This window comes from Marmota flaviventris, assembly GCF_047511675.1.
Source record: "Marmota flaviventris isolate mMarFla1 chromosome 19 unlocalized genomic scaffold, mMarFla1.hap1 SUPER_19_unloc_1, whole genome shotgun sequence".
Lineage (NCBI taxonomy): Eukaryota > Metazoa > Chordata > Mammalia > Rodentia > Sciuridae > Marmota > Marmota flaviventris.
This window is the reverse complement of record NW_027287694.1, coordinates 76,665-148,753: the sequence shown is the minus strand read 5'-3', so window position 1 is coordinate 148,753 and position 72,089 is coordinate 76,665. Positions and strand designations below refer to the sequence as shown.

Here is a 72,089-nt window from a genome sequence, read left to right as displayed (position 1 = left end):
AAATATAGGCATATGTGTGTAATCATATGTATGATTTGTGTTAGTGTGTGTCTGTGTTTGTATGGTTGTTAGATTTTGTTTCTTATTTTACCAGGCAGGTTCTAACAAGAGCAGCTGAACCACTAAGACATTTCTATTTAATCATGTAATTGTTAAGTTTTGCATTACAGAACTTTGGTCTTATGACATTGTAGAAGCTGTTAAGAAATTGGTGTACTGCTTTCATGTTTAAGTCTGATGTGGTAACTTTAAGTCTACAGGACAAGCAGTAGAAAGGGAATATAGTACAAAGCAGGACAGACAAAGACAGACTAAATCCAAAGGCATGAGCTGTGACCCCACAAGAGAAAACAAAAAAAAAAAAAAACAAACAAAAAAGAGTCAGGTCTGCTTGCCTATGGAATTAGGCACTGGGTTTTTTTTGTTTTGTTTTGTTTTGTTTTGTTTGTATTGGCTCTTTTGAATTCTACAAAATATTTGGGTTTCTTTTAACATAATTAAAAAGCATAAAATAGGCCCTTATCCCCATACTTCCCTTTTCCCTCTCCTCCTCCCTTCCTCTGATCCCTTCCTCTACTCTGCTGATCTGCTATTTATTTATAGTTTTTATTAGTTACTTGTGGATATACATACAGATGAGATCCATATGGTATGTTCATACAGGCACATGAAAATTTAGGTCAGATTTCTAATGAAGCTGAATGCACACCCCTAGCCCAGAATTCCAAGAGCCTAAAGGAGAATCCTGGGGAAGGTAGAGCAACTGCAGGCCCAGCCACTGCTCCATACCAGTGAGGTGTGAGCCAGCAGACCAGCAACAACGTATTAATACTACATGATGACTGCTTCCCTTCTGCCCTCTAATCTCCCAGGAAGCTCCTCTAAGACCCACCTTAACTAGATATGATGGATTAGAAGAAATTTGGTGAGATGTCGTTCATCCTAGCCAACCTCACATATCACAAAATCGCTACAGTCCATCTTCTGCCAATTTGGCAGACATATATATCTCCTTCAGTCAGGTTAACCCCCAAATACAAAAATGATACATGTGTAACTAAATACAATACATCCATCATGAAGGCAAACACATTAACCCTTTCTCCAGGAGAAAATCCAAAGTTCTTTATTTCGCCTAGAGGAGATATTCATAACTCTGATATATGTGTCCCCTTTAATATCCTGGAACTTCAAAATTTTCTGGATGATTTAATGAAAAATATTCTTATGGAAACTGTAGGAAGTCACGCCGGCTCCAAAGATGGCGCCGACCATGCTTCTCTTCCCGTACTAACTTCCCCATGCCCTGAGACACTGGCGGGAAGAGCCGCCCAATGGTGAGCCCTGCTGACCACCATGATCCTTACCCACCAATCAGAAAGTGCCCTGTGCCAATGCTCTGCACTGTTGAATGGCTCCTGACTATATAAATGTGGAAAGCTGTTCCTTAATAAACAGGTACTTCTCTGATGAGGAGCCTTGTCCAGTCATTCTTTCAGAAACAACAAAGAAATACTCATTACTACCCCTCATCGGATAGATCTTCTTATCCAAAAAAGGGTTAACCAGTACTTTGGATATCAACCCCTGTTTCTTCAATCAGCCCTGGCATCTTCCCAATAGATCCATGAACAAACTGGACATGGCATCAGGGGTAAAGATTATTCCAGGATTCAGCAAGATGGACGTACACTCACCAAGGTCAATCTGTCTGAAGCACTGCTGAATACTCACTACTAAGAGCAAAGACCAATCTGAGTTCCCAACATCGCACCATTCCCTGGGATGATCAGCCAGCCACTCCATAGCACATTGATGATATTGGACCACATTCAACATAAAAAGGACACTCTTTTTTTCCCTGAAATGCACACTCACTCTGGGTATGGATTTTGCTTCCTCACCTGAAGTGCTGCTGACAGAACTACCATCTCTGGACTCACAGAATGCTTTGTTCGCCATAAGATTATTCCACGCAGTATTGCTCCTGATCAAGGAGATTGATTCACAGCAAACAAGTGTGAAATGTGGCCTGTGTTCATGGGATTTGTTATACTTAGCATGGTCCTCCAACTTCCTAAAATGTAGAATCTGATAGAATGGTGAAATACCCTTGTAAGACTCTGCTTCAAGCAACACCTAGTTGGAAACATCTCTCATTGCTGGGGAAATGTCCTCCAGGGTGTGATACATGCTCCACGTCTGCATCTAATTTATGGTACTGCTTCTCCCATAACAAGAATTCATAGGATCAAACCCCAAGCATTCAATGGATAGAAATGAGAGTGTGTTCTCTCCCTATAACATTGATGTCTATGACCCACCAACATTATTTGTGCCTGCACTTTTCAGTTCTGTTGCTTTAGAAAATTCTTAGTGACAAAGAGAGAGATTCTTCTACCCAGACACAAAGTGATTCTATTTTCTGAGAGTTGAAATTGCCCAACTGCCACTTTAGGATGCTCATTATAGCTGAATCAACAGGTGAAGAAGAAGGTCACTCTGTGGCATGGAGTGATTGATTCTGACTAGGAAGGGGAAACTGAGTTGCTACTACACAATACAGAGAGGAAGAGCAAGTGTGACATAGGACAGTTTCTCGGTGCCTCTTCGAATTCCCAGGTCCTGTGATGGAGGGCAATAGGAAACTAAAGCCCAAGTCAGGTCACACTGAAAAGGGCTCAGATCCTTCAGAGATGAAGGTTTGGGTCACCCACCTGACTAGGAACAATGACCAGCTGTGAACCAAGGCAGTATGGACTGCGGAGAGAAATAGGATAGTTATAAACACCAGTAATGACCATGTGGACAATCCTCAGGAATACGGACTGCCATACTTTTGCATTTCTTCTTAATGCTAATAAGAATTTGTATATTTATATTACACAAAATAAGTGTTTATTTCATTGTTATCCTCTTATCAAACATGAGGTGTGAATAATACCTAAGCTCATATCTCAGTATTTAAGTAACTGGATATAAATGAAGGAGTATGAATCAGTAGAAACAGAATAAATTTCACATAAAATACAAAAAAAAAGAAAAGGATTTTTTTCCCTTAATGAGGAAAGGGTTGTATATTTTATATACTTTTCTTGGGAAAGGTTGACAATGTCTTAGGTTATCCATAGAATAGTCATATCAGATTAGGTAGAAGAATATTTTATGTTGTCTTTATTTGAATAATGAGCAAAATTTTTTAAAAATGCATGAGTGCTCTGTTGACACAAAACGAAGTGTGTCCTGGGCAGATTTGTGAGTAAACAGATTACATAAAATGCCGACAAAACTAGGTTTTTCACATTGATTCAGCCACACTTGCGAATCTGCCCTCTCTCCAGTTCTCCCCAAAACACTAGTCAGAATGAGAAGTTGATCTCCATGGGGAAATTAGACTCAAAAAAGTCACAAACTAAGTAGAGCTTTCTATCACTTCTTATGTCTTACCTCCTAAATATCTTCCTATACTTTCACAGATTCTGAATCACCGATGTACACTAACAGGAAAGAACCACCACCATTGAAGCAAGTGATCATGACAATTATAAGGGTGAATACCAGTAACTAAAAATAATTGTGTGAGTATAAAAAATAAACTTCAAAACTAAAAGCAAAAAATATAGGACTTAACGCATTCTGATCAAATTTCACTCTACCAGTAAAAAACAAGTTCACATTTTTTTTTCTTCTGCCCTATGGTAGCTCTAGGATTATATTGACAGTCGTGTCACACTGTTACTTCATGCTCAGCTTCTGTGGACTAAGAGAACAATTTCAACCCTGGCTCCCCTGATTACTCCTGTTGGGAGTGGCCTCGTCTCCAAAGACTAACTTCCCCATCCTCCGAGAAGAGCCGTCCAATGGTGAGCCCTGCTGGCTCACATGATCCTTACCCACCTATCAGACTAGCCTTGCTGGCTCACATGAATCTTACCCACCAATCAGAAAGCACCCCATGCCAACTGTCAAATTATTAAACTGTTATACTGTCATAACTGTCAAACCATCCCCAGTTATATAAATATACAGAGCTATTCCTCAATAAACGGGCATTTTCTCCAATGATGTGCCTTTTTTGTTCTTTCATTTGTGCCAAAACCTGGGAGGGGGAATGCCTCACTGCTTGAGGGACCCCTCTCTCAAGGCTTGCCATCCTTGTCCACTCTTTTTGAGTGCTGCTACTACTCACACAACACCAGCTCTTCAGTAGGTGAGTTTCCCTATCAGGTATCCAACTTCAGATGGGCTATATGCAGGGGCTTTGACCGTGATCATCCAGCAAACCTCTGATGCCCAATCTGGAGGAGAGAACGCACCCCACTACAACCTTCAGGGTCATGGTGGACTCTCTGGAACCTGGTTCATGAGCGTGAGGTCCTGAGGGTTGGAAGAACAGGCACTCCTCTCTCTCTCTCTCTCCCTCCCTGCAGACTCCCCCTTATTAAATTCTGCACACAAGATTTGCCTTACTATCAATTAGACAATCAAAGTCAATGGCCCCCAGGAGGATCCCTAGATCCCACAATTCTCAGAGATCTGTTTAACTTCTGCAAGCGCTCAAAAAAGTGGAAGGAGATTCCCTATGTTGAGGCTTTTTCTCTTCTTCGTTCTCACCCCGACCTATCCAGCAGATGAATCCCCTCCCTTCTGACATCCCCTGTCAGCTCCGTCCAGCCCCTCAGGTGCTCCCCCTGACTCAGCTGACACCTTTATTCCCCCAAAACTGGGATCCACTCCCTAGTCCCACAAACCATGGCCCCCTTAAGAGAGGTTTTTGGACCTGAGGGCATTATCTGGGTGCATGTCCCATTCTCTATGAATGACTTCATGCAACTCGAGCAAAGGTTGGGCTCAATCACCACAGAAGAGAGTTTCAATGGGTCATCCAGGCTTATAGCCTCACTTATATGTTATTGATTAATACGTTCCTTCTTGAGGAACGTACCAGAGTCTGGGAACTTTCCAGAGCCCATGCAGATGAAACTCACTGAGTTAATCCCAATCACCCACAGGGGCCATTTGCTGCCCCAAGGTGGCATACAGAGTAGGGACCGATTCTCTGCATGTATTATTGCTGGGTTTAAAAAAGCGGCATGTAAGGCTATCAACTTCCAAAAATTACGAGAGACCCCTTCGAAATTTCTGGATTGGCTTACGAAAGACCTTCAGCAGTAACCTAGATCCTGAAACCCCAGATGGCCGTGATGTCCTTGTGACATATTTCCTCTTGCAAAGCTACCCCCGACATCCGGGCCAAACTAAAAAAGCATGAACAAGGCCCTGCCACCCCCCAGACTGAGAAATTTTAGATGCTTGCCCAGGCCCTGCAGGGTGCTTCCTTGGGTCGCTGCCCATCACCGAAATCCCCCCTGGGTTCCTGCTTCAAGTGTGGCAAGGAGGGATATTGGGCCAGTGCATCCCCCGCACTCCACATATCCCATGCCCTAAATGTCAACAACAAGGTCATTGGGGCTCTGACTGTCCTAATCCCATAGGAGGTCTATGGCCAGGTTACCCTCCGACCTTGTGGGCATGGCAATGGAAGATTGACAGAGCCATGGGTCCTTGTCCCTGGCCATAATGATCAATACACAAGAACCCAGGGTGCAGATTCAGGTGGATAGGCACAAGGTTGACTTTCTGCTTGACACCGGGGCTACCTTCTCAGTCCTGACAGAATTCTGGGGGCAAACAGTGCCTTCCACCTCTCCTATTGTCGGGGTAGGAGGAAAGACCATCTATCCAAAAAAGACTCCCCTATTACTCTGTTCCATAGACAACTTCCCATTCTCTCAGACATTCCTAGTTATGCCCCAATGACCAGTTCCTTTGCTCGGCTGAGATATTCTCTCTAAATTCAATACAACAATCAACATCCGGGATCCTGGCATCACTCAGGCCCCAGAATCAGCCTGTTCATCTTTTCTGGCCCTTTTGGCAGAAGACTGGCCATTCTGCTCCACTTGTAAGGCTGATATGAAACATCATACTAAAAAGGACCCCTTACCTACAAACCTGGTTGACCCAATTGTATGGGATACCCACACCCCCTCCACTGTTTCAAGCGCACCAGTAAAGATCCTAACACCTTCCCCAATCAGGCTCAATACCCCCTGTCCACAAAAGCTCTTCTGGGCCTACAATCTATTATTCAGGACCTTCTGAGAAAAGTGGTACCTCTGTCATGCTCATTCCCCTTACAATACTCCCATATTAGCGGTAGAAAAGCCCAATGGGTCCTATCACTTAGTTCAGGACCTACAACTCATCAACACCTCCATTAGGCCCATACATCCTTTGGTTCCCAGCCCATACACATTGCTGTCTCAGATCCCCCACACTTCCATCCACTTCTTGGTCATAGATTTAAAGGATGCTTTCTTCTCCATTCCCCTTGCCCCCAAATCACAAGATCTTTTTGCCTTTACCTGGACAGATCCCACCACCATCACCCCCAGTGCCCTGAATCCACCCTCTTGCAATTGTCTGGCAAATCTCTTAGCCCACTTGCGGGGAGGAAAGTACCCCACCACAGCCTTTAAGGCTACTGTGGCCCTCAGGGACTTCTTCCTTGGGCAGATCCGAAAGTCCTAGTCCTCTCACCTTTAAGACTTGGCTTCTAGAGAGACACTTACCCTCCCCTTTCTCTCTCTTGCCCTGCCTCTCCACTCTTTCCATCCCTGGGAGTATCTGGCCTCTCCAGGAGGGGTCCCGAAAAGCCTTGGCCAAGGTCTCCCATGGCTCTGGCTCTGGCCGGGACCAGACCTTCTACTGTCAGGATTCAGTGACAACCAATCTCTGCAGCTCGAACCTGCCACTTAGGCACTCCTGATTTTTTGGCTCTAGCGGGAACACCCCTTTTGCCAATAAATCAGTTTCCTCCTTCTCTGCGTCCTCTTCCCTCCTCCTTACATGGATTATGTGTCCTCTCTGCCAGTTGACTCTCCCCTACAATGCCTCTTGGATCAAATATAGCACCCAGGCCTGGCCCATGTATCCCTTAGACAACCAAAGCAGATGACCCCTTTTTGGGTCCTAACCCTAACCCTAACCCTAAGCCATTTTTGGGTCCCTGGATCTCTCCATTCTAAGGGATCTCTACAATTACTGTGAGCATTCGAAAAAATGGGTAGAGATCACTTATGTCCAGGCTTTCTTCTTGCTCTGATCCAATCCTGTTCTCTGCACCTCTTGTAAACCTCTACAAATTATTCTAGCCCGTCCAAAGGGCGCTCAACAGATGACACACTTCTACTTTCTTGTCCTTAGGATATCAGGCCTCTCCACAATAGGCCCAAATGGCATGTAAAGAGGTCACATATCTCTCAAGGGGAAAAGGCCATTACAGTAGACAGAAAACAGTTTATTGGGTCTATACCTACACCAAATACCAAAGATGACACACTCTTCTTGAGTTTGGCTGGGTACTTCAGGGCCTGGATTCCTATCCCTCAATTCTAAGGGATCTCTACAATTAATTTCTCCCTCCTCACCAGGCTGCTATATAATCTGGCCAAGGGCCCCCAATATGAACCCTTACCCTCAGTGGCAGGGAAGCCCTTTACAATCCTTAAAAAGGCCCTCCTCTGGGCACCCACCCTGCGTCTCCCCGACCTCTCCTGACCCTTCACCCTCTATCTACATAAGAAACAGGGACAAAGTCTGGGTGTTCTGGGTCAGGAATATGGACCCACATTTGCACCAGTGGCCTACATATCCGACCCCACCATCAGGGGCTGACCCCCATGCCTCAGAGCCCTAGCAGTGGCCCGTAACCTCCAGAAAGAAGCACACAAGCTTACCCGCTAACCATCTAATCTCCTCACCATCTAAAAGATTTCCTCATTTACAAGGGGCTACAGTCACTTCCTCCTTCCAGGGTTCTATCCCTCCTTGTAAATCCCTCCATCTCTTTTCAGTCCTGCTCTCCATTAAATCCTGCCTCCCTCCTCCCATCTTCTACCTCACAAGATCCCATCCACAAATGCCTGGAGGTATTAGAGATGATTTTACCCTGCCCTACCACCATTTCTGAGGGACCCCTGCCCTCTTATACATGAAGGGGTTAAAGTGGTGGGGTATGCTGTCGTTTCCCTCTCATCCATCATAGAGGCATAACCTCTCCCACCCAATACCACTAATCAACAACTCATAGCTGCCACAAGGGCATGTGAGCTAGTGGAGGGAAAAACCCTCTTCCTAAAAGGGGCTCTTGACCACCAGAGGGATGGCAGTCATTAATTCCACACTCATTTCTGGCCTACTATCCATTGCAAGGCCCATCAAATTGACTCCTCTCTTACTACTATGGGGAATTCCAAGGCCCATCAAGCGGCACGATCAGCCGCCCTACAGAGCTTTACCTCCTCTCCTCTACTCTTCATTACCATGGGGGATCGGCCCAAATATCCCCAACAACTCTTCCAGTTTTTTCACTCTCTATTCCATTCTAGTCCACAGAGTCTCACTACTTTCCTTCACTCCTTTTTCACCCTTTCCCCATGTGATAAGACCCTCCTACAACAGATCACTTCCGCTTGTCACATCTGCCAGAGAACCAATACCAATACTCCATTAAAACCTAAACCTTTCCCTTCTCATCAGGCCCACAGTCATACCCCGGCTGCAGACTGGCAGATTGATTTCACCAACATGCCCCGAGTAAAAAAAAATAAAATATCTTCTTGTATTGGTAGATACTTTTTCAGGATGGGTTGAAGCTTTTCCCACTTTTAACAAACGGGCCTCTACAGTCGTTGATCTGTTGCTTACTCACATAATCGCCCATTTCAGGATGCCCACTTCTATTCCATCAGACAATGGCCCAGAATTCACCTCGCAGATAACTCAGGGACTGGCTCATGCACTATCACTCCCTTTGCATTTCCATTGCCCGTAGCTCCCCCAGGCTTCCGGAAAGGTTGAAAGGACCAATCGGTCCCTTAAAGAGACCCTCACCAAGCTCACCATGGAATTAAGCCTAGACTGGGTAAAATTGCTCCCCTTGCCTTTATTGCACATTAGAGCCTTGCTAAAGAAGCCTTCTAATCTCTCACCTTTCAAAGTCATGTATGGCCATCCCCTCGTTCCTCTTGGGTTGCCTACAGAACCCCTACCCATCTCTGAAACCTATGCCCTGCCCCTCCTCTTCCATCTATGCTCTGAACTCTGGCACTATCAAGACTGCCTCTTTCCTGACCCCAGTCTCTTTCAAAACCCTACTTCCTTAACACCTGGTCAACTTGTTTACTTTTGCCCATGAGGGGAAAAGCCTCCTCTAAAACCAAAATGGTAGGGTCCTGCTCAGGTGATTATGTGCACTTTTTTGGCGGCCAAACTCAAGCTGTTTAATAACCAACTTACCCCATGGATTCACATTTCCAGGCTCAAGCCTGGCACTCCTACACCTTCATCAGAAGAGCCAACGATCATCACCTGTCATTAAGTACTCTTGTCATCCATCCCCACAAGATCCCCTCAAGCTCTGCCTCTCCCATGTCTCCGTTCTTAGCCCAATACCTAATGCTCCCTCTCATTTCTGGACTCTCTTGTGTCCTCTCTTTGCCCTATGTCTGGAGATTCAAAGCAAGTGACCCTAAGGGCCCCCCTCCAGCCAGACCCCCTTCTCCTCCTTACAGACCCCCTACTTTCTTGGATCTGGCCAGTAGTGGGACCGTTGTGTGTTGTCCTTCTGACAAACAACTTAGGTGTCCAGAGAATGGTGACCCCTGAATAAGTGTGAACTACCTTTATCATAAGAGAGCACTTTACCAGTTGCCTTCTGTGCCTAAGGAGGAACATGTGTGTTGTATTTACCCTCCCAGTTTCATAAGAATTTCAAGTATCAATATTTAAGTTTGAGGCATTTCACATAAAACCTAGAGAGATCTGACTGCTCTCAAAGGGAAATCTGGTAACAATGGGCCACCATCCTCCCTTGGCTGCTTTTGTTCAGAGCATGGGAGAAGCTGCCTTCTTTATTACAAAGCCCATGCTTTCTTGGTGTGACTAGGGAAAGCTGGGAACAGTGATAAGTGAGAGAAGCAAGCTGGTTTGGAAAGTTGGGATATTTCAAGAAAGGTAAAGAGAGAAGCAAGCTGATTTCAGAGACACCCAGGTAGGAGAGTTTGAATAGAGAGGGGAGGGAGCTAGGTCAAACGCCCAAGCCCCCACCCAAGGCTGAACACTTAACCCCCTTGTGCCAACAAGGCAGCTTGCAGACCCAGAGACCCCATTACATTTGGGCTATAAAAATTCCCCGTGCCTGTTCCTTCCCTTTATCATAAAGTTCATTCAGACTCAGGTGGGTAAAAAATTTCTAATCAAGATTTTAACCAGCTTCTCCTCAGGAATTACCAACTCCTGTCTACTGATGATACCTCCAGTCAAGACTTATGCTGAATGGACTGACATCATTATGGATCTGTGGTGCAAGGAACCTTCATTGATCTGGTTCCTGAAGTTATACTGGTCCTCTCTGCCCTCCTTTGGGGGCTCCTACTTCACTCCTTTCTGATCCTCTCACACATCCCATCCTAGCAGGAAGCAGCTAGAATGAGTCGATGCCCACTCTCATTTAATAACAAAGAGGGGGGAATGTTGGGAGTCACCCCAGTTCCAAAGACTAACTTCCCCATCCCCCGAGAAGAGCCGTCCAAGGATGAGCTCTTCTGGCTCACATGATCCTTACCCACCAATCAGAAAAGCCCTGCTGGCTCACATGATCCTTACCCACCAATCAGAAAGCATCCCATGCCAACTGTAAAGCCATTAAACAGTTAAACTGACATAACTGTCAAACCACACATGGTTCTATAAATATGCAGAGCTGTTCCTCAATAAATGGGCATTTTCTCCAACAACGAGCCTTGTTTGTTCTTTCAACTCCAACCTAGTCAACATGATCTGCACACATCTTTTCTACCTAATTATCCACACACATCTCTTTCTCTTTCTTCATTAGTTTCTGACATTCTCTATGAACCTCCTTAGTTTAAGTTTTCCATGATCTGGCTCTATTCTCTCTTCCTTCCTTAGGCAACCCATTCTTACTTGTACCCCTTAAATTATGTTTTTCTCTATCTTTTCAGGAAGAATCCTCATGTGCTGATGAAATGTCACCATTGATTAAAGGATAATCTCACAATGTCCTAGTTTCTAGTAAAGGTTTTGGAATACCTCAAGCCCCAACAATATCTGACCTGAAATTTGCTCTGCAGAGATTTGTGCACAGAAGTGAAATGGGGAGAGAAGAACAGTCCTCCCAGCCACACATTGGTTATTGGTCTTCCACACAAGCAATTGCTGAAGTACTCCTCAGACTCCTCCTCTAACCCTGGAAGATGCATCTTCTAGCAAAATACCAGAGAGAATATTTGTCCAGATCACTTATCATGGTTTCCACTAATTATCCTAGTGATGGAGCATCACACAAACAATAGGACATGGTGTTCTAGGAACCTCTCAATATCTGTGTTCATTATTTTGAGCCCTGTCAGACAGATTAAGCAAAACTGAACTCATATGGCCCCTACTAGTTGGGACCTGGTGTGGTGCATATGTTTCCTCTTGACTATGAACTTATATTTGAACTTCCTTCCATTTCCAGATTGAGAGCCTGCGAAATAGGAATGGCCATTCTTTTTACCTGAGTAAGAGACTAAACATAATAGCAGGTTAATCCTCAATGCTCTGAGAGTCCAACAAAAATCCTCTTTGCAGTCTCTGTGGTTTTGGATCACTATAGCACCCTTGTCATAGATTTACCCTCATTCCTTAGTAGTAACATACAAGTATGTATGTGTTATGCAGTTACTAAGCTCCTTCCATACCACAGAGATGTTTCCTCAACAGTAATCAAAGGGGTCAGAAGAGACCAGACTGGCCTGACTTCAGCCAGGCATGAGGGAAGAGGAGCATGATCCATGAGGGATGAAACATCCTCCAGGTCCTCAGGACCTATGATGTCAGCAGAGGTGAATCGAGATCTGAAGACCTGGTGGCATCAGGGATTCCCACTCAGAAGACATACCCTGGATCTCTTCTGGGCACCATTACCCAAGATACAAATTAGTCTGTGCCATGTGCACTGAGGTGTGTATCCCATGGTGCTGTACTTGAAGTGTGTTTGCAGGGTTGGGGAACTGGTAATTTGGGGAATCTAGTTTTGAAGGTAACATGGGAATACTCTCTCTAGGGGCTAGTTAATAATACAGAGTAACTGTTCCTACAGTCCCTGATTTGTTCATAACAGAATCCAGGTCTCAGTAGCCCCTTTCTGTGCTACTCTTTTGAGAAGACAGTCTGAGTCTCTTCTTGCCCAGTGGCCACTTTACTGCTTTTTCCCATGTGCCGTATTATAGAAATGGCAGCAGGTAATTCCCATGCTCAGTCTTGTTGGTGCTTCAATTCTATGGACCACACAAAATAGAATGTCAGGAGATTTTATATGGACCAATAGAAAGAACAGTGAATTTCCCTACATTTCATTTACTCCCATGTTTTATTCACTCACTGTGCTCCTCTCATCATAAGCATATTTGAGCTATTCTTGTTTCTCTTTTCTCAACTCAGATATTAAGATGCCTTGCTTCACTGAGCTTACCTTGACTCTATATCGAGGCTTGTTGTTTAAGTAGAGGAAATGTATTATCACTTGCTTCAAAACCTACAGGCTATTACTTTTATCTGGTACCTTCCTTTATGACAAAATGTAATTTTAATTAAGGCATTCTTGGCATTTATGTGATTTATTCATTGTTTGAGAAATATTTTATGCATGCCTGCTGCATTCCAATACTGTACTGATTACATAGTGATTAACAAGTATAAGGGGTTTTTTTCTTACTTAGGAGTTACAGACACAACTATGTCAACTTGATTTAAGGATTTGTAATGCAAGTGACATAAAACAGAATGTGTTGAATCTTTTTTTTCTTTTTAGTTATGTCTAACATTAGGATAAATTTTGACATAATTACAAAGCATGGAATATAATTTGTGCCAATTCAGTCTGCAGTATTTCCCTTTCCCTTGCTTCCTCCCTCTCCCTTTTCTTTCTTCTACTCTACTGATCTTTCTGCTATTTACTTTTTGGGTTTTTTAAATAGAAACTTGTGAATATCATTATGATGAAGTTCCTTGCAGAATATCCATGTATGTGGTATAATCATATATGTATTTTACATATATTCATATATGGGAAAGTTCAGATTCACTCTGCTGCTCTTCCCTTATCATGTACCATCTCCCCCTTCTCATTCCCCTTTATCTAGTCCACCTATCTTACTTCTATTTTGATAGAATCCCCCATTTTCCTTTAATCTTTTTCTCTCTTCTTTTTTTTTCTTATTTTGGACTAGCTTTTACAAATCAGAGAAAACATTCAATCTTTGGCTTTGGTGAGAGGTAGAGGTCAAGTTTCATTTTTCTACATATGGATTTCCAGTATTCCCAGCACCATTTATTCAAAAGGCTATCTTTTCTCCAGTGAATGCTTTTAGTATGTTTGTCTAGTATTAGATAATTGTATTTATATGGGTTTACCTCTCCATCTTCTAATCTGTTTCATTGTTCTTCAGTCTGTTTTGTGCCATGCTGTTTTGTTACTATAGCTCTGTAGCATATTTTGAGGTCTGGTATTGTAATGCCTCCAGCATCACATTTTGCTCAGGATTCCTTTGGCTATTCTGGGTCTCTTATCTTTTCAAAGGAATTTTAGAGTTGCCTTTTCTAGCTCTGTGAAGAATGTCATTGGTGTTTTGATGGAAATTGGATTGAATCTCTGTAATACTTTGTGTGATATGGTCATATTAATAATATTAATTCTGCCTATTCAAGAACATGGGACACCTTTCCATCTTCTAATGTCTTTTTCAATCTCTTTGTTAAGCATTATATAGTTTTCATTGCAAAGTTTCCTGAAATCCACTGTAATATTTAGTACCACTTTTTCCCCCAGGTGAATGGAATAGTTTTCCTAATTTATTTTACAACAGTTTTCTTTATTAAAATATAGGAAAGAGATTGACTTTTGTATGTTCATTATAGAAACTGATTTTCCTAAAATTTTATCAGTTCTAAAAATCTTATGTTGGTCTCCTCCTTGATGTCTTCTGTAACCCATTGTTCATTCAGTAGCATATTTTTTAGTCTCCAGGTGATGGAGAAATTTTTATTTTTTATTTTGTCATTGACTTCCAATTTCATTCCATTATGATCTGTCAAAATGCACGGTAGTATCTCTACCTTTTAAAATTTTGTTCCAAGCTATGGAACCAACCAAGTTGTGGTTCAACAGATGAATGAATAAAGAAAATGTGATATATCTCCACCAATAGCCAATGGACTATTATTTAACCATAAAGAAGAACGAAATTATGGTATTTGCTAGTTAATGAATGGAAAGGGAGACTATCATTCTCAGTGAAATATGCCAGACACAGAAAGCCAAAGACTGAATGTTTTCTATGATTTGTAAAAGTTAGTCCAAAATAAGAAAAAAAAGAAGAGAGAAAAAGATTAAAGGAAAATAGGGGATTCTTTCAAAATATAAGTAAGATAGGTGGACTAGATAAAGGGGAACAAAAGGAGGAGATGGAACATGATAAGGAAAATGTGACATACAGCAGAGTGAATCTGAACTAACTTTCACATATATGAATATGTGTAAAATACATATATGATTATACCACATACATGGATATTCCGCAAGGAACTTCACCATAATGTATATTCACAAGTTTCTATTTTAAAAAAACCAAAAAGTAAATAGCAGAAAGATCAGTAGAGTACAAGAAAGAAAAGGGAGAGGGAGGAAGGAAGGGAAAGGGAAATACTGTGGACTGAATTGGGACAAATTATATCCATGCTTTGTAATTATGTCAAAATGAATCCTAATGTTAGACATAACTAAAAAGAAAAAAAAAAGATTCAACACATTCTGTTTTATGTCACTTGCATTGGGTATTCATTAATACAAATCTTAACCCAAGTTAACATAGGTGTGTCTGCAACCCCTAAGGAGGAAAAGACCTCTCATACTTGTTAATCACTATGTAATCAGTACAGTTCTTGGAATGCAGCAGGCACTCATAAAATATTTCTCAAGCAATAAATAAATCACATAAATTCCAAGAATGCCTTAATTAAAACTATATTCTGTCATAAAGGAAGGTACCAGATAAAAGTAATAGCCTGTAGGTTTTGAAGCAAGTGATAATACATTTCCTCTACTTAAACAACAAGCCTCGATATAGAGTCAAGGTAAGCTCAATGAAGCAAGGCATTTTAATATCTGAGTTGAGAAAAGAGAAACAAGAATAGCTCAAATATGCTTATGATGAGAGGAGCGCAGTGAGTGAATAAAACATGGGAGTAAATGAAATGTAGGGAAATTCACTGTTCTTTCTATTGGTCCATATAAAATCTCCTGACATTCTATTTTGTGTGGTCCATAGAATTGAAGCACCAACAAGACTGAGCATGGGAATTACCTGCTGCCATTTCTATAATACGGCACATGGGAAAAAGCAGTAAAGTGGCCACTGGGCAAGAAGAGACTCAGACTGTCTTCTCAAAAGAGTAGCACAGAAAGGGGCTACTGAGACCTGGATTCTGTTATGAACAAATCAGGGACTGTAGGAACAGTTACTCTGTATTATTAACTAGCCCCTAGAGAGAGTATTCCCATGTTACCTTCAAAACTAGATTCCCCAAATTACCAGTTCCCCAACCCTGCAAACACACTTCAAGTACAGCACCATGGGATACACACCTCAGTGCACATGGCACAGACTAATTTGTATCTTGGGTAATGGTGCCCAGAAGAGATCCAGGGTATGTCTTCTGAGTGGGAATCCCTGATGCCATCAGGTCTTCAGATCTCGATTCACCTCTGCTGACATCATAGGTCCTGAGGACCTGGAGGATGTTTCATCCCTCATGGATCATGCTCCTCTTCCCTCATGCCTGGCTGAAGTCAGGCCAGTCTGGTCTCTTCTGACCCCTTTGATTACTGTTGAGGAAACATCTCTGTGGTATGGAAGGAGCTTAGTAACTGCATAACACATACATACTTGTATGTTACTACTAAGGAATGAGGGTAAATCTATGACAAGGGTGCTATAGTGATCCAAAACCACAGAGACTGCAAAGAGGATTTTTGTTGGACTCTCAGAGCATTGAGGATTAACCTGCTATTATGTTTAGTCTCTTACTCAGGTAAAAAGAATGGCCATTCCTATTTCGCAGGCTCTCAATCTGGAAATGGAAGGAAGTTCAAATATAAGTTCATAGTCAAGAGGAAACATATGCACCACACCAGGTCCCAACTAGTAGGGGCCATATGAGTTCAGTTTTGCTTAATCTGTCTGACAGGGCTCAAAATAATGAACACAGATATTGAGAGGTTCCTAGAACACCATGACCTATTGTTTGTGTGATGCTCCATCACTAGGATAATTAGTGGAAACCATGATAAGTGATCTGGACAAATATTCTCTCTGGTATTTTGCTAGAAGATGCATCTTCCAGGGTTAGAGGAGGAGTCTGAGGAGTACTTCAGCAATTGCTTGTGTGGAAGACCAATAACCAATGTGTGGCTGGGAGGACTGTTCTTCTCTCCCCATTTCACTTCTGTGCACAAATCTCTGCAGAGCAAATTTCAGGTCAGATATTGTTGGGGCTTGAGGTATTCCAAAACCTTTACTAGAAACTAGGACATTGTGAGATTATCCTTTAATCAATGGTGACCATTTCATCAGCACACGAGGATGCTTACTGAGAAGATAGAGAAAAACATAATTTAAGGGGTACAAGTAAGAATGGGTTGCCTAAGGAAGGAAAAGAGAATAGAGCCAGATCGTGGAAAACTTATACCAAGGAGGTTCATAGAGAATGTCAGAAACTAATGAAGAAAGAGAAAGAGATGTGTGTGGATAATTAGGAAGAAAAGATGTGTGCAGATCATGTCGACTGGGTTGGAGTAATCAGGGGAACCAGGGTTAAAATTGTTCTCTTAGTCCACAGAAGCTGAGCAGGAAGTAACAGAGTGACACAATGTCAGTATAATCCTAGAGTGACCCTAGGATAGAAGAAAAATAAGTGTGAACTCGCTTTTACTGATAGAGTTGAAATATGATCAGGATGCATTAAGTCCTGTGTTTTTGGCTTTTATTTTTGAAGTTTGTTTTTTATACTCACATAATTATTTTTAATTACTGGTATTCACTCTTATAATTGTCATGAGCACTTTCTTCAATGGTGGTGGTTCTTTCCTGTTAATGTACATCAGTGATTCAGAATATGTGAAAGTATAGGAAGATATTTAGGAGGTAAGAAGTGATAGAAGGCTCTACTTAGTTTATGACTTTTTGAGTCTAATTTCCCCATGGAGATCAACTTCTCATTCTGACTAGTGTTTGTGGGAGAACTGTAGAGAGGGCAGATTGGCAAGTGTGGCTGAATCAATGTGAAAAACCTAGTTTTGTCAGCATTTTTTGTCATCTGTTGACTCACAAATCTACCCAGGACATAGGTATGGTTGCTTTCTTTTGTGTCAACACAGCACTCATGCATTGTTTAAAAATTTTGCTCATTATTCAAATAAAGACAACGTAAAATATCCTTCTACCTAATCTGATATGACTATTCTATGTATAACCTAAGATGTCATCAACTTTTCCCAAGTAGAGTATATAAAATATACAACCCTTTCCTCATTAAGGGAAAAAAATCGTTGTTGGCTTTTTTTTGTATTTTGTGTGATATTTATTCTGTTTTTATGGATTCATACTCCTTCATTTATATCTAGTTATTTAAATACTAAGATATGATTTTAGGTATTATTTAAACCTCATGTTTGATGAGAGGATGACACTGAAATAAATGCTTAATTTTTGTAATATAAATATACAAATTCTTATTAGCATTAAGAAGAAATGCACAAAATATGGCAGTTTTTGTTCCTGAGGGTTGTCCACATGGTCATTGCTGGTCTTTATAACTATCCTATTTCACTCCACAGTCCATACTGCCTTGGTTCAAAGCTGGTCATTGTTCCTGGTCAGGTGGATGACCCAAACCTTCATCTCTGAAGACTCTGAGCCCTTATCAGTGTGACCTGTCTTGGGATTTAGTTTCCTATTGCCCTCCATCACAGGACCGGGGAGTTTGAAGAGACACCAAGAAAATGTCCTATGTCACACTTGCTCTTCCTCTCTGTATTGTGTAGTAGCAACTCAGTTTCCCCTTCCTAGTCAGAATCAATCACTCCATGCCACAGAGTGACCTTCTTCTTCACCTGTTGATTCAGCTATAATGAGCATCCTAAAGTGGTAGTAGGGCAACCTCAACTCTCAGAAATGGAATCAATTTGTGTCTGGGTAGAAGAGTCTCTCCCTTTGTAGCCAAGAGATTTCTAAAGCAGCATAACTGAAAAGTGCAGGAACAAATAATGTTGGTGGGTAATAGACATCAATGTTATAGGGAGAGAACACACTCTCATTTCTAGCCATCGAATCCTTGGGGTCTGATCCTATGAATCCTTGCTGTGAGGGAAGCAGTACCATAAATTAGATGCAGATGTGGAGCATGTATCACACCCTGGAGGATATTGCCCCACTAATGAGAGGTGTTGCCACCTAGGTGTTGCTTGAGGCAGAGTCTTACAAGGGTATTTCGCCATTCTATCAGGTTCTGCATTTCAGGAAGATGGAGGACCTATGTTAAGTATAACAAATCCCATGAACACAGGCCACATTGCACACTTGTTTGCTGTGAATCAAGCTCCTTGATCAAGAGCAATGCTGCATGGAATACCCTTATGGTGAATAAAGCATTCTGTGAGTGCAGAGATGGTAGTTCTGGCAGCAGCACTTCAGGCGAGGAAGCAAAATCCATACCCAGAGTGAGTGTCCAGTCAAGAAAAAAAAGGAGTGTCCCTTTTATGTTGAATGTGGTCCAATGTCATCAATGTGCTATGGAGGGGCTGGCTGATCACCCCAGGGACTGGTGCGATGTTGGGAACTCATAATGGTCTTTGCTGTTAGCCATGAGTATTCAGCAGTGGCTTCAGAGAGATTGGCCTTGGTGAGTGTACGTCCATCATGCTGAATGCAGGGATAAACTTTACCCCTGATGCCATGTCCAGTTTGTTCATGGATCTATTGGGCAGATGTCAGGACTGAGTGAGGAAACAGGGGTTGATATCCAAAGTACATGTTAACCCTTTTTTGGAAAAGAATCTCTATCCCGTGGGTGCTAATAATGAGTATTTCTTTCTTGTTTCCATAAGAATCTTTTTCATATATATCATTCAGAAAATTTTGAAGTTCCAGGATATTAAAGGGGACACATGTATCAGAGGAATGAATGTCTCCCCTAGGCGAAATAAAGAACTTTGGATTTTCTCCTGGAGAAAGGGTTAACGTGTTTGCCTTCATGATGGATGTATTCTATTTAGTTACATAGGTATCATTTTTGTATTTAGAGGTTAACCTGACTGACGGAGGTGTGCATGTGTGCCAAAAGGGCAAAAGATGGACTGCAGTGACTTTGTGATGTGTGAGGTTGGCTAGGATGAACTACATTTCCCAAAATTCTCTCTAATTTCTCATTTCTAGTTAGGGTGGGTCTTAGAGGAGCTTCCTGGGAGATTACAGGGCAGAAGGGAAGCAGTCATCCTGTAGTACTAATACATTTTTGCTGGTCTGCTGGCTCACACCTCACTGGTATGGAGCAGTGGTTGGGACTGCAGTTTCTCTACCTTCCCCAGGATTCTCCTTTAGGCTCTGGAATTCTGGGCTAGGGGTGTGCATTCAACTTCATTAGAAATCTGACCTAAATTTCCCATGTGCCTATATGAACATACCATATGGATCTCATCTTGTTGTATAACCACAAGTTACTAATTAAAAACTATAAATAAATAGAAGATCAGCAGAGTAGAGGGAAGGGATAAGGAGAGGGAAAGGGGAAGTATGGGGACTGTATTGAGACTATTTTATGCTTTTTAATTATGGCAAAAGGAACACTAATATTTTGTAGAATTCAAAAAAGCCAATACAAAAAAGAACCCCAGTCCCTAATTCCATAGGCAAGCAGACCTGACTCTTTTTTGTTTGTTTGTTTTCTCTTGTGGGGTCATAGTTCATGCTTTTGTATTTAGTCTGTCTCTTGTCTGCCCTGCTTTGTACTATCTTCCCTTTCTACTACTTGTCCTGTAGACTTTAAGTTCCACATCAGACTTAAACATGAAAGCAGTACACCAACTCCTTAACCAGCTTCCACAAAGAAATAAGGCCAAAGTTCTGTAACACAACCCTTAACAATTATATGTATTAATAGAAATGTCTTAGTGGTTCAGATGCTCTTGTTAGAACCTGCCTGATAAAATAAGAAACATAATCCAACAACCATATAAACACAGACACATACTAACACAAATCACACATATGATTACACACACACATGTCTATATTTAGTAAGAAGAGTCATAAATTCTGGCCCTTAATAGAGTCTTGGAATTTCAAATGACCATGATCGTGATGACAAATTTTAGGTTTCTCTTGTTTTTAAAAAAAAGTGAATTTCAATAATTTCAGCTGCTGGATAATTACAAATAGAAAAAAAAAATCTCTTCACAAATGTTTTATTGAATCAAAAGAGCTTATCACCATGTACAAAGGATCCCATATTTCTGGCATCACACTTTGTCTGCACTCCCTGTTTCCCTAGGGAATGAGAAGGGAGCATGTGGCTGAGGAATCAGAAGTCTCTGGCAGACTTCATCCTTGAAGGGCTCTTCGATGACACCCCGACCCACCTTTTCCTTTTCTGCCTGACCATGGTGGTCTACCTTGTTGCACTGAATGGCAATACCCTCACCATTCTCCTCATCTGTGTGGATCATTGGCTTCACAACCCCATGTACTTCCTGCTCAGCCAGCTCTCCCTCATGGACCTGATGCACATCTGCACAACCATCCCCAAGATGGCTACCAACTACCTGTCTGGCAGGAAGTCCATCTCCTTCCTGGGATGTGCCACCCAGCACTTCCTCTATTTGTCTCTGGGTGGCGCTGAGTGTCTTCTGCTAGCTCTCATGTCCTATGACAGGTATATTGCCATCTGTCATCCTCTGCGTTACACTGTGCTCATGAGCAGGAAGGTGGTACTGATGATGGCCCTCACCTCATGGTTGGGGGCATCTCTAAACTCCCTAATTCACATAGTCATCTTGATGCACGTTCCTTTCTGTGAGACTCGGAAAATACACCAATTCTACTGTGAGTATCCAGCTGTCGTGAAGTTGGTATGTGTTGACATCACTGTATATGAGTCCACAGTGTATGTCAGCACCATCGTGCTTCTCCTCCTCCCCATCATCCTCGTTTCTACATCCTATGGCTTCATCCTGCACAGTGTCATTGAGATGCGTTCACCTGGGAGTAAGAGAAATGCCTTTGCCACTTGCAGCTCCTACTTCATTGTGGTCTCTATCTGGTTTGGTTCCTGCATCTTCTCATACATGAGGCCCAGGTCCCAGCGCACTTCACTGCAAGACAAAGTTGGTTCTGTGTTCTATAGCATCATTACTCCCACTCTGAAATTCTTTGATTTATACTCTCCAGAATAAGGATGTAGCTAAGGCTCTGAGGAGAGTGTTAGGGATACAGATCACCCAGTGATTGCACTCACAGTTGTCCCAAACAGAGAATGGAATAGAATAAGCTCCTTATGTTGATCTGAATAAACCTTTCAAGAATCCAGGTCTCTGATTCTCTTTGAATACTGCAGAAATAGGTGGCTTTTGTATAAATTCACTGTTTTAACTTGGTCTCAGGCATCTAAGCATCATGGGGCACATTTCACACCCCTAGAGAACTATGGGAAAAGATTAAAAATCTCTCCAAAGAAGACTTGCAAAGTTCAGTGACACTTCAACAAATATTAAATAAAGATATAAGGGCTTTTCCATTAATATTTTCATCCACAAAATAGATATAAATTATGCCACTCAAGAATATTTACGAAATATAAAATGAGAAGACCTTGCTTAATATCAGAAGCATGGGACATGAAGTGAAGGGTTTCTTGAAAGGAAAGGTGAAAGATAAGTTATGATGTTAGACTTGTAGAGTTTCCTGAATCAGTAAGTTTTTAGAAGGGAAGAATTGTTACATACAAAGTAATAGTACCTGTACATATTTTTTGTAAAATATGTATATATTTTTAATTTGTTTTAATTAGTTCTACATGACAGTACAATGTGTTTATGCACTTTGACATGCCATACATAGATGGGATATAATTTCTCATTTTTCTGAGTGTACCTGTTGCAGAATCATATTGGTCATGTAGTCACATATATACATACAGTAAGAATGTCTGTTTTTCCTACTACCTTTCCTATCACTACATCCTCTTTCCTCCCCTGCCATCACTTCCCTCTACCTAATCAAAGGTAATGCTATTCTTCCTGTGTCCCCTGCCTTATTGTGAAGTAGCATCCGCATATTAGGGAGAACATTTGGCCTTTGGTTTTGTGATATTGGCTATTTCACTTAGTATGATTTTCTCCAACTTCAACCATTTACTAATAAATGGCATAATTTCACTCTTCTTTAAAGCTGAGTAATGTTCCACTGAGTATATATAAAACACATTTTCTTAATCCATTCATCTATTGTGGGACACCTAGGTTGGTTCCACAGTTTAGCTATTGTGAATTGAGCTACTATAAACATTGATGTGGCTGCGTCACTATAGTATGGTGATTTTAAGTCCTTTGGGTATAAACCAAGGAGTGGAATAGCTGGGTGAAATGGTGGTAAAATACATATATTTGACAAATATTTACTGAGTCCTTTTTACTCCTATGATCTAAGTACTCAGTCATATATTTGGAATTTGCATTTATGAAATTTTTCATTCTTTTTAATATATTTTTTAGTTGTTGATGGACCTTTGTTTTATTCATTTACTTATATTCAGTGCTGAGATTCAAACCCAGTGCCTCACACATGCTAGGCAAATGCTCTACCACTGAGCCACATGCCAATATCCAAAAATTCAACATTCTTTAAACATAAATTTGTGATTTGTTTTGTCTCTATTGGTCCAGCCATATTAAGTAGTGATATTATTTTTTTTAATTTCAAAGGTTGGAAATACTTTTCTGTTTTCTGAGAATTTCTAGCCCCATTATTTGGAATCATAACTCTGTGGATTAGAGTCTGTCACTTGCTACCACTGTGATATATAGTAAATTAGTCTCTCTAGTCACATTAATCACAGGTCTTTATCTAGAATACTTGGTTCATTTGAATTATGAGTTGAGAATATTAGTTCTGAGCAGATAGATGGATTCCGGGTGATATTAGCAGGAAATAACTGTGTTGAAGTGATGTTGGAATGATGAGAAAATAGTGGGAGAACCCATCTTGAAGTCTATGTCCCCATATTCACCTACTATAAATTGTGGGGAGCCAAAATGAATGACCACACCTTCCAGTCCTGATGCCTCAGATTCTGACCAACTACTACATTCACTGTGGCTTGGGCGGAGTCTAGCTCAAAGCAAGTGTTCTTCTTTTTGGGATGTTCCCCTAGGGTTGAGTTTCAATCACCTTTCCCTTGTATTCCTGCTCCTCCTGAAGGTTTTTGGATAGAACTTTCTAAACAAGAGTCCCCCCAATGAAAGCTCACCTATGAACCTGTCCCTCTCTCTCCTCAGCCTCTCCTGACTTTCTCTTGCTCTCCCTTTTAGAGAGCCTGAGGCTGAGGGCTGGGGAAGCCATCATGAAGATTGTGTAAAATAAATTGTGTCTATGTTTTATTTGGTGTCCCTGCAAATTCACATCAGTGATCCTAAGTTCAGCTGCCCACACTGATGTGGGCGGCAGGTGGTGCCCAGAACCAGGGACCGCTCAGAGTGAATTTCCAGGTAGACTGAGTGAATGTACTTTAGAAATTCATTGAACTGTGTTTTGGGGTTGTAGAAGAAGAAAGCATTCTGAGAGTCAGAGATGTTAAAGAAATAATGGGCAGTTCCATGTTTTCAGAAAAAGAAATTTACTTAATGATCCTGGAGATTCTAATCAACTGGAGAGGAAAACAAGTCAGGAGGGCCCAGCTGGCTCAATTCCTGAAACAGTTAATGACATATGCCTGTGGCTTAGTGATGAAGAGTCACCAGATTTGCGTACTTGGGAAAGGATAGGTAGAAAAGTTCTAAAGGCTGCCTCTCTGCCAAGCTATCTAAGAGTACAATAGAAAATATTCAAAAGGTCTGAACTGCTTTAAGAATGTTTCATTTTGAATATGGAGAGGAGGGGCAGTGGTCTTCAGAAGACTTGTTAAAAGGGCTCCAGAAAGCAATTAGAAGTTTGGAGTCAGAGAAGTGGCCCACGGCTGCTCCCAGGTGGTTTTCTCTATCTGTAGTGGGACTGAGGGCCAAGTCAATTCTCACCCAGTCTGTAGCTCACGTACCACAGACAGATGACCTTAGGGCAAGACCTAAAACCAAACATTCATTCACAGCTGTACCAGACAGAACCAGTGATTTAGAAGTGTGCCAACTGAACTGGATGGTAGGGGTGTGTGCTAGAGAGGAAACTAGCCCTGATGGGGTCTCTGTGAGGCTGACTCAAGATGGAGGAGAAGAAAATGGACAGAAAGATACTGGTGAAGGTGAGCCACAATATGAGGAAACTCAGTCAGAGGGTGAGAATGATCTAGAGGAGGTTTTGGTAGATTATGTCTGACTGTCGCCACACCCACCATTTGGATCTGTCCACTCTCCTCTGGGAGAACAAGGTTTAATAACTACTCTGAATTGGCAGTAGCCATGCTTACACCCCTCCACCATTGCCTTAGAACAGCACAGGAAGCAGGGGAGGACATTACAGGTTTTCAGCTTTTTCCAATCTTTGAGCAGATTAACTAGTAAAATCAGTGTGTCTGTATTCATGCTGCAGTTTCTTTTAAGACTCTAAAGGAGCTCAAAAAATGCTTGCTGTCCAAATTCAACTTTGTTCAAAGTCAACTTGATTCCTTATGCAAAGAGCCTTTACCCCCACATGACTGGATTTCTATGGCCAAATTTTTTTATGGAGGAGGGGGCAACTACTTCCATTGGTGGTCTCACTGAACTGATTATTGCACTGAACAGGCTGAGAGACACTGGAGACAAGGCTGTGATGCCCCCTTGGAGATGTTAACTGGAACTGGAGAATTTACAGATCTGGAAAGGCAATTAAATTATTATCTTGCCATAAATGGTCAAATTACTGCATGTGCCAAAAGGACATGGAGAGAGCTACCTAATTGGGGTGAATCAACTTTGAATTTTAGTCAGATCAAACAGGGGTCAGAGGAGCCATTTTCAGATTTGGAGGAATATCTATACCAGGCAGCAAAGAGATCAATAGGAGACTTGGATGCCTCTGAGTACCTAGTCAAGCAGCTAGCATTTGAGAATGCTAACAAAGTATGCAAAAAAGTGGATGTGTAACCGATGTGAATCTGCAATATGTATATGGGGTAAAAATGGGAGTTCATAATCTGCTTGAATCAAATGTATGAAATATGATATGTCAAGAGCTTTGTAATGTTTTGAACAACTAATAAAAAAATAAAAATAAAAATAAATAAATAAATAAAGTTTGTCAAGAAATCCTTCAACCCCATTGAAAAAGGGGGATGGTCTCCAAGTTCATTGCCTTTGTGTGGATGTGGGTCACACACAGCTACAGGGCGTAATGCTCGCCGCAGCTTTAAAGCAGGTATTACAACCTCAGTCTCAGAGGTGCCATTCTCATGAGTGCTGTTCCAATTTTGGTAGAACTGGGCAAATGGCTTGGGACTATGGATCTCTGCACAATAGGGCAGAGACCTCTCCCATTTGCACAGGTGGCACTAACAGGGAGATGACTGCATGGCATGGGAAGTTTTGGATAGATATGGCAGCGGTGGTTCACAGCCAATTCAGCCTTCACCTCTGCCTTCTTTGGGGCCAGAAAACTGAGAGCTGGGCCTGCTCTGGGCCCACCAAACTGTAGGGGCACTGCAATATACACTGGAAGAGGAGTTGCAGACTCTGACGTCATCAGGACTGGCCATGCCAGCTCATCAGTATTAGCAGCCAACTCCACCTAGACTGTACACTATGATCAACCTTGGGAGTTACTTTAATGCCTGAAATGTGGCTAAACGAGTCCCTACTGGGGTTCATGGACTATTACCCCAAATAGCATAGGCTGAGTTTGGGGGTGAAACTACTTTAAAATGGGAATTCAGGTGCTGCCAGGAGTGATTGATTCAAACTTTAGAGATAAAATTGAAATTATTGTGCAATCAGAGCCCGCTGCTTAGCTCTCTTTAAGAGATGATTGGCACAGCTAATACTCCTGCCTTGTCACTCCATGGATGGCCCAGAGTAGACCTCAACTTCTGGGTCCCCAGACCAAGTGTACTGGGCTCAATTAGTTCAGCAAGAATGCCCTCTACTGGATCTTAAAGTTAATCATAAAAAATTCAGGTACCATAGATACTGGGGATGATAGCTCTGTTCTATCTAGTAGATTATGGCCTAAGAGGTGGCCTTTACATATTGCGCCTGCCAACATGGAGGGGATAGGTCAGATCTCTCAGCCTGCACAAAGTGCTCAATATCTTCACTGGGACAATAAAGATGGTAACTCTGGAATTTTCAAGGCTTATGTTTTAGACTTCTTGGAAGTAAATTTGTGGGGCTATGATATTCTGAGCAGCTTAGGTTTGTTAATAGTAACTTCAAATTTTATCATGTTTTGGGGGGGACTTAATCAAACATTTTTTCCCTAGGGAAATAGAGGAAAATTTACAAGGGTATTTACCTACAACTCAATCTTCCCAAGAGAGACTAACTAATGCACCCAGCCAAAACTTTTGATAGTTCCCCTAACTTTATCCCCAATGCAGAGAACAGCAGAAAAAAATTCATTGGCTCATAGAAGAGCCAATCTGGGTTAGTCAGTGGCCCTTGGCAGGGGAAAAACTTTAAATACCCACATGTTAGTTCAGGAACAACTTCAGGCAGGCCATTTACAACCTATGCTCAGTCCTTGGAACATCTTTGTAATTAAGAAAAAATCTGGCAACTGGAGATTATTACAAGATCTCAGGGTAATTAATTGTGTTATCAAGCCCACGGAGCCTTACAACAAGGGCTTCTTTTTCCTAAAGCTATCACTTTGGATTATCTTTTAATAGTAGTAGATTTAAAAGATTGTTTCTTTTCCATACCATTATGGCCAGATGACTGCAAAAGATTTGTCTTTAGTGTCCAAGCAATAAATTTTTAAAAAACCAGTTAAAAGATATTGCTGGAAAGTGTTGCCTCAGAGAATGTGTAACAGTCCTACCCTTTGTCAAAATTTTGTGGTATACACCATCATGCCTGTGAGGGAGAAATTTCCTGATGCATATATTATTTACTTTATGGATTATATACTTTGAGCTCATGTTAATTCAGATGTACTCCTAAATTTCTTTGCCCAGTTAGAGACCTCACTCACAGCAATGTGTTTGTGCATTGCACCTCAAAATGTACAGAGGATATCTCCTTTTCAATATCTAGGTCATGTGATTGAAGGGCGTAAATTCTGTCCTCAAAACATACAAATTAGAGTCAAGGAGTTGACATTCTTAAGGATTTTCAAAAACTATTAGGTGATATAAATTGGCTGAGGCCATCTTTAAATCCAACTCCTTCAGATTTAAGTCCTTTATTCCAGATATTACAGGGAGAGCCTTCTCCAGCTTTTCATCAGCTCAGAGCAGAAGTAAGAATGGCTTTGAGGAAAGTTGAAATTGCTATTAAAAACGCTCACCTTATTAGAATTAACCCACAAGGGCCTTCATATTTATTGATATCACCACTACTTAATCTCCTACAGGAGCAATATGGGAGTTATTGAGTGGATTCATTTAGCTTACTCTTCTCAAAGGTCTTTAACTCCTTTTCATGATTTTGTTGCTCAATTAGTTATCAAGGGCAGAGTTTTATAGCTGGTTGGATCAGAACTTAATATTATAATCATTCCATTTTCTGCCCAACAGAATGATTGGCTTTTCCAAACTTCTAATAATTGGCAAGTAGCTTTTGCTAATTTTCCTGCTCAGATAGAAAGTCATTATTCTTGTGATAAAATTATTCAATTTGCCTTTGTAACTACACTTATTTTTCCAAAGATTGTGTATGCACATCCAATAGATGGAGCACTACTGGTATTCACTGATGGCTCAAGCTCAGGGAAAGCAGGTTTTATAGTCATGCTCATAGAGAGGTGGTACAAACCTTATCTTCTTCTGCCCAATGAGCAGAACTTCAAGCTCTCATTTGTGCTTTATGTCTTTTTTGCAAATGAGTCCATCAATATTTATCCTGACAGTTTATATGCAGTTTGAGTTGCAAAAAATATTGAAACTTCAACTATTGGGTATACACCATCACAAGAATTATTTAATTTGTTTCATACCCTCCAAAGGACAGTAAAAATGCAAAAACACCCATGTTTTATAGGCCCCATATGGCCCCACAGTAATCTTCCAGGGCCTTTAACATCATGTAATGATAAGACTGATAAATTGGTTGCTGTTTGTCAGCAAATATCTTCATATGACTGTGCAGAAGCATTGCATTCTTTGCATCATCAAAATGCTCCTAGCTTACATAAAAAATTTAATATTACTAGAGAGCAACTTTGTCAATTTGTATGTCACTGCCCCCAATGTGTTATACACACTCAATTTTTACCATCTGTGGTAAGTACCCATGGATTAAAACCAAATCAGTTATGGCAAATGGATGTAACTCACATTCCTCAATTTAGTAAGCAATTTTATGTACATGTAATTGTAGACATTTATTCAAGATTTATCTTTGCCACAGCTCATGCAAAAGAAAATACTCAACATGCTATTTCTCATTGCTAGCTGCTTTTGCAGTATTAGGATGTTCTTTACAAATTAAAACATAATGCACCAGCTTATGTTAGCTCCTCTTTTCAACAATTTTGCCAAGAGTTTCATGTTGACCATAAAACACATATTCCTTACAACACTCAAGGTCAAGATATTGTAAATCAAGGTTGTTTATCTATTAAGCTACAATTACAAAAATTAAAAGGGGGAGATAGGACTAAGACCCCCCCCCCAAATAACCTCAATCATACTCTGTTCAATTTTTAATTTTTAAAACTGTGACTCAGAGTGTCACACTGCAGCAGAGCAACACAGGTCTTTCACAACAACAGGCCCTTTAGGCCAAGTTTGGTGGAAAGATTTACAAACTTGTCAATGGAGAGGACCAGATCCAGTCATAATGTGGGGCAGAGGTCATGCTTGTATTTTCCCAGAAGGAGCTTTTCTTCCTCTTTGGGTACTTGAATGTGCCATCAGGCATGGAGGACCTAGAACCAAGGTTCAGATGACTGAGTATTGACCCAGAAATGCCAGACGTGATTCTCCACCAAGAGAAACTCTTGAAGGAAGAGGGGAAAGAAGATGGCCCAGAGAGACCCAATGGTGAAGCTACCCTCATGGAAAGAGCTAAAGAATCTGATGCTGCAGGCTGAGCAAATGATTCAGCAGCAAGGAAAAACTCAGTCTCCAACAATGATGGTTGCCACAATACTAGCTCTATTGAGCTAGGTTTCCAAGAACTGTTGAGTTTTTAACATTTATATAAATGGCATCAGTATGCATGCATCTACTGTCAATTGCTTTCTTTTGTGAACACTACAGCTTTGAGATTAATACATTTTAAGATTTTGAAATCCAATTCATTCATTTTAATGGTTGGGATATGTAGTACCTCCCATGATATGAATAAACTGCAAAAAACTAAAAATTTTGTGCTTCAAAGGACACTATCAAGAAAGTGAAAAGATATCTACAGAAAAGAACAAACATGTTACAAAGCATAATCTGATAAGAAACTGTGTAAAGAATATATGAATAATTATTTTTCACTTAGTTTATTAAAAATTCTTTTTTTCTTTTATTTTTAATTTGTTCCAATTAGTTATACATGACAGTAGAATGCATTTTGACACATTGTACACAAGTGGAGCACAAGATGTCCTTCCTCTGGTTGTATATGGTACAGACTCACACCAGTAAAATTCTTAAGCCTCAAAACAAAAATACAAATGCTTCAGGTAATTGTGGGCAAAAGACATGGATAGATATTTCTTCAAAAGAGTGAATCTGACTTTTCATTCCTATGTACATAGTTGAATACCTAATAGTGAATTTCCATATCATGTACATCCACAAGCCTGGGATCCTAATTAGAATAAGGTATGCTTCATGCTTTTATAAACATATCATGCATAACTAAAAAGAATAAATAAAAAAGTGATTAACATTGCTCAGTATCAGTAACCAACAGGAAAATGCAAATAAAAACCACATAAGATGCCATCTCACATCCACTACAATGTCTAAAATAAGAGATGGAAACATGAAGTGTTAGGAAATAAATGAAGTAATTGGAATTTTCACACATTTTTGGAAAGTATATAAATGATACAGCTATTATGGAAAACACTGACAGAAGTACTTTGTAAGGCAGCAATTTCACTCCTGAGTATACACTCAGATAAAATTGAAAACTAGGAAAAAAAGAAAAAAAAATGAAAACTAGAGTTCACAAACAAGTTTCACACTAATGTTCATAACGGCATCAATCACAATAGCCAAAAGGTGTAAATAACACAAATGTCCATAAACTGATGAAAAGATAACTAAATTGTGGTATATCTATACAATGGAATATTATATGGCCATAAACATGAAGTACTGATATATATTTCACTTGGAAACAGAATGCTAAATGAAATCACTTTGCATCACAAAAGACCACATATTACATGTCTCCATTTTTATAATGTATACATCATATGCAAAGCTAAAGAGATAGAAAATAGAGTAGTGTTTGTTTAGGGTAAATGATTTTGAAAGCTGACAGTTAAAAGATAATGAGATTTCTGAGTTTTGAAAATGGTGATGGCTGCATGTATCATTTAACATGCTAAAAATTATGGAATTTTACATTTTAAGGAATCAAAAGTATGTAAATAATATCTTAATGAAGTTGTTATTTTAAAAGAAACGGTAATCCACATACTAAATTGAGAAAAATTGGAAGGAGGACATCTGAACCAAGGATGTTCTTGGCTTTTTTTCACAAATGGATCTTGTGGATTGTTGAGGGAATTGACATTAATTCCAAAGGATGTGCTAATGATCACAACTATGTTGTAGCTCCCCAAAATTCTGAGTAGAGAAAGAAATGTAAAATTTTAATCTGTACTGCTTTACTCTCCTACTACACATGCTGGAAGAAGTGCGACCAGCACATTCACACACTGTCAGAAATATCTGTTGAACAAATGACTAGTCCATGCTCCTATCAAATGCCATGAGGCACCTGCCCCTGTTCCAGGGGAGTTAGGGACACTAGGGTAGTGAGCTCAAGGAGTTCAGTCACAGAGAGACAGACACCCATAATCAGATAAATTACATCAGAGAGTGGAATGTAGATGATAAAAGTGATTAAGTACAGAGCTTCAGCAGGACCAGGGTGTTATAATAGACTCCTGCTAGGGGATCCAAGATAGGTGACCTTGACCTAGGTCCTGCCTAAGCACAGTCTGTGCCCAGAGCTGATTCCTCTCTAGCACATCACATAACAGCAACACCCTGTTCTGAGAGGCAGAAACTTGTCCCCCCTTCTCTGCACCCACTGCTACAGCTTCTGAGAGGTCCTGCACTCCAAGACCCAAGATGGCCCCAAGGACAGAATCTCCCAAAAGGGAATGAGTAAGAATATCCTCAATTAAAACATTGAAAATCTCCTCAAAATGTACTTGGATGGTCTCACAACTTGGTGAACATATTCTCTCAGATTTCCCAAGACAGTATCAGTGGTTGTTCATGGGTCAAAATAACCCATTTTATAAAACAAATGATATGGTAGTTGTAATCCGTATTCTTTCAGGACCTTATCTCCGTTGAGACTGGAGGAAGAAGTGGTGGAAATATTTCATATTTTGTATTTTGCTGATATTCTCAGTACAACCATGAAGAGATTTGTTGTTCCATAGCCTGCATTGTATCTTTCTTTTTAAAATTTTTTTTAAATAATTTTTTTTAGTTGGACAGCATGACTTTATTTTATCAGTTTATTTTTATGTGGTGCTGAGGATAGAACTCAGTGCCTTACACATTCTGGGCAAGCACTCTACCACTGAGCTACAATCCTAGCCCTGCATTGTATCTTTCTATCCCTGCTCAATAGGTACCAGAAACTTCCCATAACCAACATTCCCTATGCTCCACCCTCAACTTCTGAGTGATCACGTTCTTCATTGGAAAACAAGTTTTGACTTACATAATATTCACATTGACGATCAAGCAGATAAACTAATTCTGTTTTCTGTACACAGATGTCCCAGCACCCTCCCTCATCCTAGGAGCCTCTCCTCCTTGGGTGGCCCATTGTGGTTGTGACTCCACACAATTGCTTTTGTCTGTTCAGGGGAGTAGCTCAACAGTGGTAATTTCAGTTCCCTGGCAGGCTACTGGAAGGTCTTAAAATAGCTCAGAACCCCAGAGCTGCCTGCTACTTACTCCTTCACAGTGACAGTCTCGCCTTTCTTCACTTCCTGACTCAGGTACTTCACCAATGCGTCTCCATATTGGTTAATGATGGGGAACATCTAAGCACAAAACACAACTCCACCCACAGTTAGAGGAGAATCGAATCCCTGAGGCTCTGGTTTTCCCAGGATTATAAAGTATGAGATATTTATAATGAATCAAAAAATATCTCTTCTAGGACATAAAGACAAAAGGTCATTTGAAATTTGTCATTAGTTCTTTTTATTTATCCATATAATAAGTTTCACTTTGACATAATTATAAAAGCATGGAAAATAATTTTGCACTTCTCCAATTGCTTGACATGTTGAACATTTTTTCTTATATTCATTGGTCATTCTTGTATTTCTTCTTTTGAGAAGGGTCTGCTCAGTTCTTTTGCCCATTTATTGATTGGGTTATTTGGTTTTTTGGTGTTAAAATCATTGAGTTCTTTTTATATCATGAATATTAACACTGTAAATGAAGTGCAGGGGACAAAGATTTTATACCCTTCTGAAGGTTCTCTGTTTATGCTTTCAATTATTTCTTCTGATGTGAAAGGTTATTAGATTAGAGAAAAATTAATGACAAGTAAATTATTAAGTTCTTACAAATGCGTAAGATGCAAGAGACAGCTGGGGGTGTATCAGTGGAGACTCAGCCCTGCGTGCTCTTTCCACTCAACCATATGGCCTTTATGGGCCATGCCAGTTAGGCAGGATGATGTGGCCAGCTCTGCAGTTTTGAGGACTTGATGAGAGAAGATGAAGAGGGAGGAAGAGGCAAAGCCTTCTCCCACTTGCTTATAGAACACAAGAACTACAATAATACCTCTGGAGCTGCTTTCACCAAGCATTATTAAGAAAATGGCTGCTGAAATTAGCTGATATCACCCTAGCAGATTATGAAGTACACAAGGTCATGGAAACACAGTGGTTTAAAAATGTACTTGACATCCATTCATCAAAGTCAGTAGAATGGGGTAGGCAGAGAAATCCCTGTGTACACTTCTATTGAAAACTCCTAATTGACAGTTAAAAACAAATGAAATCCCCAAGATTTTACATTTGCAGAGAAAGTTAAAATAAAGGAGAGCAGAGATTATATCATTTCCTAATCTGTTCATCTCTCTCTCATCTTTTCTTTTAAATGTACATAATAACCCTCAAATTTATATAAAGGTCACTTTTAATAAAGTGATAAACTTGAAAGGAGATAAAGCTAGGCATGGTGCACATTTTAGAAAGGTCTGACTTAATACCTCCTATGTAGTTTTAAAGGCTCCTAATGAAGAAAAATGGAAAAGGGGGTAGAGGCTGGGCACTGGAGAGAAGGTGAGGCCAAGAGTTTTTGGGTCATCAGAGACTGAGAAAAGTCAGAAGTGACTTTTTGGCCATGAATCTTGACACTTGGTGAAATATGGGACCCTTGGCAGGAGGAGGAGCCCCTAAGAGCTTTATGATAATTAATTCCTAGTAATAGCTCTGGGATGGCATTGTCCTCTTGCCCTGGAGTGCCACATCCAACAAGTCTACCCAAGGGAAGTTTCCAAAATACTCACCCCCACATTTTCCCATACTTTTCATGACATTGGATGTCATACTGCCAAAAACCCTGGGTGGAGAAACAAGAGAATTTATATTGTTATTTTGAAAATATTGAACCCTGCTTCTAATTGAGGAACCAATGATTCCAATCCCTTGAAATCAGACTGGAATATGGTCCATAACTGGCAGTTAGAGGGAAGCCCTTAATTCTAAGACATCCAAAGGCAAAGAAGAGGAAAATAAATGGGATACTAGAAAAGGGAATTTAGAGACCATCTTGAATTTTCTTTAAGTATTGTACATATTGAAGAAATTATCCTCTTTTTTTAGACAAGGTATTGCCATGTTTTCTATAATGACCTTGAATTTGTGATTCTCCTGCCTCAGCCTCCAGAGTGGTTGGGACTACCGGTGTGTGCCACAGTTTCACTAATTATCCTTGAGTATGAATATGAAGTATGAATATGAAATCTACCTTTCTGTATCATTTTCTCATGTGCAAGGACTGTTTCTGAAATCCTGCCAACTTTGAATCATTCCCTCCACCTGGATGTGAAAAAAACCAAAGCTGAGAGAAAGTGAGTGCATTTCCCAGGGACATTCGCAAGGACACTTCACTCATTATTTTTTCCCAGATCTTTTTCATTTCTCTCATGAATCTCCCTAGAATACTGGGGAAATTAGGAAGTTCAAGGCACCAGTCACCTTTAAGTTAACCATGTTGATGTGATTAGTTTAGCTGGCTTTTTCACTACTGTGACCCTGACAAGAAACATGTAGAAAACTAAGATTTACTGGGCTCACAGTTTCAGAGGTCTCAGTTCATACATCTCTGTTGCTGTGGTCTGAGGTGAGGCAGAATAACATGGCAGAAGAGTGTGACAGAATAAAGCAGCTCAGGACGTGGCATCAGGAAGCAGACAGAGACTCCACTAACCAGGGACAAAATGCATACCCTGAGGCCAGGCCCCCAGTGACCCACCTCTTCCACCAACACCCTACCTGCTTACAGTTGCCCCCAGTTAATCCTTATTGAGGAACTCCAACTCACAGTGAGAGAAAGTGAGCACATTCGTTTCTTCCCAACTCCATTTAGAGAGCCCCCCTTACCCCAAAGTCATAATGGTGAGCTAAGAGAAGTTGAGACTCCATGCTCCAATTCTTAGGTTTATACTCAATACACATTCCCAGACTTGAGTGCTCCTGCAAGGTCCAGCCTGGCATTCTGCCAGGGCATTTCATTTGCATGGCTCTTTGGTATGTTGGCCCTTCCTTAATGTAGTATTTCCCAGTCTAAAAAGGGTGTGTGTGTGATATTTTGATGTTACTTTGATGAAGATATTTTGCTTAACACAGTCTATTCAATCACAGAAGGGCCCACTTGGAGCCTCTGGTGACATTTTTTCTTACAACTTGGTAATAAAACTTTTGGGCTTTTCCTTCTTTGCATGCCATGCTCCCAGTTCAACATCCAGCCATTCTTTAAAATTGACTTCATATGGATCCTTGGAAGCAGTAATAATATTCTTCTGTTGAATGGCAAATGTACCATTTTGAAACAATGAGACTTCCCACTACCTCACACAAATATGAGCCATGTTGAGTGTCACCCAAGTCTGTTGTCAGACAATCTGGTTGAGTTGAGCCAGAGGGAAGACTGAGTTCCCTATGTCCTCTGAGTGCCACAGCAAGGAATGAATGACTGAGGAATCATCTCCAGGCCATTCTCCCTCTCATTGAGTCTGTTCTGCCAACTGGTGATGCTCAGACAGCAGCGCAGAGCCAGGCATGCTCATGTTCACCAAGGTGGCCAGTCACAGCACAGTTTGTTTATTGACCCCCATGCATCAACTCCCTTTGTATGAAAACCCACAAAGGCTGGTGATCCTTTGGCCTGGCTGGCCAGCAACTCAGATGTGTCATACTCACAGCCCCATGCCAGAGTGTTCTATGTCATACAACCCCTGCCCCACCATCCCAAAAGATGAGAGAAATATGGAAAAAATAAATGGTGTACAAGAGAGTCCTGGCAGCTATTTTAACCATGAAACAGCTAGTTCTGCAAAAGTGGCCACGTAGTGGCAGAGGAGAAAACTGTGGCATGGACAAATGGCCCAGCACGCTCTGTAATTCCTCTCATCTACATGGAGGGGGACCCTCCAAAGTTCAGGAACTGTCCTGTTGACTGAGAAGAAAATATGCAATATAAAATAAGAACCCATAATGTGTTCCAGACAGTTTCAATAAGAACTTGCTGCTGCTTTTTAGAGGAGAATGTTTCAGGCAGTGTAGTTTTCATATATTCTGTACAAATCCTGCCATTAAATACAATAAAATTCAATTACATCAACTCATTAGAAAATGTTATCAGAGAGGATTATGTTGCCACAACACCCTGAATTAGTACTTTTCTTTTAGAGACTCAAAGCCATATCTCTATTTTCCTTTTTCATGCTATTGTGATTCATTATTCTTAAGAGTGAAATTGGGACAGAAGTCACACATGGCCTGTGTGGAATCTCTCCTACCCACACATCAAAATATCCTCTTTCCTTCTGTTACATGATGCCAGCATCCCATTAAGAGCAATTTCCCTACTAGATGGTATAGATTCATGCTTTCATGCTGGAGTGTAGATGGAAAGAAAAAAGAAAAGCCCAGTTGGGTTTGGGGTGTTTTTCAGGCTTCTAGTAGATTTTTATATGGGGGGTAAATAAGTCTCTTTATGATGCTAATCTCCCAGAGAAAGGAAAGATAATACAAAAGGAAAGAATAAAATTTCTTAAAATTTCTGTCAGTTTTTTCTGTTCTAGACACTCATGATTTAGATGTAAAAAGGTCTATGAATTTCAGGGTGGAAAAATTGAGTTTTAGGAGGGAGTGATGTGCTAGGAAAGGTTCACAGAAAAGAGGGAATTGTTCAGTCAGCCTCCCAGGGAGTCTGAGGGGCTATGGTGCATTGTACAAATTGTTCTACAGCCAGGAGGGTGCAGGAATCACCATATTAACAGGTATAGTCCTTCAGAATGTCTTTTTCCAGAAAGCCTAGAAGATGAAGAGACAAAAATCCAAGCAAACTGGTTTTCCCCAGAATTCTCAAAGCTTAAAAGGGCGAGGTTCCCACTGCATGTGATAAGAACTTACCCATTAGCTGTATATGGTGAATTCTGGTTCATCACTCTAGGTGCAAACTCAGAGCCAATCAGATTATTCCTGGGAACACACCTCACCATAAATCCCTAAACCCACAGGAATATGGATTTCAGAACAGGGAGGAGCTCGAGCAGTCTGCCTAAGATCAATAGAAAATTCTTAAGTGTTCATACCAATTTCAATTCCATCATCTATTTTGATCTTCCAAATAGTTAAGGAAAACAGGAACCTGATTAGGCCACCAACTCCAGGCTTCTGGAGGAGAAAAGGCTGGACAGTGACTCACAGATAGAAAGCATAAGGCTGATAGCCAGGAGGACCCGGGTCTCTACAGAAGAATTCAGGGTCAAGTTCTTCACCACTTTCCTTCATCAGTTTTGAATTCTGTATCTTTCTTTCAGCCATATGGGGTGCCCTTTGCAGAAATGTGCCTGCACAGTGTCCCTTCTGTGACAAGCTATGATTCAGTGAGGCCAGTTTTGTGCTGGGGAAGGAGGTGAGGCCAGAGATGAATCCAGTGGAAAAGCCACCTTTGCATCTCCTGGAATTAGAGGGGTCAAGTGTCTTCTTTGCAGTTGGCAAAGAATCATGCACTCTCCTACTTTGACCTTTGTTTGAAAACAGGGACTTAAAGATGCTGCCTTCGGTAAAGACAAGGACTCTGGGGCCTGCAGCTGTACAATGAGTAACTAAAAGCAAGATAAAGCTTGGCATTCTGCCTTCATTCCGTATCCTTTTCTAAATATTTGTGACTGCTCAGCTCTGCACATAAACATGTTAATAATTTAAGGAGTGCTCAGTTAAAAACTAGCAATAGATTACAAATTTATCTAATCTATCTTATCCCCCTTGAAGATTGAGGCAAGACTGAAGGGGCATTCAACTCTCCGCTTTTTAAAAAATATTCTTTTTAGTTGTAGATGAACAAAACACCTTTGTTTAATTTATTTATTTTTATGCAGTGCTGAGGGTCAGACCCAGTGCCTCACACATGCCAGTCAAGTGATCTACCACTGAGCCACAACCCCAGCCCCTCAACTGTCAGCTTTTACAGTATATTGTTTCAGAACCCCAGGGTGGTTCCCAGAAGTCTTCAGTCATTGTTCATTTCCTTCCAGGAAAGTCAGAGACTTTTAGACAGATAAACAAAAGGAGTTTATTCCCTTAACAGGAGCAATCATCTCATGGGACCACACTGCCTCTTTTAGGATTCCAGGTCTGGTAGATAAACATCCTGAACAATAAATAAAATTTATTCCTTTCAAGTGATAAGGACTTCTCAGGAGCCACCTAACAGTGCTAGAAGTGAGATAGTTTGGACAAGACTGCTTAACAATGCATACCTCTTCCCCACTGTCCCGATTCTGTTTCTATTTAAACCTTCGGGTCATGCCAGCACCTGAAAGACATGACTTAAAACATGGATCCCCTTGTCTTTCTGGTGTAGCTAAATTGACTAAAGTTCTTTTCTTGATTTTTGCGATTACTCTTTGGATTTTGGGGGATGTGGTGAGTGGCTAGACCTGGATTTTGTATCTGGCATGGGACTCCTGTAATTCTTTCAATTTTTATTTTGTGGAAAATTAAGAAATCACTGTGTAATCAATAGTGCCAAAGGTTATGTGATATTATGAGAAACTCAAGTGAAGCCACTGGCATTAATCTCCTGCTGCTGTATTTTTGTTTTTGTTGTTGTTATAGGTGGACACAATATCATTATTTTATTTTTCTGTGATGCTGAGGATCAAACCCAGTGTCTCATGTATGGTAGGTGAGCATTCTATCTCTGAGCACAACCCCAGTCCCATACCTGTGTATTTACAAAACATGAGAACTTTGTCAACACAAGCTCCATCCATATATCTTTGCCCACACAGGTTCCTCTGCCTAGAATATTTTTGTGCCTCATAAAAGACTCCTGCTGAGCCTCCAAAATCCAGCTCTTATAGCACCTATTTTGGTAGAGTCTTTCCTTACTAATCTCAAAGAGTAGGACAACTTATTCTTTGTCTGTAATCCTCAAGACTCTATATGCTGAGGTAGGAGGATCATGAGTTCAAAACTAGTATCAAAACTCAATGATACCATGAGCATCATAGCTAAAACCTGTATCAATAAATATATATCATATATCATATAACATATAATATATAATATATATGTGGAATGTAGTAGAAAGAATTGGTCATTACCCTATGTGTATATATAGTTACATGACTGGTGTATGTCTACATCATGTACAACCAGAAGGATAAGAAGTTGTACTCCATTTTTGTATAATGTGACAAAATGTGTTCTTCTGTCATGTATAAATAATTAGAACAAACAGTAAAGTGTTGGGGATGTGGCTCAGTGGTTAAAAACCTCTGGATTCAATCCCTGGCAGCAAAACAAATAAATAATTAAATAAATGAATAAAGGCTGCACCATTAGGAGTTGAAGATGGACTACAAATATGTTTCTTGCTTTCCAGAATCAATAAGGGAGATAGGGTGGGAATATGAAATCTAAACTAGAGATACAGTAATAACTACCTCAGTAGAGTGTTACAAATTATGTGCTTCAAAAATTGCAGAAGGACACTATGAATATACTTTTCCAGCAATGCAAAAAATCACAGTGGGTTAACTGTATCTATCTTACTATTTAATTTGAATTTCTGAAAAAGCTCCATGTATTCAGTGATTGTGATGATCAAAAGATTGAGCTTTGACTTTCACTGATTCAGTACTATATATCCCCTTAAATGGGCATAGAGGCTTCAGATAAATTTTATAAGGATATGTTTATTGACTTTCTCATTATAAAACTTATCACAGCATATTTCAAAGAACGCATCATATATCAATGTCACTACAAAAGCCACCACAACCACCCTCATTTTCCTTAAAAATTGTTGACAAATTTGGTGATAATTATTGATTCTCTGATCAGAGCTCACGAGGAGCTGCCAGGACTAACTGGCAGTGAGAGGAGAGAGACCATTAGACCCAGAAAGGGTGAGTCTTTACATCTGGCACTGAGGTGGGCACCTCCTTTCCATCACAAAATAGATAATACTCTGCAAAGACCTTGAGCAAGCTCAGCAAAGGTCCAGCATCTCTTATCATTCATCAATTGAGGAATATAGAGTCAATCTTCATTTTGAGTTTTCTTCACAAAATACATTTTTGTTCTCTGATGTTATGGTTCCCAGGCTCTGAGGATAACAATGCACAAATCCTTAGGGAAGTTCAGGCTCCCCTTATTGTTACATCTCTACACACAGCCTTCAGAATAATGGGCTTTTGAGGTTGAAGAAGTCCTTGTTCGGCTAATTTCAGGGGAATCTGTAACATATAGACAAGCATTTGGAGAAGCAATGAATGAAACACCAGGAACCAAAACAGCAAAGTAGAGAAGATACATTATGCCCAGAAATGCTCCACAAACATAAAACTACTTTTAGTATCATGTACTTTGAATTCATCCTACTCATTCTCTAAGGTGTGTCATGATTGGATAGTAAAATTATTCATTTATCTGAAAAATTATTTCATAAACATTTATCCTGTACAAGGCCTGAGACAGGGAGGTTCTATAGGTTCCGGTGAGGAGATCTTCTCTCAAACATCAGAACCCTGTGGTCACCACACCTCACGACTGTGCACAGGGTCTCTCCAGGAGACTTGGAGATGAATTTACACTGTGCTCAAGTTCACTATCCACACACTTTGGTCTTCATAAAGCCATAGACTTAGAGCCCCCATGGTGATGAACTCTAAAAATCTCAAAGATGGTGCAAAAGTGACTCACTGGACTATAAATCTAATAATTTAATGATGAATAAGCATATATTTTTCTGTGACTAGGCCCCTCTGTTTGGAAAAACATCTTGAAATAAAACATTATTTATATGAAAATCTACTGACCTGGGTTTCCTTACAAGTTTGGAAGGAGAAGTTCTGCATTACTTTGACAAGAGCAACTTTCATGTTCATGAGAGCAAACCTCATGCCAATGCAGTTTCGAGGGCCATTTCCAAAGGGCATGTATATGTACGGATCAATGCTGTCCTTGTTTTTCTTACTGAACCTGGTTCCACAATAGATGACAAGTCAACAAAACATTAAAACCACAACAGTTACTTGTTTCAGTTTGTGCCTTAGACACCCACAAGCAGTGGTGTAAAAGATGATTTCTGGGCTGGTCATTGAAATCCAGCTGTGGTTTTGCTATGAGAATTGTTAAGCTATGGAGTTTTTCCACCTTTCTCCCCCTTAGCCTATAGGAGTTTCTCCACCTTTTTCCCCCTTAGCCTATAGGATCTTTCGGTCTTTTTGAGATGAGATAAATGCTATTTCAAAGGAAATCATGGTAAATTGAGACAGTAAAGGAAACAAAACACACATAAAATATAAGGAGTATAACAGTGAATACATAAAATGAAATGAGACAGTGGTTATGTAGGTTATGGCACATGCTATAAAATTTGAAAACACAGACACACACACACACACACACACACACACACACACATGCATACACACAGAGTCATGGTGCCATATCTGAGGAGAATTAGTTTTAGCATCGGAATAAACAAAATCCTGCATGATCAAGTCTCTTATAAAAACAATGGGGAACTACTTGTATAACCTATGCACATCCTGAAATATATTTTAAATCATCTCTGGATTGCTTATAATAACTAATAATATTTAAATACTATGTAAATACTTATTGTATTAGACTGTTTAGGGGAAACTGACAAGAATAAAAGTATATTTAATAAGTTGAAATTATAGATGCAAAAACCATACATACAGGGTGAGCACAGTGGCACACGCCTGTAATCCCAGTGACTTGGGAGACGGAGACAGTAGGATCCCAAGTTCAAAGACAGCTTCAGCAATTTAGCGAGGCATTAAACAACTCAAACCCTGTCTCTAATAAAATACAAAATAGGGCTATGGATGTGGCTCAGTGGTCGACTGCCCATGAGTTCAATTACTGGTACCACCCCAAAAATCATACATACAGAAGTTGAATGCATATATTATCAAGTGCTAACAAAAATCAAATAAAATATGATACAATCTAATTTTGCAAAAATATCTATATATACATAGAAATATGTTTATGAGAACATGATCATATTATTAATTCATGATTATTTAAAGAATTTAACAAACTAAAACGTTTATTCTCAGCAAAAGAAATAATTTGTGAGGTGAATAAAGAGCCTACAGCTTGGGTAGAACATCAATCTCTAGGGTATATAAAGAACTCAAAAGCGAAGCACCAAAAAAAAAAATAACCTAATCAATAAATGGGGCAAGAACCTTAACAGACACTTCTCAGAAGAGGATATACAATCAATCAACAAATATATGAGAAATGCAAATCAAAACTACTCTAAGATATAATCTCACTCCAGTCAGAATGGCAGCTATTATGAAGACAACAATAAGAGTTGGCAAGGATGTAGGGAAAAAAGTACACTCATACATTGCTTGTGGGACTGTAAATTGGTGCAGCCAATATGGAAAGCAGTATGGAGATTCCTTGGAAATCTGGGAATGGAACCATCATTTGACCCAGCTATTCCTCTCCTCGGTTTATACCCAAAAGACTTAAAAACAGCATGCTACAGGGACACAGCCACATCAATGTTTATAGCAGCACAATTCACAATAAACTGTGAAGCTAATCTAGATGCCCTTCAGTAGATGAATGGATTTAAAAATGTGGCATATATACACAATGGAATTTTACTCAGCATTAAAAGAGAATAAAATCATGGCCATTTGCAAAGTAAATGGATGGTGTTGGAGAAGATAATGCTAAGTGAAGTTAGCCAATTCCAAAAAAACAAATGCCAAATGTTTTCTCTGATATAAGGAAGCTGACTCATAGTGGGGTAGGAACGGGGAGCATGGGAGGAACAGATGAACTCTAGATAGAGCAGAGGGTGGAAGGGTAAGGGAGGGGGCAGGGGGTTAGCAAGGATGGTGGAATGTGATGAACATCATTATCCAAAGTACATGTATGAAGACACAAATTGGTGTCAACATACTTTATATACAAACAGAGTTATGAGAAATTGTGTTATATATGTGTAATAAGAATTGTAATGCATTCTGTTGTCATTTATTTTTTTAAAAATCAACTAAAATTTTTAAAAAAAGAATTCAGGATAGTGAATGGACATAGCATTCGTTTTGTTCCTTGTCACAAATTCATATCATTTTGCAAGAAAATTTTATATTTATAACAGGAAAACTGCTTAAAATACAAAGACATATATAAAAATGATTACATAGCTACCTGTATGTCATCTATGATAAGAAATACAAGGACATGCTTGGACAACCCTAGCCCAGGGCGGTTCCCTTTCCCAGAGGCCCTGTACCTTTCAGGATGGAACTCCTCAGGCTCTGGCCAGTACTGTGGGTCTCGATGAAGAACATAGCTTGGCATCATCACCACTGTTCCCTTCCTAATGGGCACTCCATTGATTTCAACATCTTTCTTACAGACCCTCTCAAGTCTGCCAGCAATTGGGAACAACCTGAGAGTTTCATTCACCACCATGTCCAGGTACTCCATCTGTAACACGGTATCATAGGTAGCAGGTGCCTGAAGAGAAAAAAAGAGATTTTTTGAAATTCATGTTTAGAACTAACTTTAAACACAATCTGCGTAGTTTTATTAAAGTGTTAGGAGGTCTCAAGAATAACAGAATGGTGAAGGAGAGTAGTACTTACAATTGCCTAAGCATTATAATAACAATCATGTCCATTTGACAACCATGTCCATGGCCCATTGAGAAGTACAGAGTAGTTATGTACATAAGAGACCTTTGGGACAATCCCAAATTCAGTGTGTAATATCCTCAGCATCATCATGTACTACTTTTTCTCATGTGAGGAAAAGTAACTAATAGAATATGACAATTACACTCAGGTAAAATATGTAAAAGTCACTGTAACCTTTCACTACAAAAATCATGTCTATTTCAAGGAAATAGAACATAGAAAAGAGGAAATAACCCATTATACATCCGGTTTTTTCTTGAATAATCCTGCTTTGAATATATATATAAATATATATATATATATACACACACACACACTATATCATGTAAAAAATGTTGGGAAAAATGGTAACTTCTACCCTAATACCACCAAAAGAAGGCTAAGATTGGATGGCACCATGTCACACAGTTTCAGTTCCAGAAAACGTTCTAAGGAGAACAGGAAGCCACTCTCAGCCCGACCCTCTGTTGCTGGACCCGTCTTCTGGTTGTTCTTCAGGGCTTCATTGTGATCTCTGAAGAAGCTTTGTGCCCACTTCACTCCAAACCAGCCATGCCAGCCCCAGAGACCAGGTGTCTTGATATCTGATAGACTCTCTGTTTAGGCAGAGGTGTGAGGACAGCAGGCACAACATGTGGCTAATGCCTGGTGTGACATTGGAGAGGACACAAGGTAGAAGTAAAGTGTTTGGTTCAGGAGCCAGAAAACCTGACTCATCCCTTGGCAGCTTCTCTCTAATACATGACTAGAGTGTGAAGATGTGTGGAGCAGAGCAGAGTTGGCCTGCCCACCAAGCCCAGGCTCACTCAGCAGACAGCCAGGAAGGAGCTCATGCCACAGCTCAGCAGAGCCAATGATCTGGACACTTGAGTGACACATGCTTACACTTCCTAGGTATCATCATGGTAACTGGTAATGGGTTAATGGGTACAACTGAAATTTCACTCTTAAAAATTCCTTGTAGTTTTGGAAATAGCATTTTCTCCAAAATACTGTTTTCTCCTTCATTTGTCTCTTCAGATCTTTTCCAAATAGAGCTGGTGAAAAGAATCAGTGACTATATTTTGGACAAAGCCTCCTAGGAAGGGATGAGGAGGCAGTCTTGCTGAGGCTCCGCCTCTCTCCTCCCTCTCCAGGTACCATCTTCTCACCTTATTGGGCAAAGCCGCATCAATCTCCTGCTGCAGTTTGGTCTGGGCATCAGGATGGGTGGCCAGTTCATACAAAATGAAGGAAAGAGCACTGCTAGTGGTCTCATAGCCAGCAAAAATGAAGATAATTGATTGGGCCACAAGCTCCAGGTCAGACAGGGCTAATGGAAGAGGAAACACAATTCAGGTAAATCCAGCAAATCACAACATCAGGGTTTGGATTAATAGAAATCACATTAAAACCCACAATCACCAGGCAGGACCATGGAAAAGCAGTTCAGGGTCATTCTCAGAGTGGTTTTCCCTCTCGTGTTTATCTGATAGAGGAGACAATGGAAAACTTTTTTTAATCCAGTTTTCCTGAGGTCTATACCACACTTGGACTTGGCTTCTAGCTGTGCCATTCTCAGCACCACCAAAGATAGGTAATTTCAAGAGACACCATTTCTATCTAAGATACACAGTATGATCAATATGTCCCTTAGATTTTGTGTAAGTAAAAAAGGGGATGATATTCTCATCCAGGAAAATTTTAAATTATTCTAGATAACATATAGCTTGAAACACTGATTTGATTGTTTATAATACTAAGGTTTCAGTGTGTGGTCAACTGAAGAATCTTTCATCTAAGCATGTTGGAGGAAATGTAAGGAAATATTGGGCAGCAAAGAGACTGTTGCTACTCAAAGCCTGGTCCATGGACAAGCAGCATCAACAGCATTTGGGAAATTATTAGAAACACAGAATCTCAAACCCACCCTACAACTACCAAGTCAAAATGTGAACTTCCATGAAATGTGATGATTCTTGTGCATATCTTCCCTTGAGAAGTAGGGCTCATGCCAGTGAGAGGCATCAGGTAATAGAAGACTTGGGGCACCTGTCTTCAAAATGGATGATCTCAGAATACACAGAAACTACACAGTAACACACAATGTTATAAGAGTAGTCACTGACACTGATATAATGAATGTCATTAAAGTAGCAAAAGAAAACTGTCAATAGAGAGACAGTAAACATGACACGTGGGGAAAAAGTAGGGTGTATTTTAGTAAAACACAACACTATTCAGACACGAGTGAATGTCACCTTCCCTAGAACATGCCCTCTCTCTGCTCTACTTCATGCACACCAAACAGCTCTTCTCATAGAAGCTGACCTCCGTCTTGATTTTTCTCTTGACAGAAGCTAAGCACAATCATGAAATTAACTCATGTATCTTGGAATGCATCAGGACTTTTAGATACCTGGGGCCCTGAAATAAACATGGTCCCTATGCCAAACATGCAATTTGGGATAAAAAAATAATACACAAAACAAGTGTTTGAAAGGTCTACAGAGTTCAGATTTACTGATGTTTTTTCCTATGATGTTTTTCTATGATGATGCCTTGGGAACATCTAATTATGAAATCTTTTATCCCAATGAGTTTGAACCCCATGAAATAGGACTAAAGTCAAGGTTTGGGCCAGGTGCAGTGGCACACACCTGTAATCCCAGTGGGAGGATAAGGCAAGAGGATCACAAGTCCAAAGCTAACTTCAGCAAGGTGCTATACAACTCAACAAGACCCTATCTCTAAATAAAATGTGACGTAGGGCTGGAAATGTGGCTCAGTGGTTGAGTGCCCCTGAGTTCAATCCCTGATACCCCACTCCCCAACGCCAAAAAAAGGTCAAGGTTTGAAGCTTGGATGTTTGCATTCGTAGCTACCAGCCATATGTGAATGTTTAAATTTTAATTAATTAAAAATCAATACACTTCAGTTCCTCGGTGGCACTAGCCACATGTCAAATAGACTGTTTCCATCATCACAGAAAGCTGAATAGAACTGGGTAGATACATATAGGATAGATGGATGGATGGATGATGATTTTCTATGATAATGTTATGGGAACATTTAATTATCAAATCTTTTATCCCAGTGAGTATGAACCCCATGAAATAGGACTATAAAGTCAAGGTTTGGGCCAGGTGCAGTGGCACACACAGGTAATCCCTATGGGAGGCTGAGGAGTGGATCACGAGTTCAAAGCCAATCTCAGCAACAGCGAGGCACTATGCAACACAATGAGACCCCCGTCTCTAAATAAAATACAAAGTAGGGCTGAGGATGTGGCTCAGTGGTTGAGTGCCCCTGAGTTTAATTCCTGGTAACCCTGTCCCCTGAACCAAAAAAATAAGTCAAGGTTTGGATCTCAGATGTTTGCATTCATAGGTACTAGCCACGTGTGGGTGTTTAAATTAAGTCAATACACTTCAGTTCCTCAGTGGCACTAACTGCATATCAAGTGCTCAGTAGGCACATGTGTTTGGTGGTTATTTTATTGATGAGTTAAATTATAGACTGTTTCCTTCATCATAGAAAGCTAAATAGAACTGGGTAATACCTACAGGATAGATGGATATATGAATGGATAGATAGATAGATAGATAGATAGGTAGATAGATAGATAGATAACATGTACATGTGAACATAAAAATATGTACACTGGGGCTGGGGTTGTGGCTAGTGGTAGAGAACTCACCTAGCACATGTGAGGCACTGGGTTTGGTCCTCAGCACTACATAAAAATAAAGGTATTGTGTGTACCTACAACTAAAAAATATTTTTTTAAAAAAAAAATGCATACACTGGCAGGCTGTAGTAAGCCCAGTCCTCATCTCTAGAATTAATTGCTCAACATTCAGGAATTTTTTCAGATGGTTGTCAAGGCACTGGGTACCATGAATTAGAACTGCAATGGGAGTATTTGTGTATTACAGAAATAAGCTGTAAATTAGGGAAAAAATTTTGAAGGAGAGAGAAAAATAGTTTATATCATTGGATGGGAGTAGATACAGAAATATTTCTTTCCTCTACTCCATGTAGAAGTATTTCATGTTAAAAATCTTGTCTGCTGAAAGTATCTAAAAGCAAAAATCCACAAGATGATCACAAATTTTGATTTCTAAATTCCATTAATTGCAAAAACAGAAACAAAGCTGTCAGGAGAAACAGAGCAGAAACCTGTAATATCTTAAATCAGAAAGCAAAAAAACACTTGGAAAATAAATAAAAAGGGCACAGAATACACTGTATGCTACTATAATGTGGATACATGTCATAGAATGTACAAGACCAAGAGCAAACCCTAAGGAAATCTGTGAACTTTGAATGATAGAAGTGTGTCAATACAGGTTCCTGAACTGTGATAAATATAACTCTCTGGTGGTGGATATTAAGAGTGAAGCATGACACATGGAGAATCTCTATGTTTTCAGTTCAATATTGCTATGGCCAGAATAAACAGAAGCTACTTTTAAAACAATCATTAAAAAGGTGACAAGAATAATAGAGGACTCAGGAGCTTACATGAAAGGGATTCCAGTGGACAAATATGGGAGAAATTGAGCATCAAAATAAAAATAGTAAGAAAATAAGTTGAATAAAAATACCATGCTGGTAAAAGAAATATTTGTTTATATCAGCTTCAACATTTGAACATGGTTTTAGATGTGTTTCTCTAGGAAGTTCCTCAGGCTACTGTATATAATATCCAAGCATAGCCTTTCTGCAACTTGGTAGAAATGCTCTTCTTCCTCGAGAATCTCCTGCACATTTCCAGAACACACTTCCCTCTGAGTTTCCCCATCAGTAGATGAGATAACAACCTTGTTTACCTTTATGAGACTCCACATCTTTGGAATTCTGAGAATTTATCATAAGCTGAAGAAAATCCACCCGATACTAGAAACAGAGAGATTTCAAAGATAGAAGGTTAATTATGAAGTCAGAAAAAAATTAAGAGTGCAGAACTTATCTTCCCTTCTGAGACTATGACTTCTTTAAATTCAGAAGTCTAGCTGGAGTTTCCTAAGTCATCAGTGAAGAAAAGCATCCATCTATAAACTTTGGTGAGTAGGACATTTCCCTGTGTGAAAACAGGCTATGGTGTCCAACAGCTACTGGTCTTTGCTCTCCCTGCTTGTGAGCTTCTGTGGATTCTGAACACAGCCTCCTGGCCAGAGAGTGGCAAGCTTTGTCTCCTGTTACATTTGTTTGCTCAGGGAAGAGTCCTGGACTGCAATATTTTGTTTTACTGCCTTAATTCTTCACCAAAGATGCCACAGATTAATCTCCTGCCATTTTTAGAGCTCATCATCAGATTTTGGGCAAGCTTCTTGAAAGATCCCACCATGCTTGAAGCTATGAACTTTGTCCTGACACCTGGAGGGCCCTTCCTGGCTCCCTGGCCTGCACACATCCTTGTGCTGGGCTTCATACATGAGACAAAACCTTCACCTAAAGAACCCCATGCCTGATCCATGAGGGGCCAGACACTGCCAGCTACCCTGAGGATGCCTTCTGTGGAGAGTTTTGTAAAGTGAGAGGTTTGGAAATGCAATGATTCTTTGCCAATATAAAATCTGATGAAATTAAAGCATCAAAAAAATAATTTTTATGTTGAAATTTTATCTATTGAAGAAAAGGGATATGATAAAATGTTTTTCTTCTATTAAAAAATCATTTCAACTGATATATAAAACATTAAGCTGTACATATTAACTAGGTAACCTGATTACTTTGATATATGTATATTCTGTTTGATGTTTATGTCAGTTTAAATACATCTTTAATTGCATTTATCATTTCCTGATGATGGATGTTTTCAAAATCTATTTGGCTCAATTAATAGGAACAATTTTAAAATAGTGCAGCAATAAACATGGGAGTACATATCTCTCTTTGACATTCTGATTTCACTTCCTGTGGCTAGATACCCAGTATTGAGATTGCTGGATCATCTGTATTTGATTTCTGAGGGCCCTTCACACAGTTTTCCATAAAGGCTGTCCTAATTTACATTCTATTCAACAATGTACAAGGACTCCTTTTTAGAGTACTTGGGACTTTTTCTATCAGCAATATTTATGCCTTGACAAACTAAATTCCAAGCCCATCATTTAACTGTAAATGCTTTCTCTTTGGTTCACTATTTTTTCAGTATTTGGAATATATAATTTTATTTATTTAAGTCTTTTTATTGGTTCTTTTTAGTTATATGAGAGTAGAGTCCACTTTGACATAATTATAAAAAGCATGGAATACATCTTACTCTAATTCAGTTCCCTCTCTGATTCATTCTTGTATCTCAATTACCAGATGCTAAATTCTTTATTCTCTCCAAATGGAAACCCTATACTATTCTCAACCAAGAGTTCTTCATCTACCTTTTAAAAATATACAAAGAAGTATGGAAGTCATTCACCCATAGCAAATAAGTTATCGAAAATAAACTTCCTCTGTATCCACCACCAGATTTTACCTGCTGTTTCTCTTGAAGGCGACTTTCTTTCATTCTGTTTACAGCTTTCTTAAAAAAATTTGTGACATCCTTTGGAAACATAGAGATATTCATTGCCTCAAAAATTGGAGTAAGGAATGGAAATATTGCTGCAGGAGAAAGAAAAAACAAAGGACACTTCAGTGAAAAATGTAAAATTTACCTGGAGCAATTACATCTTTTCTACCAATCAGAAAAGTGGAAGTCATAAGGGTACCTAAAGAGGAACTGTTCCTTCTGAGACTGCTGATTGGGCTCCAGGCCACTGGCTGAGCAAGAGGATGTCATATATAGGGCCACCATCATAGTAGTGAGATCAGTGGCCCCTTCTGCCTCTGTGGCGTGACCAAAGGAGAAAGATGAAAACCCTGACCCCTTTCCCCTTCATGTACTGGAATAGAGTGTCTTTGGATAAAACTAGGCTTCAGTCTGAGGCTGCAGTTAATCATGCTCTTCAAGAAAGAGTAGTCAGGATGGGACCAACAAAGCATGTGTTCCTCAAGCACCACAGGAGGAATCCAGAAGGCATTATTAGAAAGAAAATTGGGAAACTCAAAGTATGGGCAAATTGATCAATATACACCTAAATAAACACTGGATGAAAGAAGAAATATAGTGAAAGAAATAAAGTATTGAAAGGGAAAAAAGGAGGCATAATATATCAAACTTGTGGAATGGAGAAAAAGCCATCATTGTGCAGAGGGAAATTCTTATCTATTACATAAAATAAAGAGCACAAATGAATGATCAAATTTTATACAATAAATCATGAAAAAAGAAGAGCAAATTAAACTTAAAGGAAAAAAAGGAAGAAAATATTAAGGACCAAAGTGGAAACTAATCAAATAAAAAAATAAAATCAATAGAAGTAATTAGTGAAAACAAATGCAATTCTTTGGAAAAAAACATAACAAAATTGGCAAAATAATAGCTACACTGACCAGAAATAGAAAGGCTACAGTTACTAGCATTCAAAATAAAAACTAGGGAAATACGTAGAAAGAAATATAAAGACATTGTAACAATCAGATTATCGCAACAATTAACAAATTACATAAACGAAATGGACAAATTCCTAAAAAGACACAAAAAACAGAAACTGACACAAAAAGTAATACAAAATATATATTTACATACATCAGGTGATGAGACTAAATTAGAAACTAAGAACTTTTGTACAAAGTGAAGCTCAGGTCCAGATGTTTCATGGACATTTCTACCAAACATTAAAAGAACTAATACCGATTCTTTACCTCTTTACAAACATTCATAGAAATATCTAGTATTTTTTAAATATAGAGTACAGTGAACACTTGTAAAAGATCGTAAAATACCCATATTAACCTAATCCTAAGACTTAACACAAAGATAACACAGGAGAACTACAAACTGACATATCTTATAATTATGGATGCAAAATCTCAACAGAATATTAGCAAATGAAATAATTTGTTGTTCTCTACCTCCACCTCTCTCTCTCTCTCTCTGTTTCCCACTTATCTGTCTCCCAAAGTCTCTTTCTCTCTTTTCTCCTGCTACTAGCCAACATCTTTTGATTTCTCTTTTATGTTTCCTAAGATCTAATAACTCTATATCCTCATCTCCTACCTCCTTAACATCTCATCCTAACCCCTCCCCCAAGTTCTCTCTTTGTCCACCATTATAAACTGTAGATCCTTTTGCAACCTACCTCTACATTGTTGATAATAATTAAACTCACCATTTCTGTCTATTGTGACAAAACTGTAAACATCTCAATAGAAGCTATTTGGTTTAATTAAGCCTGCATATTGTTTGCATTGGGATATGTTAATATTGATCTCTTCCTTAAAGGAGAGGTAATGGAATCCTTCAGGGACACTATAAATCTATTGATAAAAACTCTAATACATTGTATCTACACTGCTAAAGGGAAAGACACACAAACAATATGAAAAAACAAGGGAAGAAAGTGCCCCAAACAAACCAAGATACATTACTAGAACCAATGGCCAGCACAGCAGAAGAGATGTCCAAGAAGGAGTTCAGGATGTATGTAATTAAAATGTTCTGTGCATTAAAGGATGATATAAAAGCAAACACGGGTAACAAAAGGTCATTTCAATAAAGAGCTACACAGGCAAACACAGGAAGCAAAAGATTACTTCAATAAGGAGATAGAGATTCTACAAAAAAGAAAAAAAGGAAAAGAAATCCTTGAAATGAAGAAAACGATAAACCAAATTAAAAACTCAATAGAAATCATCACAAACATACTAGATCACTTGAAAGATAGGACCTCAGACAATAAAGACAAAATATATAATCTTGAAAGTAAAGTTGACCACACAGTGAAGATGATAAGAAACCATGAGCAGAACATTCATGAATTATGGAATAACATGAAAAGGCCAAATGTGAGAATTATTGACAAAGAGGAAGGCATAGAGTTCCAAAACAAAGGAATGAACAATTTATCTAATGAAATAATATCAGTATCTTTTCCAAACGTGAATAATGAATTGGAAAATCAAATACAAAAGGCTTATAGGACACCAAGTGTACAAAATCACAACAGATCTACAACAAGGGGAATAACAATGAAAATGCCTAACATACAGAATAAGGAAAGAAATTTAAAAGCCACAAGAGAAAGGAATCAGATTACATATAGGAGGAAATCAATTAGTATCTCTGCAGATTTCTAAACCCAGACCTTCAAAGCTAGAGGGTCCAGGAACAATATATACCAAACTCTGAAAGAAAATGGATGCCAATAAAGAATCCTATATCCAGCAAAATTAAGCTTTAGATTTCATGATAAAATGAAAACCTTCCATGATAAACAAAAATTAAAAGAATTTACAACTAGAAAGTCTGGACTAGAGAACATCATTAGCAAAATATTCCATGAAGAAAAAATGAAAAACAACAATGAAAATCAGCAAAGGGAGGAAATACACTAAAGGAAAAGCCAATCAAAGGAGAAACCAAGTCAAGTTAAAAACCAAAAATAAAGCAAAATGACTGGAAATATGAACCATATTTCCCTGAATGTTAATGGTCTAAACTCATCAATCAAAAGACATAGACTGGCAGATTGGATTTTTTACAAAACCAACAATATGCTGCCTTCAAGAGACTTATCTCATAGGAAAAGACATCCACAAACTGAAGGTGAAAGGTTGGGAATAAATATACCACTCACATGAACTTTGTAAACAAGCACAGGTTTCCATCCTCATATCAAATAAAGTAGACATCAAGCCAAAGTTAATCAAAAGGAATAAGGAAGGACATTTCATACCGCTTTAAAAAAACATTCATCAACAAGAAATAACAATTATAAATACTTATGCCCCAAACAATGAATTATGGGATAACATGAAAAGGCCAAATGGAAAGGCCATCTACATTCATCAAACTCTTCTCAATTTCAAGAGTAAAATGGACCACAATACAATAATACTGGGTGACTTTAACACACCTTATTCACCACTGGATAGATCTTCCAAACAAAGAAACTATAGAAATCAATAATACAATCAATAACTTAGATTTAACAGACATATAGAGAACATTTCATCCATCAATGAGTGAATACACTTTCTTCTCAGCAGCACATGGATCCTCCTCTAAAATAGACCATATATTATGCCACAAAGCAACTCTTAGCAAATACAAAGAGAGATACTATCCTGCATGCCATCAGATTAAAATGGAATGAAATTAGAAATTAATGATAAATGAAAAATAGAAGCTACTCCAACACCTGGAGACTAAATAATATGCTACTGACTGAGCAAGAGATAGCAGAAAACATCAGAGAGGAGATTAAAAAATTCTTAGAGGTAAAAGAGAACACTGATACAACATATTGAAATCTCTGGGACACTATGAAGGCACTACTAAGAGAAAAGTTCATTGCATGGAGTTCATTCCTTAAAAGAAGAAAAAGTCAATAAATAAAGGACCTAACATTACATCTCAAAGCCCCCCCCCCCAAAAAAAAAGAACAATCAACACCAAAAATTGTAGAAGACAGGAAATAATTAAAATCAGAGCTGAAATCAATGACTGAAACAAAAGAAACAATTGAAAAAATTGTCAAATCAAAAAGCTGGTTCTTTGAAAAAATAAACAAAATTTATAAACCCTTAGCCACACGAATAAAGAGAGAGAAAACTTAATTAATAAAATTTGTGATAATGATGGAAATATCATGATGGACACATCTGAAATACAGAAGATAATTAGAAACTATTTTGAAAATTTATACTCCAATTAAATAGAAAATATCAAAGACAATGACAAATTTCTAGAGTCATGATCTACCCAAACTGAATCAAAATAATATACACAAATTAAACAGATCAATTTCAAGCAAGGAAATAGAAGACACCATCTAAAGCCTACATACAAAGAAGAGCTCTGACCAGACAGATTTTCATAAGACCTTCAAACAAGACCTAATACCAATACTCCTCAAATTATTCCATGAAATAGCAAAAGAGGGAACACTTCCAAACTCATTCTATAAAGCCAGTACCACCCTGATCCCTAAACCAGCCAAACACACATCAACAAAAGAAAATTTCAGACGAATATCTTTAATGAACATAGATGCAAAATGTCTCAATTAAATTCTGGCAAATCCATACTACAAAAGTGTTATACACATTTAATGCAATCCCTATTAAAATCCCAATGATGTTCTTCAAGAAATAGAAAAGGCAATCATAAAATTTATTTAGAAAAATAAGAGACCCAGAATAGCTATCACATCACTATAACAGACCTTAAACTATACCACAGAGCTATAGTAACAAAAACAGCATGGTATCTGCACCAAAATAGACTTGTTGACCAATGGTACAGAATAGAGGACACAGAGACAAACACACATGAATATCATACTAGACAAAGGTGCCAAAAACATTCACTGGGGAAAAGAGCCTATTCAACAAATGGTGCTGGCAAAACTGGAAATCCATATTGTCCCCAAAACAGACATGTAGAACAATAGTAAAGAACAGAAGATACAGAGACAAACCTACACAAAATCAGTTATCTCATACTAGACAAAAGTGCCAAAAACATTCACTGGAAAAAAAACCTCTTCAACAATGATTCTGGGAAAACTCAAAATCCATAAGTAGCAAAATGAAATTAAGTCCCTACCTCTCACCATACACAAAACTTAAGTCACAGTGAATCAAGGACTAGGAATTAGGCCAGGGACACTGCACCTAATAGAAGAAAAAGTAGACTCAGACTTTCATTATGTCAGATTAGACTCTGACTTCCTTAACAAGACTCCTAAAGGGCAAGAAATAAAATCAAGAAACAATAAATGGGATGGATTCAAACTGAAAAGTTTCTTATCAACAAAAGCAACAATCAATAAGGTGAAGAGAGAGCCTAAAGAATGGAAGCAATTTTTTACAACATGCACATCATATAGAGCACTAATCTCCAGGATATATAAAGAATTCAAAAAACTTAACACAAAAAAAAACTGCACAACAAATAACCCTATCAATAAATGGGCTAAGGAATTGAACAGACATTTCTCAGAAGAAGATATACAATTGATCAACAAATATATGAAAAAAAATGTTCAACATCTCTAGTAATTAGAGAAATGCAAATCAAAACTACTCTAAGATTTCATTTCACTCCAGTCAGAATGGCAGTTATGAAGAATACAAACAAAAATATATGTTGGTGAGAATTTGCGGGGGAAGGCACTTACATTGCTGGTGTGCCTGTAAATTGGTGCAATCACTTTGGAAAGCAGTATGGAGATTCCTCAGAGAACTTGGAATGGAACCACCATTTGACCCAGCTATCTCACTTCTCTGTTTATACCCAAAGGACTTAAAATCAACATACTACATTGATGCAGCCACATCAATGTTTATAGCAGCTCAATTCACAATAACTAAACTGCAGAACCAACCTAGATGCCCATCAACAGATGAATGGATAAAGAAAATGTGGTTCATATATACAATGAAATCTTATTCAGCATTAAAAGAGAATAAAATCATGGAATTTTTCAGATAAATGGATGGAGTTGGAGAATATCATGCTAAGTGAAGTAAGCCAATCCCAAAACAACAAAAGCCAAATATTTTCTCTCATAAGTGGATGCTGATCCCTAATGGGTGGGAGGGTCATCTGAGGAATGAAGGAAGTTTGGATAGGGCAAGGGAAACGGAGGGGGGATGAGTGTAGGAAAGATGGTGGAATAAGATGGACATCATTACCCTAGGAACATGTATGATGACACAAATGCTGTGAATCTACTTCATGTACAAGTACAGAAGTGAAAATTTGTGCTCCATTTGTGTTTTATGTAGTGAGATGCATTCTGCTGTCATGTATAATTCATTAGAACAAATAAATAAATAATTTCATTCAAAAAAGAAATGAAGTACTCACAGATGATTCAGGATGGAAGAATTTGAAAACACAATGATAAATGAAAGAAGTCAGATATGCAAAGCCACATACTGTGGGATTCATTAATAGACAATTCACAGTATCAGCAAATCTATAGAGTCAGAAAAAAGATCCATGGTTGCTTAGGCTTGGGGAATAGAGAGTTGATAATGAAATGGTAGCCTGCTTCTGAGTTGACAAATGGTCACTAGTGATGGCTGAGTATATCTTTGTACTGAAAACCATATAATTGTATAAATTAAGTGGGGTAATTAAAAGGTATGTTAATTATGTATCAATAATAATCATTTGAATAGAGAGAGGGAACAAATAACATGGTAGTCCACATACTTATTGAGAGGAGCAAAGGGTCAAAGAAATCAAATTTTAAGAGCTTCTTGACTTTCTCCACAAAGGGATCTTGTGGGTTGTTCAGGGAATCGATGTTCACTCCAAATGATGTAGCAGTGATCACATCCATGCTGTAGGCCCCAAAGATGCTGAATAGAGAAAGACATGGAAAGTTAAAATCAGTGCCTCTTCCCAATCCTTCCACTACACATGCAGCAAGAAGTAGGAGTAAGTTCACATACCCAGGCAAGACAAGCAATGAGCCACACACTGTCACAGTTATCTGCTGGACTATGAGTCCATGATCCCTTCACACTGACTATGAGACCTTTATGAGTTGCAAATAAGGTACTTCCCTTGTGCCAGGACTGATGGGGACAGTGAGGTGAGTTAGACTCACCTCTGAACTCAAGAAGCTCACCCACACAGGAATCAGATCCATAATCAGACACACTACAGTAGCACAAATAGAATGTGGATGATGACAGTTGTGTACAAACTGAGCTTCAGCAGGACAAGGGTAGAATAACTGAGTCTTCCTATAGGGCTCAAAAAAGGTGACCTGGACAGTACTTTGTCTTCTAGTATATCGAAAGTCATAAATAGCAGCCAAACAAACCTTGATGGATACAAGAGAGATCCTTTCTCCCCCAGTTGCCCTGTCTCCTCCTGGGAGTAGCACCTTCTTGGATGAACAGTTAGAGTTGTGACTCCAAACTCTTGCTTTGTCTGCTCATTGCACTAGCTCAACATTTGGAATTCAGTTCAGTGGCAGGCAGTTGGAGGGGCTCCTGGTGGAGCTTGGAATGCCAGAGCTGCCCTGCTACTTACTCTTTCAAGTTGATAAACTTGCCCTTCTCTGATTCCAGTCTCATGTTTTTCACCAACATATCTCCATACTGGTTAATGATGGGGAACATCTAAGCACAAAACACAAGATCACCCATAGTTCAGTGAGGAGACTCAGTCCCCAAGGCTATGGTTTTCCCAGGATGAAGAAGTATGAGACATTTATAATGAATTTTACTATATCTCTTCTAAAATATAAAGACAAAAGAACATTTTTAGTAAGTTCAAATTCAGAGGACTATCCCTTGGAAAGGGACTGTGATCTATATCACTTTCTACCCACACCCAGATTTATTCTTTAAGTTTCCAGTGAAAAGCCCTCCTATTTTATTACCTCCTTGAGTTTTCCACTGGTGAAGGTTGGAGACAGCAGTGTTCTTATTCTCTTCCATTCTTCATCCTCAGACAAAGAGATGGCTTTTTTCATAAATCCCACTGGACCAAAATCCTAGAGCCCAGAGGAAAAGAGATTTTGTCCTACATAAATTTGGAGGTCTCAACAGTGGCAAAAGTTTGTTAAACAAGCATGATTTACTTAAAAAAATGTTTAGTGACTGCCTACTAGGTAGCTAGACCTATGTCAGACACTCATCAGTATTTATTCCAAGTGCCTAGCCTCCTGTGAGTTTGGAAGAGACACCCAGGCACCTCACACCATTTTTGGACTTTATATTGCAACCTTTGTTTAGATGTAAAATTCCCCTTGGTTTGAAGCTTTTTCCAGAGGAATAGACTGGAAGAAGACCTAAGAAGACCTAGTACAACCTCCAGGGCTATGCAGAGCAGAAATGGGTTGGTGACAGATATCAGGTGTTCTTGGTCAACTGTATGTTACCTAAGATCAATTGTGTCTTTACATGCATTTACAGCATAAGTATCTTGATAAAGGGGTGCTTAGATACAATAATTTTTAAAATAATAATATTTGAAACTTAAAGGATTTGGAATATAAGTGTAATACAGGAAAAACACAAGTTATTAATGGAAGTTCTTCCAATATTTTCTACAAGGACCGAGGGGGAAAGGAAGATAATTCTATTTTTCACCTGGGTGCTAGCCCACCAAAGCAAAACCCTTGAAATTTAGTTCCATCATCTAAAATACATTTTTGTATTAAAATGTATGCTTCCAGCCAGGCACAGTGGTGCATGCCTGTAATCCCAGCAGCTCGGTAGTCTGAGATAGGATGACCGCAAGTTCAAAGCCAGCCTTGGCAACGGTGTTACTTACTATTTCAAGTTGATAAACTTGAGTAAATAAGTAATGGTGAGGTGTTAAGCAATTCATTCACTGTAAAAATTTAGGAGGTTAGGAACAGAGGGAAGTTTCTTCAACTTGACAAAGAGATTCTACAAAAATCCATTTTCTGCTAACAGTATACTTACTTGTGGCAAACTGAATGCTTTCTCTCAAGCATCAGGAATAATTCTACAATGTATGCTCAGTCATATACAGAAAGACAAGTAAAAACGTTCATCTGAGTGCAGATTAGTGATTTGGACATGTTGGGAAGTAAATAGAGGCTGGATTTGGGCAGTGTGGAATATATGTATGTATTGAACATATTATCATACATTAATCAAAGTTTTTTAAAAATTTTTTGTGATGCTGGGAATTGAACCCCAGACTTTGTGCCTGCGAGGCAAGCACTCTACCAACTGAGCTAGACCCAGCACCCAAAGTTTTTAAAAAGTGAAGATAGAGATTGTATGGCAATACACACACACACACATCAGCCTCATCTAAAATTGGGGTAAACTTTGGAAGTTTAAGTCTATATCCTTCAAAAGAAATGTTCACTCTCCTGGCTCTTATTCAACCCCACACTGGAACTCCCAGCTGATGTCAGAGGAAAAGAAAAACAAATAAATAAAAGGCATACAAATAGGACTTTACCTATTTGTAGGTGCAAACATTGACCAATGTGGTCAACACACAAGAAACCAGGCACATTTCTAAGGTTAACGAAGAACTGGTGAAAACACATTAAAAACACAATCTAAATCTACACAAATGTAGGAATGTGATACATTTGCACAGAGCTGCACACTCATACATATAGACACACAAAACAGGAAAAATGAAAATAAAAAGCCTAGATTGTATCAATTTCCTGTTACTATAGAAATAGGAACTTAATAAATGTATAGTCATGTAAGAAATTATCTTTGGGTAAAACATAATAAATTATACATGCAACTGCCTGGTAATGTTTTTGGCAAGGAATGCCCTCTGAATTTATAAATATCTCAGGATAAAATTTGAGTTAATAAATAAATAAATAAATGTTACTTTGGGTTAGACGAAGGGGAACAAAGGGAAGGGTGAGGGGATTGTAATAGGAAAGACTGTAGAATGAATCAGACATAACTTTCCTATGTTCATATATGAATACACAACCAGAGAAACTCAACATTATGTCCAAACACAGGATTGGGAAGTTGTAGGTCATGTACGTATAATATGTCAAAATACATTCTAGTGTCATGTATAACTGGAAAGAATAAATTAAAAACTTAAAAATAACTAAATAAATGTTAAAATGTTAAAAAGTAAATGCTTACCCGTCGGTTAGTGAAGGCAGAATAACATTCTTTGATGAGCACTGTTTTGATAATGCTTGGCTCCGTAATAACCAAAACAGGCCGTCGACCATCATATATGCTGTGTTAGAAAATACGGCTGATTAAATCTAACAGGCCAGATTCTGCTGCAGAAATCCAAACTTTGATCCTGATGTTACCTATTCTACCTGCCTAGTCCTACAATATATAGCAACATGAAGTTCTCTTGGGGATTCTGACCACAGAAGCCACTGGAGTCTTCATAGCATAAAGGGTAATGTACGTAAAGTAGGTAGGAAGAGAAATGTAGAGACAAAATACACCTCCTAAGAGATCATAATTAGAAATAGCATTGCAACACTTGTTAAATCTAGATGGTGAATATAATAGTATTGCCTACACTACTTTCCATAACTTATTTATTTATTGTTTATTGTAATTGTAGGTGGACAGAATGCCTTTATTTATTAATTTTTATATGGTGCTAAGGATCAAACCCAGTGCCTCACATGTGATAGGCAAGTGCTCTGCCACTGAGCTACAGCCTTAGCCCATAGTCTCCATACTTTTCACATCGCAAAATATTGGATTATTCAAAAGGCTATTAGGTTAGTGAAAAAAAATTGAAGGCAGATAGTTGGCTAACTGGTCACAATTACTAAGTTTTGCAAGTGGTAGCTGGAGTGGAGCCTTTGGAGATCCAGCAGGGAATGTTGTGTCACTGAATCACATGGTATCTATGGGCCATGTCAACTGAGCAGAACACTGTGGTCAGCCCTGTGGCTTTCTGTGGATTGATGAGAGAAGATGGAGAAGAAGAGTCAATGTCTTCTACCACTATTTTTAGTGTAGAGCAAAATGATTACACCTCTTCTATGGCTCTCACCAAACCCCCACCAGCTCTGAAAGGGAATAGTTGCTACAATTAGCTGAGGCCACCCTCCAATATAAACCCCGTCAATCCACCAGGGAACTCACTGGTGGAACTACATTCTATGTCTGGTCTTAACGTCAAATGGATGAAGGAGAGAAAGAAATGCTTCCTTGAAAAGTCAACGCTGAAAACTTAAAAATGGCATATGAGCAACAATAATGATGACAATAAAAAAGAAGAAAAGAAGTAAAGGAAATTAAGAAAACTGAGCAGAAGGACTTCCCATCTGCTTCCCAGTACCTCCCAGCCATTGGTTCAAAAGCATATATTAAATCTGAAAATTAAATAAGGGAATTTTGCTTTTAATCATCAATGGAGGAAAAAGATGATGTCATAGACTTATAAGCCCACGATAAAAAAAAAGTTCTCAAATAATACATATTATTATTCAATAAAAGGAGTCAAAAACAAACAAAATGGGGAAGATTGGAATAACCAGACATTGGACATAAAGTAAGGGTAGGAGACTCTGGGTCATCAAAAGCAGGAGAAAAGCCAAAACATGCAACACTCTCAACCTAAATCAGACTGTGGAACCCGACTCCTGATGACATGCAGGACCCTTGGCAGGACAAGCCTCCAAGGACTTTGCAGCACAGAGGGTTGTATCCCAAAAGCTCTGGGCTGAGATTGTCCTCACACATTGGGGTGCCACATCATAACAAGTCTACCAAAGAGAAGCTTCCAGAATACTCACCCCCATGTTTTTCCATACTTTTTATAACATTCTGCATCAAAATTAAAAAAGCCCTAGGAAGAAGAACAAAATGAAATTCCATTATTGTTGTAAATGTACTGACATCACATCAAATGACCCAAATCCCATGAAATCAGGCTTGCTGTTCCTAACAGGTGGTTAGAGAGAAGCTCTTACTCAGAGGCTTCTGAGGAGAAAAGAGAAAATATGCAATATTTAAAATGAAATATGTAAAGTCACTTAAATTTTCTCTAAGTATTATACATACTCAACTAATTGCCCTTGTCTATGAATACAACATGCTTGTCTTCTGCAGTATTTCTTCTTCTACTTATGTTGTCTCAGAAATACTGGGACCTTCTGAATTATTACCTCCATGGGTACATGAGGAAACCCAGGGTGAGGAAAAGTGAGTGTTTCCCAGGGCCATCTTTTGTCTCCTCATCCAGAATCATTTTAATTTATCTCATGTTGTCTCTAAAATTCTGGTAGCATTAGGAAGTTAAAGATACCAGCAACCTCTTCTAGCCTAGGACATTTATGTTGTCACAATCATATTGTTGAGTAAGTAAGTGAGATAGTGAGCAAATAAAAAGTGGACTTGCCTTCCTGTGTCAACCTAGGAAAAGGGGAGATGCTACTTCTCTGCACATAGAACACAGGTAGACACTGGCTCTGAGTTTTCATCATAGAAACTAAGCAATTAATCTTCCTCATTTGTAATATTTTAACTGTGCAAATAAAGCATCCCAGAGGTATGAGTGTATCTTCCTAGAATCTGCACTGAGAAAAAAGAAAACTCTGTGAGAATGCTCTCAGTCTGAACAGAAAGTCCACAGATTACAGTGTGTTTGTGCCAGAGTCCTGAGCTCATCAACAGAAGTGAACCTGACACTATGAGGAGTTGTAAACAGAGCCCCAGGGTAAACCAGACTGTGCTTTGGATGGGGCCCTCACACAGTTTCCGAACCTTAGAAATCTTGAAACTTCTCTCATGGAGCTGAATTTCTACTGATGTAACTAAGCAGGTGTGTGCAACTATAAGAGGCAAAACAGGGAGCTCAAATGATACTCACCCGGCGATAATTAAGAAGAGTTCCAAAAAAGGGCAGAGGTGTTGGCCCTGGAATTCCCAGCTTCTTAAAATATCCATGTGAATAGGTCCCATATCTACAAAGTGGAAGAGAAATCCAGGTCAAGGGATTGTGACTGTGTGTATATAGAGGCTCACGAGTCACTGATTCAAGAATGGGAACAGTGAAGCCAGGCAGGTAACATGTAGGCCATAAATAACAACAAAAACTCCAATGGCCCTAATTACATCTGCTCATCATCTCCTCTCTCACATTCCCTGAGGGACCACAAAAGTCATATTAATTAGCTCAAAGCAGCTAATTCCATCATTAGGCTCCCAATGCTACAGTAAGTAGCTGATATAAGTCCTCCAAACATGAACTTGAAAATTCCTGAGCAATTCAGCCTAGATTGCTTCCAGGTCACCTCATTCGCTGATGTCAGTTTAGGAAGCTGACTTGATACCATCATGTTGGCCCCTCTAGGGGCCTCCGGTGGGGGCTGTCCCCACTCTTGGTCTCCTTCCCTGAGCAGAGAGGAATATTCTCCCAGTTTTTCATAAAACCTCTCTGGATGCCTTTTATTGCATCCCTGGTCCACATTCTCCCTTATTCATCTGCTGTAATAGATTAAGAACACTGGCATACAGGAAACTGTTGAGTAAGAATAACCAGCTGGGCAGGTATATTTAAAGACGTGTGCAACCTACGTCATGGATGTATGTATTAAATTAATATTTCTTCAATTGTTCAAAAAAGATGAGGTCATTTTTAAACAGATTGGTTTTCACAAATACAGAATCCTATTTTGACCTTCAGAAGGAACAAGAGGAACTTACCTCAAAGAAATTGAGCAGAATGAAATTAAAACATTTCCATTAATTTTAAAATGCCACTGGAGGGAAAATTGATGTAACAAAAGCCTGAATATTACCCTTTACTTCAATTGTTACAACCAGGTTTATATTTTCTATTTTCACATCACTATAAAAGTGGATTTAAGATAGAAGTCAAAGGTCTCCTTGGGGCAATGTCTTCTACCCTCAGTCAGAAATAACTGCTCTCTTCACCTGCTCCATTAAACCAGGAATCCCACTATTTTTTAAATATATTTTAGTTGTAGGCAGATACAATACCTTTATTTTATTTATTTATTTTTATGTGATGCTGAGGGTTGAACTCAGTGCCTCACACATGCCAGATGAGCTCTCTGCCACTGAGCTACAACCCCAGACCAGGAATCCCACTATTTAAAGGAATTCTTCTACTAGATTATTTTATTCATGCTCCTGTACTGGAATATCATGGGAAAATGTTTAAAATACAAAATGGGCTTATTAACTTTTGTCTCTTGAGGCTGCCATTAGATTTCAAATCAAGGGAGAAACAAATCTCTACACTGATGCTAACTTAAGGAATAAAAGTTCCAAATTTCTCCCAGGTCTTTGCTCAATAGTTTTATCATTCAGAAGTAACTGCATAATGCAGGGTGGAGCATTTGAGTTTTTGGAGGGAGGACTGTTCCAGGGAAAGGGAAGAGAACAGAGGGAAGAACTGAGTCTGAGCCTGTGGTAGCACCTGGGGTGCACTTGGTGCATTTTATAAATGGTGCTGGAACGTGGGGAGGAGGAGCAGGAACCACCTGTTCCACAGGAGATGAGCCTCCTACACATCTCTTGTAGTGCACATAGAACACAACAGATAAACAATGACACAGAAAGTTGTGTAAACCCCTCTTTACCCCCAGAATTCTGAAAGTTTGCAAAGAGTGCATCACTTTTCAGAAGGTGTCCAGTTGTTTGTAATCCGCCTCTACAGAACTCTAGGTCCAAACTGAGACTCAATCAGAAGTTCATCCCCCAAATCAAATTATGTTACTAAAACTCCTATTCACAGAAATGAGAGATTTGAAGAGGAGAGGAACTGGGACAGTTACTCACAGATAGAGGAGCACCAGGCTGATTCCCAGGAGAACCCAGGTTTCCATGGAAAAGTTTGGGATCAGGTCCATCACTACTTTCCTTCTAAAATTTTCTCCTCTGAGTTTGACTTCCAGCTATGTGAGCTATCTTTTCACAGGAGAAGGTGCCAAGCTTGCGATCTGTGAACAGCTGTGAGTCAGACTGGCATATTTATATGCTGGGAAAGGAGGCGGGGTTGGGTGTACACCCAATAGAAAAAAAACACCTGTGCCCCACCCACTATTGCAGAAGCAAGATGCCCCCTCCACCTTGGCAGTTGGCAGTGAGTCATGAGACATACCTACTTTGATCTTTGAGCTCAGGTTTATAAAAATTAATAAAAACTTTGATCAGTGTTATCATTATGCCCTAAGGCTATTGCTTCTTATCAGAAACTCAAGTGAAACATTGGAATTAAATGTCCTCTAATCAGTTTTCGTCTCCTTGGGTGTTCTCATTACAAAATCCTTTAATTCCACCCAAAAAGATTATATCTAAATAACTATTCATGCTCTTTCCTCTGCTTACAATGCCCTCTTGCTCCATGGAAGACTTTTTAAAAAATATTTTTTCTTTCTTTCTTTCTTTCTTTCTTTCTTTCTTTCTTTCTTTCTTTCTTTCTTTCTTTCTTTCCTTATTTATTTCTATGCAGTGCTGGGAATCAAACCCAGGGCCTCACACATGCTAGGCAAGCACTCTACCACTGAGTCCCAGCCCCAGCCCAGAAGACTCTTAATCATCCTTCAAAACCCAGCTCAGTCAAAACTTCATCTGGTAAATGCTTTCAATACCACCTCTTCACAGAACCACTTCCTCCCCTGGACAACTTCTAGTATCCCTGGAACACATTTCTCTTGTTGTTTTTCTCTTTACTCTCCAACAACATTGTTGGATTCCACCTTTGTTTAACTTTCCAGAATGTGAACTTCTCTGCAGCAGGGTCTCTGTACTATCCACTATTATGCACCTAGTCCCTAGGAGAGTTCTTTACAAAGAGCTGGTATCAGAGATGTTTGGTCATTGAATCAGGAGAGATTGCTGGGCCTCTGCAGGTTCTTTCCCTGTGTGTCTTTGCTGACCAATTCATCTTCCTGGTTTATTAATACAGGAAGATTATTTGGCTTGTTTGGGCCACAGCCACCTTCCCAGAACATTCAGGCTGCTGTGCCAGTACCCTGATGGGGAGAAGTCCCCTAGAAAAAAATAGTGGGCATGGACAAGATGAAGCTGATGGATGCACTGAGTAATGTCAATCCAGGCTACTTCCTGTGCAGCCAGTAAGAGATCCCTGCAGTAGCCAGAAAGTTAGACAGATTTTAGAGCAAAGAATAGACTCTGTCTCTGAAAATAATGCATGTCCATGACCAATGGGTGTGAAAGGACAGAAGAGAAGAACAGCAGCCTGCATGGCCAGATGAACCGCAAATCTCTACCCACCCATCTCATGGCAGATATCACCACAGAGAGCACATCCAGCACCAGAACTCCAAAAAGATGATCCTGGATTTTTCATTAGGCCAAGAGGTGTCTGAGCAGATGGCTTCCTGCTTTTTGGTAAATGGGTGGTTGTGGGTGGAGAGCAGACCCTGGGACCTGGTTTAGGAGGAGTCTTATACGAACAGTTGTCATTGTGGGACCCTCAGCAGATTCCTGATGTGAGTGATGCTAGGTCTGAGTGTTTGGAAGTTATATCAGCTCATTATCTCAACTCTGAGTCAAATTCTTTGATTAGCCTGAGAAACTGAAGATTAGGTAACAAAGTCTCCAAGTTCTCAAAACATAACAGAATGAGAAGACATTTAAGCTGTGCTTATGTGCTTCCTTCTCTCTTTTTTCTTACTCTGCGCCAACTGATACTCACCCTTCACCAACCCTTACCACATCTCTGGCGTGCATTCAAACAAGGAGAGATTACAGTGTCATTTGATAACTATTGACAACTAACAGCCTTGAAACAGACTGAATTTGGAGGCACCCCATCTGACATTGGGAATGACTTCCTCATGCTGAGAGTAGAAATTGGAGGGCCATGGGGCTTCCACCTCCCACCCTGACAGGCACCAAAGAAGATGGAAATGGGGATTTCCTTCCTTCTGGGACTAACACAGACTAACTAAATCTGCATGTGTGTATTTCCTGCCTTTTTTTCCAGATTGCTCCCTCTTCAGATCAACCAAATATACACATGTATATCACCTGGCTTTTGTTTCTGTAAATTATAATTGTGTCTGTGGGATAGATAAGGAGAAGCAATCTAACTGCTTCCTCCCCGGTTGATCAATGGCATCAAGTTCAATACTCATTTTACCATCTTCTATCTATTTATTATGTGGGCAGACAGTCAAATCCAGCCAGCTAGGATCAAGGCAGGTTCCAGGGTTAGGCTGTCAGTAACAATCTCACCATAACCCAAAATCTTTTTTATACTTTTTGTATGTAAAACCTCTATGGAACTATATAATTTGATCTTTTTTCAAGACATATTTGGCTAAGATGATGAAATAACCAAGGCTAATATGATTTTCCCCCTCTCCTACTTATCTCTGGTCCTGGTTGGACTGGTTGTGATTTGTACCAACAAGGATGGGTTAGTTGTTCCTTGAGATGAAAAACACATCCAGTGCTGGGGCCCAACCTATGCAAAGGTTCTTGTTCTGCAAAGGACAATCAAAGAAGCCATGCTCTAGCCAGGCGGGGTGGCAGACATCTATAGTCCCAGCTATTCAAGAGGATGAGGCAGGAGGATCACTTGATCCCAGGAGTTCAAGGCCAGGGAGAAGTTATCACATACATGAGCACACACACACACACACACACACACACACACAGAGAGAGAGAGAGAGAGAGATTCATCATGAACTTAATTCCATAGAGGGTAATATCTTCAAACACGAAGTGATTTGCATACTAAATTTGTGCTGCACCAATGCAGGAAAGCATTATGTGCCAGGAGAGTGCCCTCGTGACCTCTGGCTTCTCCTCCTGACACATATTTAGTGAAACACTTACCACATACCTTAAAAGGTCTGTTCTAAATATTTAAGTACTCAGATGACTAATGCCCAGTTATTATTCTGGTTGCAGATAGAGACAAATAAGGACGTAGCATAAATAAGGAAATTAGGAAATAAATAAGGGGGAAATCATATTAGCCTTGGTTATTTCATCATCTTAGCCAAATATATGTCTTGAAAAAAGATGAAATTATATAGTTCCATAGAAAAAGTATAAAAAAGATTTGGGGTTATGGTGAGATTGTTGCTGATAGCCTAACCCTGGGATCTGCCTTGATCCTAGATGGCTAGATTTGGATGCCCACCCACATAATAAATAGACAGAAGATGGTAAAATGAGTATTGAACTTGATGCCATTTGATCAACCTAGGAGGAAGTAGTATATTGCTTCTCCTTAACTATCCCACAGACACAATTATAATTTAAAGAAACAAAAGCCAGGTGATATACATGTGTAGATTTGGTTGTTCTGAAGAGGGAGCAATCTGGGGGGGGGAAAGCAGAAAATACATACCTTAAAAGGTCTGTTCTAAATATTTAAGTACTCAGATGACTAATGCCCAGTTATTATTCTGGTTGCAGACAGAGACAAATAAGGATGTAGCATAAATAAGGACAGTCCAGCCACATAAAATGAATCATACAGGTATGAGTACTATACAGTCCTTATCAACATGAATGGTTTATCTCCTTTCTTGTTCTCATTGACAACAGGTAAAAGTTCCATCTCAATAACATTCAGGGAGGCATCAGGCTGATATAAGTATAAGTGGACAGGTGATCCATCAAAACAGTGATGTAAGGATGACAATCATTATGGTATTTTCATCCTTTCCTAATGGTGGCCCAGGTGGTTCCTCTCATGGGAAGCCTATCTTGACTTGCACTGTCTGAGTGAATTTCTGTGGGTATAGAGAGGCACAGTAGTGCTCTGGAATGATTTGTGTATGAGGTTCAAATTCCAAAATTCATAATTTTGATTATGGAAAAATAATGCAAGCAAGGTTACTTGTCTAACTTAGCTAAGTGCACATTCTTCTCAGTTAGGTAAAACTTGATCTTGCTAATTTGGGGAACTAGGTGGTATCTAAGCTTTGGTGGATGAATGATGGGGTCTCATGGTTGGGAGTGCCAATGAACATGTTGGGTCCAGAGACAGTTCCTCATGGCACTGGAGGAGGTGTGTGCTGCACCTCAGTGTCACTGTGGATTGGAAAGGCTGCCTGTCTGTTGTATTCAGGACCTGTGCCAAATATTACCCACAAGCCAGTCAGAATCTTTGCCCTTATGAGTCTCAACCTTGATTAATGGTGAGGGATGCTAACCAATTAAACACAAAAATAATATTAAACTACAAATTGAGATAATATCATGAAATAAAATAAACCTTTGCTGAAGTTCCCAGCAGTGTTTGACACAAGTGACCTCTATTGTCAGGTTTTTGTTGCTGTGATAAGAGATTAGGAATGAAACCAATATATGACCCAGCTGTACCATCCTCCATATTTGTCCAACAGAATCAGCACACTATAGCAACACATGCATATCCATGTTTATGACAGCATACTTCACAATAACAAAGTTATAGAACCAACCTAGGTGTCTATCAACAGATTACTGAATAAAGAAAATGTGGTATATATACCCAATGGAGTTTTGCTCAGCCATAAATACAAATGGAATTATGTCATTTGCAGGAAAATTAAGAGAAATGGAGAATGTTTTAGTTGCTTTTTTGCTTCTGTGACTAAAGGACCCAACCAGCACAATTGTATGGGGAGAAAAATTATTTAAGGGCTCATGTTTTTAGAGGTCTTAGTCCATAGAAGGCCAGCTCATTCCTCAGGGTACAAGATGAGGCAGAATATCATAGCAGAAGAGTGTGATAGAGGGACCCAGATCACATAATGATCAGAAAGCAGAGAGAGGTGTTCACTTGCCACATACAAATATATACACCAAATCCATGCTCCCAATGTACCACACCCCACCTGGCTCCAGTTACCACTCAGCTAAACCCATCAGGAACTAATTCTCTGATTGGATTAAAGCTATGCTATATAACCCAATCATTTCTCCTCTAAACCTTCTTGCATTGCCTCACACCTGAACTTTTGGGGGACACCACACATCAAAACCATTACAGAGAGCATCATACTAAGTGAAATAAGCCAGATTCAGAAAGTCAAGGGCTATACCTTTTTATTATATGTTGAAGCTAGAGAAAGAAAAGGGAAAACAGGAAAACATGAGAGAACAATAGAGTAGAGAATTGGAATCAGGGGAGGGAGAAGGTGGTGCTAAAAGAAGGGGGTACATGAGAATGAAATAAATCAATGTATGCTATGTGCATATAAAAATAGATCACAAAGAAAGCCACTATTGTGTATAATTATAATGAACAATATAAAATTTAAAAACCACAAGAGAAAAATAACTGAGAAATAATAAATAGAGAAGAAAAGATATATTTGGACTCAAAGTTTAAGAGTTTTCAGTCCATAATCACTTGGATCCATTGATTCTGAGCTGTAGTGAGGCAGATTGCCATGGCGGAAGTCCACCACGGAGCAAAGTCACTCCCCTCATGGTTACTGGGAAGCATAGGAAGGGCAAGGTGGGGGCCAGGTATTTGATAAACTCTTCCAGGATATGCACCCAGTGACCTAACTCCAACTAGGCCCTAGGCCCTGTCCTCTCTACCACCTTCTGATAATGCCATAAAATTATGAATCCATCTATGGATCATTCACAGATGAGGTTAGGGAAGCTCATGATCAAATCACCTTCCCAAAAGCTCCACCTCCACCTGTACACTGCTGCATTAGAAACTGAGCCTTTAACACTTGAGCCTTTAGGAACATTCCAGATCAAAATCATATCACGACTTTTACTTTACCCCTTAACTCTCTCCTACTTTGAAAGTTATAAAAGCATAATCCACAGGACTTGAGGGGTGGGTTGTGTAAGCACTTGGGTGTGCCTAGCTCTGTTTCCTCATCTTTGGAAGAGGCTCAGTCAAGGTCCTTCAAGTCACAGGACCCCACAGGACTGCCAGCCTCTCTCTACTCTATAATTCTCTTGAACTTCCAAAAACACACTATCTTCTCATTATTCTCTTTATCTTGCATATCACTGAGAATCCCCCAGGCCCTCCAGTACAGCCAGGAATCAAGAGCTCCTGGGGGAAGGATCAAGCACAAAGATGGAATAGACTGGACCTTGGAGAAGACATCTGCTAAGGAGGTCCTAATTTTAAAATGCCAGACTGGTTTCTCAACTAGGAAACAGAGGAAAGGGCAACACACACACATACACACACACACACATACACACAAACACACACTTGCCCACAAACACACAGAGAATTTTTTTAGTATCAGTGATTGAACCTAAGGGTGCTTAAACACTGAGTCACATCACCAGCCCTTTTTATTTTTTATTTTGAGACAGGGTCCCACTAGGTTGCTTACAGCCTTACTAAGTTGCTCAAACCTTTGAACATGCAATCCTCCTGCCTCAGCCTCCAGAGCCCCTGGGATTATAGATG

General features: G+C 39.5%; 2 protein-coding genes across 2 annotated transcripts; one reads left to right on the top strand and one right to left on the bottom strand.

The window, feature by feature from the left end:
- Positions 1 to 20,752: 20,752 nt before the first annotated feature.
- Positions 20,753 to 21,637, top strand: LOC114082085 (olfactory receptor 2AE1-like). Its single transcript, XM_027923504.2, has one exon. The coding sequence runs from the start codon at positions 20,753 to 20,755 to the stop codon at positions 21,635 to 21,637; it is 885 nt and encodes a 294-aa protein (XP_027779305.2).
- An 18,990-nt stretch (positions 21,638 to 40,627) lies between these two features.
- Positions 40,628 to 65,574, bottom strand: LOC139703724 (cytochrome P450 3A9-like). Its single transcript, XM_071607178.1, has 13 exons — positions 65,504 to 65,574; positions 63,567 to 63,660; positions 62,491 to 62,543; positions 60,860 to 60,959; positions 58,630 to 58,743; positions 58,278 to 58,366; positions 57,447 to 57,595; positions 50,652 to 50,779; positions 49,006 to 49,072; positions 45,343 to 45,503; positions 43,786 to 44,012; positions 41,306 to 41,468; positions 40,628 to 40,723 (listed from the first exon to the last, which is right to left on the bottom strand). The coding sequence occupies exons 1-13, from the start codon at positions 65,572 to 65,574 to the stop codon at positions 40,628 to 40,630; spliced, it is 1,512 nt and encodes a 503-aa protein (XP_071463279.1).
- Positions 65,575 to 72,089: the final 6,515 nt, after the last annotated feature.

What these genes read in the sequence shown, in the direction of transcription:
- LOC114082085 (XM_027923504.2), top strand. Translation starts at nt 20,753, where the DNA reads ATGTGGCTGAGGAATCAGAAGTCTCTGGCAGACTTCATCCTTGAAGGG.
- LOC139703724 (XM_071607178.1), bottom strand. Translation starts at nt 65,574, where the DNA reads ATGGACCTGATCCCAAACTTTTCCATGGAAACCTGGGTTCTCCTGGGA. An exon ending in AGCCTGGTGCTCCTCTATCT is followed by an intron (nt 63,661 to 65,503) that starts GTGAGTAACTGT and finishes TCCACTTTGTAG; the next exon opens with ATATGGGACCTATTCACATG. An exon ending in GAGGAGTTCCATCCTGAAAG is followed by an intron (nt 41,469 to 43,785) that starts GTACAGGGCCTC and finishes TTGTGGAACCAG; the next exon opens with GTTCAGTAAGAAAAACAAGG.